This window comes from Calidris pugnax, unplaced genomic scaffold, assembly GCF_001431845.1.
Source record: "Calidris pugnax isolate Ruff unplaced genomic scaffold, ASM143184v1 scaffold41, whole genome shotgun sequence".
Taxonomy (NCBI): domain Eukaryota; kingdom Metazoa; phylum Chordata; class Aves; order Charadriiformes; family Scolopacidae; genus Calidris; species Calidris pugnax.
The window spans coordinates 27,551,050-27,619,117 of record NW_015094509.1 but is presented as its reverse complement, the minus strand read 5'-3'; the positions used below and the strand labels follow the sequence as shown (position 1 = coordinate 27,619,117).

The following is a 68,068-nucleotide window of genomic DNA, read 5'->3' as shown; positions in this document are numbered from 1 at the left end:
AGGGAGGGGGGGGATGTGCGGATTCTCTTTCGTTAGGGAAAGGAAGTCGTCGATTAATTGCACTTTTAATGATCCTTGAACCTCCTGGCTGGGAAGGCGGCAGCCGGGGTGAAGGCGCGGTGTCAGTCCAACAAGGTGAACCCAAGGCCTACCTCTGTCACTTTATGGCATAGTCTGGCTGTCGAAAAATCTCATCAGAAACAGGTTTTTTAGGCCTTAAAATTCAATCCAGAAGCGTGTGTTGCTGCTCCGGTCCCCGTGGAGGAGGAATCACAGGCTGGAGCTCCTCTGAGCTGCCGTCACCAAGGGCATCAGCGCGACCTCCATGTCCCCTTCCTTGCTTCAGGACATGGCTGCGGCGCAAAGACGTTTGGGTTTTGGGGTTTTTTTTCTGTGAAGAGCTTGAAAGAGTCACGTTAAATCCCATGGGAAGCACTGCTTGGCTTGCTCCAGGGGGAGCCGAAGCTCGGAGACCTGGTGGCCCTTTCCAGAAACTTCTGAAACCCAACTTGGTGTTCATCGTCCCACAGGAAGCGTTCGTGATGCTCCTCACGGCTCCTCCTCGCGTTCCCCCAGACTCCTCCTGCCACAGTCCTTCAAACCCGCACGTGGAAATCATGCTGCAATAACCAGTCCTTCCAAGGAAGAAGAGATATCTATATTTCCAAGCCGTTTTTAATAAATTACTTGAATCGTCGATGTATTTAAGAACCGTATGGGGTTGGGTGTGTTTGAAGGTCACGCACAGTCTTGGCCAACGCCGTTGCCCAATTCCTGGTGGCAGAAGGTGGGGTTTTAGCTGATGGTGTCGATGTCCCACGCTGTCAAGGGTGACAACGGTGGGGTTTTAGGCTGGTGGAATCGCCAAGAGACTTAGTTGGGTTTGGTTTTTTTTCCAAGTGTCTCGAGAAAGTTGTTTTTTGGTTGGTTTATTTTTTTTTCTTCCAAGTGATTTTTTTTTTTTTAGTTTCAAACACATACTGTGACCTGTGTTCAGACAGGGGAATGATACTACTGAAGAACATGAGACCTTCTGGAAGAGATCAGTTGGGAGAAATACTTTAACTGAACTTCTGCCGTGAATCTTATCATCTCAGTTACATTGAATATATTCCTCATATTCTGGTGATGTTCGTGTCGAGCAGGGACGAGTGGTGGATTCCACCCTATACCTGGCGTTCGTGTAAAACACACGCCGAGACAGGCATTTTTAAGTGGCTTTACTATTTTATTTTTAAATCTCCTCAAAGACTCCACATTTGGTTAATCGCAGGCTGTTGAGTAATCCTTACTTTAATGACTTTATTTCTGGAAAAGTTCTTCTACCATTTAAAAATCTGCATCTTCTGGCGGGTGCCTTTTCTCCCTGAGGTTTCCAATCGCTGTTGCTCCCCACGGCACCTTCAAAAGTTGAGATTTTTTGCCCAGCACCATCGAGGTGACCAAGGTCTGGCTGCAGAGAGAAGCTGAAGCTCCCTCTGGCTTCGCACCCGGCAGAGGGAAGGGGAAGCCATTTTTGGGGTGAGCTCACCCACCGTTCTTCAGTTTTCTCATCAGGGGAAGGGCGAGGAGGGAGGGAAGGATGTTTGGAACCCAGGGGGGTTTCAGTCACAGGCAGGGCAGGGCCGATTTTTGTCCCAGCCAGCACTTGGCAGAGCCTGGTTTCTAAGAACTGGATGTTAAAATCTGTATTTGGAGTTGTTTATGGAGCTGTTTAATTACCGTCCGTAAGGATCCGCACGCTCCTTGTCGCAGGAAGCTCTATTTCACTCCCCTGGAAAGCTGAAGGAAATAATTATCCATTGTCAACGCTCTGGAGTATTTGTAGTATTGCCAGAAGAATTAACTTGGGGGAGCCCCTGCCAAAGCATCTCCTCCTGCAGCTCGGCCAGGCTGAGGAACCGCCGCGCTGCCGGCCAGGGCTCCCGAGAGCTTCCCCTCAAACCTGGCACTTCTCAGGGTGGAGCAGGCACCAATTTATTCCTTTGCATCTCCTTTAGCTTGGCTTACGATACAGGAATTATTCTGGTTTCAGTCACAATTGTAAGATAAAACAGTAAGGTTTTACACGTTTGTTGGAGAAGTTGCGGTAAGAGAGAGTTGAAGGGGCTTTATTTTTTATTCCTGGTGGCAATAAGCATCATTTTCTGGTGGTTGGTGTTACCCAGTCGTGCAGTTCATCCCTCGCCCTCCGTCCCTTTGGACCTTCGCTGCCGTGGGCTTGAGGTTTCGTGGTTCCTGTTTGGTGTTGCTCTATTGGGAATCAATTCTACCGGTGCTGGGGAACACCTCAGACCCCATCCGTGCTCAGATCCTCGGGTGCTGTGGTCCCAAACCTGCACATCTGGAAATATTTCACACCAGGGCAGAGAAGCTCAAACGTGAACGGCTCGGGAAGGGCACAGCCTGGATTTCTGCATCCCTTGGCTTATTTCAGAGTCCGGTTGGATCTGCGCGGCTCGGGAATGGCAATCTCAGACTCCAGAAGCAATAATTTCTTAGGAATGTTTCTCTTCCTGCTGGTTAGCTGACTTTCGTAAAGATTTATTACCTAAATAGCCTTTTAAGACCACAGATCTGGTTGTTTGCTCGTGCTTGGCAGTAAGCAGTTATGGAAAGATGTGGGTTGTTCATCGTCAGGAGGGAGGAAGGCAGTAAATCCAGGAGAGGTTGGTGCTCCTTGAAACACACAAGGTCCTTTTCCCCTTTGGTTTGGAGCCTTTTTGGAGCCTTTTCCTCAGCTCTGAGACATTCCCAGCACGGCCGCCGCGAGCGGAGCCTCCTGCTTTTCTTGCCCGTGAGGAAACAGCCTCACGTGAGGTTTTCTTCTCCCCGGAGGGGTGGGAGAGCCTTTCTCATCCCTCTCCCCTCTGATTTCACTTGGAATGAGGGAGACAGTGATTATTGCCAGGTCCCTCATTAAAAAAAACCCCTCAGTTCCATCATTAGCAACGTGTCCACCCGCCCACCATCCGTTTGTGGGGAGCTTGGCCTTCCTCCGATGGCCACCAACATGGGAGGTCCTGTGGCTACCAGCGAGGTCGTGTGGCTGAGGTCACAGCTAGGAGTAAAGTCACAGTTTGTTCCTGGGATTTCCTGGGATTCCTGGAATCCTGGGATTCTGAGCAGGGGGGCAGAGTTTGGGGGGATCTTCCTTCCTTGGAGGCAGTTGGCAGGGGCAAAGTTCCTTCTCCGTGGTCGCTCACGTCCTCGGTGACTCTTTTGTGGGCACCGCGCCGGGTTGTGCGACACCACGTCGTGACAAACTCACTGAGAGTTGGGGTTTTGGTGTATTTTTTTTGGTGTGTGTCCATGTGTATATAACAGATGTTTATATACACCCCACTCGGGCCAGAATATCTCTGGTGGTTGTGTGTTCCTCCTCACTCCACCCAACAATATCTCAACTGAGTTCTTCCAGCTTTCCCTCACCCCCCCATCCGCTGCCAGACGAGCTCAGCTATAAATATGTATCTTATTTAAAGGAATAAGTCAACTCCTGCATGATATTCCAAGCACATGTAGCAGCTTCGGCGTCTGAAGTATCTGTTGTGGAAGAGAAGTGGGGTTTTTTTTATTTGCAGCTGGTTTTTGTCCTCGTTTCCTTTTCCGTAGGCCAAATAAATGTTAACGAACACCAAATGTTGCACAGAAAAACGTCACTGATGACTGTGTAGAAGAAATAACCAAATCTTATTTTTTTCTTTGCAGAAACTTTATGGTTATAGAGAGAGTCCTTCTAGCTGTTTAAGCCTTCCTTTAAACGACAAAGCTGAACGTTTGTAAAGCGCATCGGGGAAGAAATAAAAAAACAAAAAAAAGAAAAAAAAAAAAAAAGGTCATTTTTGAAAAAGTTGGAGCTACCCAAAGATTTTTCTGTTTCTCATGTTGCATCCAGAAGAAGCTGGAGCTCAAAAATCAAACTGGCCTTTTGTTTTTGAGGCTGAGGAGCCCCCCCAGTTAGGAAATTATCTTAGATAACAAGGAAAAAGGTTAATTTGCCTTTTCGTAACGTCACACTAACGTCTGCCTGGGCATTTTTTACGACCCTCCAGTTTTTCCTCTAATTTAAATTAAAATCACCTTCTGGAAAACTGGTTTTATGTGGTTCCTCCACTGACATGAGTGTGGCTCGTCTGCCCCTGGGGTGCCCAGCAGAGAGAAATCGGGGAAAAAAAAAAAAAAAAAAAAAAAAAAAAAAAAAAAAAAAGGTCATTTTTGAAAAAGTTGGAGCTACCCAAAGATTTTTCTGTTTCTCATGTTGCATCCAGAAGAAGCTGGAGCTCAAAAATCAAACTGGCCTTTTGTTTTTGAGGCTGAGGAGCCCCCCCAGTTAGGAAATTATCTTAGATAACAAGGAAAAAGGTTAATTTGCCTTTTCGTAACGTCACACTAACGTCTGCCTGGGCATTTTTTACGACCCTCCAGTTTTTCCTCTAATTTAAATTAAAATCACCTTCTGGAAAACTGGTTTTATGTGGTTCCTCCACTGACATGAGTGTGGCTCGTCTGCCCCTGGGGTGCCCAGCAGAGAGAAATACCTTTTTTCCCCCCAGAAAAGAGAGAGCACCTGGTAAAACTAAAAGGCTCTTGCTGCCCTTGGGACCTGCTAAATAAGAAAGCCCAGGACACGGTTCAATTTGACACGTTCTAACACCTTTTTTTTCTTAAATTTCAGCGCTGGGGGTGAAGCTCTAGGAGCAGTTTGGCCGAAGTAGGTGTCACCTCCTTGAGTCTGCACCCAAATCCTCAGCGAGAGCCAAATTGTGGTAAGGAGCCCCCCAAAAACAACCCAGAAAGACTTTTTTCTCCCCAAAGGGGCAGTTCCTAATCAATTATTATTATTTTTTTTCTTCTGATGTAACGTGAACACTAAGCCCTTTCGGTAGCCAAATGACCAGCTTATTTTAAATGCCTCATATTAATAGAAAGCTGCATATAGGCATCTCATAGCGGAAAAAGACAATTAAAAAAAAAAGAAAAAAAAAAAAATAGAGAATATTTAGTTCCTTTGTGAACTGGCCATACGACAACTACTTTTTTATCAACTTATTAAGTTGGGGCACTATAATAGCTCTTGCTGAGTTTAGCAATGTTTATAAGCATGTGTTAAACACATAATGTTAAGTTTTATGAGGAAAAAGGGATAAAGAGAAGTGATGTCACAGATGAATGTTTGAGTGCGTAGACGGCAAAATGTATGTATGGGTTTTTATTTCTACACTGTTGAGCTTATTTTCTGTTTTAAGGTTTAAAAACAAGAAAGATTTGTTGCATGAGAACTGTTTTATTGTGTTCTGCACTTTCTGTTCTTTTTTTTTTTTTTTTTGTATAATCTTGATTCGTTTTTCATTTATGCATAGAAGAGGAAAATCAATTTAGAAATACTCTACTCCACGAGACGTTGTGTTCCGATCCGTTGTTCTGAAGTTCGATCTTAATAAACATTTCAGTAAGAGCTGGTCCCTGGTGTTGCTGTGGGGTGGGGAGGGTGGGACTGGGGACATGTCCTTTCTGTGGGGCACTTGGGGGGCTGGTGGTGACGCAGGCCCAGCGTGGCTGCTGCTTCTCCATCCCAGACAACATTCATCTCCTTCCCAAAGATTAATATTTAAAAAAAACCCAAGGTGAGAAACTCACCTGGGACTTAACATCATAGAATGGTTTGGGTTGGAAGGGACTTTCAAGATTGAGTTCCAACCCCCTGCCATGGGCAGGGGCACCTCCCACCAGACCAGGTTGCTCCAAGCCCCATCCAGCCTGGCCTTGAACCCCTCCAGGGATGGGGCAGCCACAGCTTCTCTGGGCAACCTGTTCCAGTGTCTCACCACCCTCACAGGAAATAATTTCTTCCTGAGATCTCATCTCAATCTCCCCTCTTCCAGGTTGAAGCCATCACCCCTCGTCCTATCACTACAAGCCCTTCCAAAAAGTCCCTCCCCATCTTTCCTGTAGCCCCCTTTAGGTGCTGGACACAACCCTCCAGCTGTGGTGGCACCAGGGCAGGGCAGAGGAGCAGCGTTTTCCTCCTCCTCCTCCTCCTCCAGGCCTGGGGGGCTGAGCTGGTGCCACATGATGTTTCTGCAGCATCCCCTCCCTGTCCCAACACCTGGGGTGGCACAAAGGGACAGGGTGGCAGCCAGACAGCTGGGGGGGTGTGAATCCTGCTACCTTGGCCCCCAAACTGAGCTGACCCCATGGCAGCCAGGACCCACGTCGATGCCACCCATGGGATGGTGTCCCTGAGAGGGGACAGGGCTGGGAGTGGGGCATCTGAAATAGGTACAGAAAGAGGGAATTCATGGCCTTTTTGCTCTATTCGCTCTAAAAAGCTGACTGTAAATAGCAGGATTTATGGGGTACCAATGGAAAAAGGGGGTCCAGCCCCACAACCAGCCCCACAGCAGCCCATGAGTGAGGCTGGAAGGCAGAGGAAAGGGGCTGTCTCCTACCTGCCATGTCCCATGTCACAGCCACCAGGAGACAGGCTGCCTTTCCTGCGTCTCCTATCTCCACAGCTGGGTTATTTCTGAAAGCCAACACTGCCATCCCTTGGTTTGAGTGGGAGGATGTCCCAAGTTGGAAGGGACCCATAAGGATTATTGAGTCCAACTCCCTACTCCTCACAGAACTACCTAAAACTAAACCATAAGACCAAGGGCATTGTCCACTCTGGGTTGGGGCCGTGACCACCTCCCTGGGGAGTCTGTTCCAGTGACCAACCACCCTCTCACTGAAGAACCTCCTCCTAATGTTCCACCTGAACTTCCCCTGATGCACCTTCACTCCATTCCCTCGTGTCCTATTGCTGGTCATCAGAGAGAGGACATCAGCTCCCCACCTCCGCTGCGCCCCTCGAGGGGGGTGGAAGGTGGTGAAAGACCTTGAGGGCAAGACTTACTTACGAGGAGTGGCTGAGATCACAGTTTATTCAGCTTGGAGAAGGCTGAGGGGTGACCTTTTGGCAGTCCAACTTGTGCTCCCCAAGTCCCTGGAATTCCCGCTGGTGCTCCTGCTCTTGGGGATGGGTTAGTTTTCTTGCAGGATCTTTGTATCTCATGGTTTGGTCCGATGGGGTCAAACTCTTCTCCTGTTCAACAGCTGGTATTAAAGAAAGCAGTGTTTTTGAAAAGAAGACATCTCAATGAATTAGATTCCTATTCCATAAATGGGAGTCTTTTATGAACAAAAGAATTTACAATCATCACAAAAACCAGGCATTTGCTGGTTGTGTCACCTGAGGTTTCCACGAGCCGGGTACGAAGCGGTCGAGAAGGCAAAAGCAGGTTCAAGGAGTCCGGCAGGAATGAAATCCAGGCAGACACGGAGCAGGAATGAAATCCCCAAAACCATGGAGAGGCAGGCACAGGTTGGCACAGCCAGGTCCGTCTCCGTAGGAGCACAGTGGCATTAACAGCACTTGTGGGTCCCTGCACAGAGAAATCTTTTCATGCAGTAAATAATTCAGCAGAAGCAACAGCCAGGGGAGGAAATAAGGAACATGGAAATTAGAGATGAGGAGCTCAAAGGAGGACACGCCACCAGCAGAAGCTGGTTTGAGAAAGGAGAGTGTGTAGAGAAGAAAATCCAGGGAATTATTCTCCACAGCACACAGCCAGGACACAAGTCAGCGCTAAAAATCATCAGTCTCGTAGTGTCTATCAAGAAATACACAATATTCCTTTACACAGGAAAAAGAACAAGGCACAAAGAGAGGCCAGAGTATCAATATAGTGTTTAATATTCTGAAATTGAAAAAAAAACCCCACACTTAAAAAGGTAAAATTTCAGTTACCACATATGATAAAACCTTTCATCAGCACATTGTAATAGAAATATTACAGAGAGTATTATTTCCAGTAGTTTACACTTCTATTAGGCCTATTTTGTATTTATGAACAAAAGTAGCAGCCCATTTTTTTCCTTCTATTTACAATATATTAAATATCGTCGACACAAAACTCTTCTGCCTCCATTTATTGCTTGACTTGTAGGTACTTGTCATCAGTGGGGAAAACATGGGAGGTGAGGACGTGATCAGGAGACGCTGTCAAGAGAGTCCCCCAGATCACACCCCCGTGATGCTGGCTTCAGTAATTAAAGAGTAGTTTGAGGACTTTACAGGATTTGAAAATTAAGCAGGTTCTACACGAAGTAACAGCAGTTCCTGTGCCTGCAGCAACGGTGACCCACGGGAGGAGTGGCAGAGGTTGGTTTGCAAAGGAACTGGAAGGTTGTGTCCAAAAGCCAGCGTAATATATACAGAAATTAAATAAATTAAGTGCTTCAGAAGAGGGGAAAAAAAAAAAAACAAACCCCAAGGAGTGTCACATACTGTTCCAAATGCCAAGTGCTGGGCCTTGTTTCTAAAGGAAAAACAAGTTTAAAAAACAGTTGTCAATAACATCCCAAGTATCTTCTCTCCCCAGCAGGGAGCTTTCGGCGTGATCCGTGTCTACATCTTCAATACTAGAGCACCATAAATGTACAGAGGGGGAACAACCAGTCCTCCCAGATAAAACCAGTTCAGAAAGACACTCAGCATTTACAGTAAATCCAACAAAGGCACTTAGATATATTTTTTTTTCCTTTTCAGTGCCCATTTCCAGCTATTATAGGCTGTAAAGATTGAATCGCATGGTTTTAGACAAATGAGAAAGAGCTCCAGCAGAATTACTGGAATTACTGAACTGGTTTCTGCTCTCTCTCTCTTGGGGCAACCAGCACCACGTGGCCCGGCCAACAGCCCTGCTCCTCCCCACCAAAACGGGTCAAGTTCAAAGGCAGTGACCCCTCAGTTCACATTCCTGTTATTATCAAACATGCAGGAGCAGGACAAGGTGCCAGGAGAGATTCACTTCCATTTCCATTTTCTACAACAACGTAGCTACTAAATAACTCAATAAATACCACAAAAAAATAACACTGAGAGGTGGTTGAAATAGAAGCAAGATGCTGGAGTAAACGCGGCCTGAGGTTCTGAGCTTTTTTCCTCAGCACAGGGAGGAAAATATGTATTTTGCCATATTTTGAACAGTTGAACTATTCAGCTTTCCAAATGGCAATCTTCCCTTCTTCCTTCCCGGAGCCGCTGAGGACGTATCTGTCCTCTGCCGAGCACAGCGCCCTTACTGTGTCCGTGTGACCAACCAGCTCCTTCTCCACCGTCTTCTTCTCAGCATCGATCACGTAGATCTTCCCTCTGCTCTTGCCTTGTGACCTTCCACTGCTGCCAACCCACATCTGGAGTCAAAACAAAACCAAACCAAACTAGGGTCAGTTTTGATACTTGACGTTTCAGTCGAGGACACGGTGCCACATGGAGACGGTGAAGGTTCTCTCTTGCCAGGTTGGAAAAGGGAAACACTGAAAATACCCTATATATATAAGAAGAACTAGTTGAAGATGTCCCTGCTCACTGTAGGAGAAGGTGGACTAGATGACCTTTGAAGGCTCCTTCCAACCCAAACTATACTATGAGATATATGTATCTGCTGGAGTTGATGTCTATCTCCCTCTCAGACTCCCCGATACTCCTCAAGCTCCTCCCAGAGCTCTGTCACCACATGGAGGAGTTCCTCTCCCTGGGCACACCTCCCTCACTGGTGGAAGAGCAGGGACACCCCACAGCCTGGCACCTGAGTGGCAGCATGTCCCCATCGGAGCCCTGTCTGTGAAGCTGCCTCAGTTGTGGTGGGTGCAGAGCTTAGAGAGGACATGGCCTTCTTCTGGGTGGACACACCAGAGTTACACCACACTTCCTGCTCAAACTGCCATGCCATGCCATGTTTGCCCACTCTGATCAAGGTGCTCCTGGCCAGTAGCTCTCCCCAGGGGGTTCTACTATAACTGTTGGGTCACCATTGCTCCTGACCCTGCCCAGGTCTCCTCAGCTGCTGTGGGCTGTGGGCTCCTGGTGGGTTTTTTGGCTCCCCTGAGGTTCCCCTGGTTCAGGAAAAGATGGAAAAAGCCAGGACTCCCCATCTGATATCACAGCTACAGGCACTGGCACACCTACTGATACCACCCAGAAAAAGCAGGTACACAGCCTGAGTCTGACAGGGACACAGGATGCTGAGATAGGAAGCCATTGGCTCCTTTGGTCTCTTTTGGGTTAGGAATGTAGTAACTAAACAAGAAAAAGGTCACCTACAAAAATAGGCCGGCTAACTGGCATTTATTGTTTGTCTATTAACCTTTTTCCAAGGCTTAGTCTTAGGAGCCCTGAGATTAAATCTCAAGGGAGCTAAAATTTCAGTTTCTACCATTACCTGCAAATGTCAATGGCCAATAAAAGTCACCACACACTTAATTACGGATGAGGCTTTTGGTTTGACATGCATTGTGGGGTAGGTAACAGCCATTTGGGCAGTCTGATTTCAAAGAGGAATCAACATTTCAAACCAGTACCTACAAAAACACCCAGTAAGGAAGCAATGACAGCCCATGAGAGCTGCCAACAAACAAAACCTTAGTAAAAGTTTTTAAATTGGGAGAGGGGAGATTTAGATTAGATACCAGAAAGAAATTCTTTACAGTGAGGGTGGTGAGACACTGGAACAGGTTGCCCAGAGAAGCTGTGGATGCCCCATCCCTGGAGGTGTTCAAGACCAGGCTGGATGGGGCTTGGAGCAACCTGGTCTGGTGGGAGGTGTCCCTGCCCAGGGCAGGGGGTTGGAACTTGATGATCTTTAAGGTCCCTTCCAACTCTAACCATTCTATGATTCTATGATTCTAAAAGAATTCCACAATGGGTAAAAAACAGTCCGAATGTCTCTCACCTGATTTTTAACTCTTATCATACAAGTAATCTCAGAGCAATCTTGAAGATGAATCTTTTGAGGTGGACTTGCAACATCTCTGGTGTTCCAGATGTACAGGTCACTACTCCCCGAGTAAGACGCCCACACTTCATCTCTCTAAAGCACAGAAAGACATGTTTGACATGAGCACTGCTGACAGGAAATATATCAGGATAGATAACTATGGCTTGTAATGCCACAGAGTCATGCTTCTTTAAAACAGTTTAAATAGAATACCTCAGGGAAGAGCTGGAAGCAGAGAAAACAGGAAGCCACATCCCTCAGGTGATGCTCAATTTTCATCTGTAGCCGGAATTCATGAGTTGACAAAACAAGTATGCAACTTCCAGTACCTTCAGTATTAAAGATAAAGAGTTACTAACAGAAGTGTCTACTTCCTCCATCTCTATAAACCATGGAGAAAAAAAGCAAAATAAAAGGGATGCATCTAACAAATGTCTTGTTTCTCAATCAACAGTGAAATCTTTGAGGTATTTCTTCCTGTTTTCCCCAGGATCTATTTTTAGGTCCGTTCCTTCTCCAAACACCGGTTGCTATTCTGCAGCGCGTACAGCTGCTAGTTTAGAGTCCAAAAGTGATGAGAGGAGAAGGAACAACCTCCTTAAAATTAGGACATCTCATACTTAGGTTCTCAAGTGCACGTTTATTTTCATCTGCAGACCTGAGGCCAAGTGTCCGTGCTACAAAGTTCAGAGGGCTGAATCCATAACCCACTGCTGCAACGGCAGCATCGCTGCTCCCACAGCAGGACTGGGAACTGCCCCAGGCTTCAGCTGATGTTCTGTTAAGATGTGTTTGGACACAGGCTCTGGTGTGTGGCAGTAGTGAAAAATCAGTGCAAAATTCCTGCATCGGTCACCGTTTATGAAACAACTTCAAAGTGTTCTTTTACCACAGCACAAAGCTTGACTTCATGCATCTCAACTTCTACAGAGGGGATGGCACTTCTGGAAGTGGCCAAAATGCAGGTCTGGGGATCACCAAGGCAGACCAATACCATAAAGTATTAAAAACAGACTAAGTGGAGATTGGGGGAAGAACATTTCTTACACCTAAGTCTGAGTTTGAGATGAATGTCTTGTTCCGTCTAATAAAACAGTGCATTATGTGAAAACGTTTTTTTGGGGTTTTTTTAAATTATTTGAGGAATGAACTTACAGCACCACAGCTGGTCATTATGAAGCTTGATAGAAGTGAGATTTTGGCAGGGCAGCTGAAAGACGCGGTTAACTTTCAGAGTGCTGATGTTCCAGGCAATCACTGTTCCGTCTAAGCTGCTCGAGTACGCCTCGCTGGTGGGACAGATGAAAAAATTAACAACAGCAGTACAGTGTACATTCATGTTCAGAACAGACTTACATGCAAAATTACCCATTTTATAGTAAGCCAAATTAATGTTCTTATTTCTGACACCGGAAGAGTAAAGCACAGTAAGGATTTCCAACAGAAAATGGACTGAAGTCCAAAAGCCTCCAAGCCAGATATTATCATTATTTTAATAGAGAACAATTAGTCTGCTTCAATTCTTTTAAAGAAGGTGACCGGTCTTGAGTGGACAAGGAGCACATCCATCCTGTGCCCAGCAAGATACCTAGGGAAGGATCTAAACTTCTTTTCCCCCCTAGTGATATTCTCAGGAGCTGGTTCTAGGCAGCTAAAAGGGCATTTAAGCAGCCAACAGCTCTGGGCTGCAGCCAGGCATCCAACTTACAAGCTGCTTATGCCTCCTGTTGGAACCAAAGTATTTTACCACAGATATTTTCTTCTTCTTCTTAAAATTATACTTTACAAAGTCTGTATCATCGGAAACACTGCAGGCTAATTCAGAGCTCTAAGTGAACTGGAGCACGCGTTACATCATGCATGAGCAGTTAAATACGACAAAAATTTTCCCTATAACTCTCCTGCCTTGGATTTTCTCTCTTTTTCTCTCACATTAGGACAAAAATACGTCAAAGCTGTTTTCCTTTGCTACTCCTGTAGCAATGTACCCTCCTTCCCCCTCCCCGATTAAGCCACAACCACCAGTGGGAGTTGTGATGGTTGAATCCAGCTTACTCTGGATTTTGGGGGATGGATGGCAACTTGGTACCCAAGGGCTGTCTGAAACAGTGACCCAGATGTCTCGCTGGTATGCAAATATGATTATAAGTCAATCATTTTACTCTATAAATAGTGGAAAGCCCAGGGCCTGTTGAGTTCTCCTGCAGGGCAGCAGGCTACACATCAGGACTCCCCACGAGTAGGGATGCTTTTCAAGGTTGCTCCTCAAGGCTGAGAGATGCTTTGGCCCAACAGATGCTTGGTAAGTGACTAATAGCATGCCCAACCTTGAAATGTTAGCTAAGTGAGATAAAGGATTGATTGTGCACATATAATCCTTCAGACATAAACCGTTAGCCAAGTCTGGGACTAGGACTGGCCTTTCAATACCTGAAGGGTGCCTATAGAAGAGCTGGAGAAGGACTCTTTGCCAGGAGGTGTAATGATAGGACAAGGGGAAACGGTTTTAAATTGGAAGAAAAAAGATTCAGATTAGATCTCAGGAAGAAATTTTTTACTATGAGGGTGGTGAGACACTGGAACAGGTTGCCCAGGGAAGTTGTGGATGCCCCATCCCTGGAGGGGTTCAAGGCCAGGCTGGATGGGGCTTGGAGCAACCTGGTCTGGTGGGAGGTGTCCCTGCCCATGGCAGGGGGGGTGAGGGAACTCGATGATCTTTGAGGGCCCTTCCAACCCAAACCATTCTATGATTCTATGACTGGATCCAGCTGCACCCAGGCTCCTCTCTGAGAAGGAATTAAAAAAGCCAGGGGGTCTTTTCTGAACCTCGACTCAACAGGAGGGTCTCCCTGACAGTTCTGTCCTACCCTGTCCTCCACGCAGTAAATAATCAAATCTACTTTGCCATCGAATCTTGTTAAACCACTGTTGCATTTCCCATTCAACTTTGTTACCTCACTATTTTATATCAATAAAATATACTGCTGTTCCTCTCCTGTGAGTGAAGTGCACGATTCCATTTGCAACACCTGCACCTGGGAAAACAAATTATACTATCCCTTTTTTTTTTTTTTAGCCTCTATCATCTGCCATCTTCAGATGATAAAACCTTTTCCAGAAGGTTCCAACACCACCTAAGCAAATTAGGAAACCCAGTTATGCCTGCTGTGGCACTGGCAGGGCTGTGGCTGGTGTCCAGTCTGACCATAGGAAGCCAGAGTTAAGGCCTCCAGCCAATGCTCTTCCCACTGCTACCAAAAGTATTTTGCCTGAACAAAACCATAAATGTATTATTTTTATTTATTTATTTATTTTTTTGCAAATAGGCAGGAAAAATCCAGAACCATGCTGTAAACATCCAGTCCACGATGTGCTCAAAGCAAAAATGAAGTGGGCTTTAAATTCCCATCTGCATTGATTCATCATCAGATGCTGCCAATTCTTGGCTGCTCTCATCCTCATCCAAAAAAGCATTCCTTTAGCCTCTTTGTTCCAAAGTACATAATGCTCTTTTTTTAAAAAGGAAATTCTTAACTTACCAAATACAACATGGGAGCTACAAAAATGGGCTAAATGAAGGCTTATGTTAGCAGGCCAAGCCCCTCCTTTTATAACAATACTTTTTTTCCAAAATCTAGGAAAATCAGGCACTGGTTTTTTATATGAGCTCCTTCTCCTTGAGCACAAGTAAACTTTTTGCCTTTGTTTCAGTCTAATCAAACTGTATTATTTGGATTTTAACTAGTCCTCTGCTCACTGTGGGTCAAATTCTCTGGTCTGGTGAACACCAGCTACATAAAATGGCTTTCTGTTTAATCACAGGAAGATTCTCCACACGTCCCTGACTCTTCTGGTCCTTCAGTCGTCCTTCACATTTGCTTGTATATGTATTTTTAGGAGGAAAACGTGGTAATTAAATATACCTGGGTATTCCATTCTTCTTCTCCACAACGATGTCCATAACATCGGAACGATGATCGTTCAGTTGCTTATTACAAGACATACTGTGGGTGTTGATGATATAAATAATGGAGTCTTGAGAGCCGATCCACACTTGACTCTGTTCTACCATGATCATACAAGTCTGGGGAGAAAAAGCAAGATTAAATAAAATCTAGAAGAAAAATCACTCTTTAATGTAACACGGAAAAAGGCAATATTAAGATGCTACAGTTTTCTGGTGATGACAGTGGGAGATCAAGACTTGGAGCTCCAGTGCTCTATCCTTTGCTCTGCTCTATCAATCATGAGAAAGGACAGATGTCTTCTGTCAAGAGTTTATCCTTCAGTAAATAGGATTAATAATGTATCTTGGTAACTGACTCAAAGCTGTGTTTCCTGGCCCAAACAATGTAAAATTTACAAAAAGCATTGGGGAAACCACAGAAGTTACTGTAGTTCTTTTGGATCTCCCTTTCAATATCATCCACCTGGTTTCCTTACACCTTTCCCCAGTTTCCAGTTCTTCAAAGCACAATTGAGTTTTCATCCTGTCTTAGGGCTCGTCTCATCTTCTTTTTATATTGATTCTCCCCGTTATTCTTTCTCCACAACTGTTTCAAACCCACCCTCTAGCACCAAGAAGCCACGCCATTAGGCCAGCAAGCCCTTCTGATACCCAATCTGTCACTTCCCACCAGCTGATTTGTTTTGTTATGAATTCTTTTGTTATGAAACAGGTTGACTTGTTCTGTTATGAATCCTCCTCCTTTCTGTTTTTCTCCAAAAATCTCCATTTCTCCAAGTTAACTGAAGCCCAGGCAACTCAAATGTCTTTCTACAACCTCTAAAGAAGGACAGGGATTCAGGGTCACACAGGCTACAGCAAGAAAAACACCAAGCCAAGGCAGGAACTGTGATGTGTGTGTCAGTCTTACCAGCTTAGAGCGGCCCATTTTGAAACAGTGCTGCTGAATAGACCAGGTAGATGCGTCAAAGACCACCACTTTCCCCTCATTTAAAGCACACCATAGTTTGGGATGAGCATTGCCAGGTCTTTCTGAAGGGTCGAGATGCCCTAGAAATGAAGCAGGGAATGTCAAAGAGATAAAAGAAAAGAAACCAGTTTTGGAGACCTGTGGAAAAATCATTATTAGGCAGAGCAGCTTCCTAACAAAACGCACATGTGATCTGGAACTTGCATCATCAGTTAATGAGTGACACAGCTTTCACAAAGAATTTGTGCTTGTTCTCATCTATTTCTTGAATTCACCTTCTGGTTTAATCTTACACTTCAAAGTCATTCAGAGCAGAGAGAATCTTTTTCATTGATGACTAAGTACTTAGCTAACTGGGATTGCAGGACGGCTTTTAATCCCTACGAAATACAACTAATAAATCCACTCCATCTGCTCCATTTGAGCTCCACTTTGAAACCTCATACTACAAAGAGAGAAAAGCACCACCAAACCCACCACCATCCACATGCAGTTGCTCCTGCCCACTTCCTTAACTTTGGAATGACACTAACTTTCCCCTTTTGTCTCAAATTGCCCAAACACTAGGAATTACATATGATCTTACATCAGAAGACTAGTAAGGTTATGAAGTTAAGAGTTAGCAACTTCCAGAAGTAACATATCTGCTACTGAAATTCATGCCCAGTTCTTAACTTTTTCTATTTTTTTTTTCCAGTGCTTTTTGAATTAGTCAGATATAAATGTGCCAAGTCTCACACAAAAGCTCACAAGGAAATTGATAATTGATAATTCCATGTGATGGATAGTACATTAGATCACGTACTACCCAAGGAGAGTCACTGGCACATCGGTCTGGCTGGGATTACAAGAGGTGGAAACTCTATTCCTTGCACTGTGGTTCAACCAAACCCCCCAACTACTAGAAAATAAAAAAATAACAATGCATATTGGTCAATGGTGGAGCATCATTCATCCACCCTGTTCAATAAATGAAGAAGTCTTAATGGGAAGTCAGCACATTAACACATAATTGAAGTCTATTATAAGGCAGGAAGACAAATTAAGACTGTGAAACCTATGCCTTGGAGTATCTTAATATGCAACGTTATTGTTCTTTTTTAATGATTTTCTGGTTTAGTATTCAACACACAACCAAAGCACATCAGAATGTGAACAAAATCAGGCAGTCATAATACCAGGTGTTATGAGATAACATGCTTTATAGGCTAATTAAAGCTGAGTTAACATAAAGAAAGCAATACATTGCCTTACCTGGCGTATAAAGCAAGACATCTATTGCCTGTGGAAATGTCTCCCCAGCTGAGGGATTGATCTTGTGCTTCAACGTCTCTGAAGTTGTTTTGGGGACCATCATAGGCACTAAAATAGATTTTTAAACAGTCATGAAGTACACACTTACACCTAAGATGTAAGAAGTAGATCTATAATTCTTATGAAATAATAATTCTGCACCATTTATTCACATTTCTCACTTTTCCTTCCCTCTAGCCATAGCTGACTAAGACAGCCCAAACACCATTGGTATGAATTCTGGTAGCAGAAGCCCACATACAATACCCAGGCTTTCTAAACAACCACAATAAAAACACATCATCCAACCATGAGACAGACATACCATGGCAAAAAAAAACCCAAACCCTTAAGCTTTCTATTAATTCTATTTAATAAACTACATCTGTGAAAGTGAAATCAAACTAACATCTTGTCCTATTTTTACAGATAATCAGTTTGAAAACCAGAATAGAAACAGAAAGAGCTGAGGCAGATGATGCAACAACAGCAGGCTTTGTAGCATCGCTACGTGACTGACCTTCATTCTTCATCCTGTCAAAATAAGCCAGTTTGGAGGCCGCATATATGTTCTTGGAGGACTGCAGGGCACCAACCACAGCATCCATCAGGAGAACGTTTGTCAGTGCTTGCTGAATATACTGAAGATCCTAAAGACAAAAATCTCGCTGTAGTTTATCTATTGCTCATTATTCTTACAAGGCTCCACATTCAGCAATCACAACCCATGACACAAGCACGAGCCAGTTGCTGTGTTAACTCATGCCGCTCGCAGTCAAACCCTGCTCCCACATCACACATCCCACTCCAGGAGCCAGCATTAATTGATTACTCCAAAGGAATTATTTCAGATCTGGCACAATCTTGATACAGGAGGTGTAAAGAAAACCACGTGACTGGCACTGGTGGAAAACGTGCAGGGGTCACAGGATGAACATCCTTCTTTCTTCACGGGAGGGAAGTAAACATTATGCTTCACCTTGCTCAAAACAATTCAAAACCCTCCTGAAGAACCACCAAACTACCTTTTCACTATTAAATTTAGCAGTCACGAAGAATTACGTGGTTTAAATGGAAACCTGGCTCCTATGATCGTTTCTCTCAAGGTTTCTGTGGCAGAAGAAGACATCTTCTCTATTCATTGAAAGGATCTAGAGCCACCAGGGCTCCAGAACAGCCAAACTCTTTCTGTACATTGTATTTTGAAGCAAGGTGGGGAAAAATGTCCTGTTAGTTAGTATAACTATTCTCATACATTGTGAACTTAAGAAACTATTTCACAGAACTAGTGAATAAATTAGAAGTTCCACGCCAAGGGATGAGAAGAAAAAATATCCTATATTTTTAAATGTTTATTTTTAATTTTTTGTATTGCTCCAGAAGTATTGCATTTAGAAGTAACAAAAAAATAAAAGCTTATTAGTTAGCTATTGGTTGTTGAAACCTAGAAATTCTAAGACTGAGGCATTAATTATTTAGAACAGAGACAGAAAGCACACGCTTCATACTTATTTGGTTAGAAATTCCCATATTTATACCTTGTGATCATCTGCCATTTTCTTTCCAGCCCACATTTCTTTCACTATCAGGTACCAGAGATCACACTCAGTTTTAAGGTTTGCTTCAAAGACTTCTTTTTTAGATGATGTTTTAATCCTCAGAGTAGGTATTTTCAAAACAAGGAAAGTTACAGTCGTGCTCTTAACTTCCTGGGAATGTAAGGAAACAAAGAAAGTGAGGAAGATACAGCATGAAATCAGAGATAAGGTGCAGTACTCGTAGAATCAGAGAATTGCCTGGGTTGGAAGGGACCTCGAAGACCAACGAGTCCAACCATCAACCCAACACTGACAAAAACCATCACCAAACCACGTCCCTTCGACCCACATCTACATGTCTTTTAAACATCCCTCACATCACAGTCAAATTAGCACAATTAATGCTCATGCTATTAAACTTCTCGAGCTCTAAATCCCACGTGCTGTGCTCTGCACCCTTCTCTACATCTAGAGGTGATGACCCCTAGATTTTTACTCGATGTCATCCTAGCAGCTGGCAAACCATACTACATCAACCCTAAAATTCTTGGTCCAAAGACCCAGAATTTTATCTAGTCACTCTGAAGTTACTGAGTTACTCCTACACTCCTTCCTGAAACTTTTAAGCTGAGAGACAGATCTCTGCAGCATGGAACATGGCCTGTATCCATAGACACACAAGAGAAGGAGAAGTCACTTGGTGCTCACCTCGATATCCCTGAAAGCAGCGATCTGGATGTAGCCAGGACGGCCTCCTTCTGTCAACAGGAACAAGCGCTTTTGGGTCAGAGCTATTTTCCCTACACCGTAGTTAGTTTTAACTGAGCAGGATAACTTGTAGACACATTCATTTTTATCTAGATGCTCTATTACTGTCGGTGGCAGATTCACCTCTTGAGCTTCTGCTTCAGTTTCTTTCCAGTAGTTGTAGAAATCTCTGAACGTTTCAGGATCGATCTGTTTCTGCTGCCCTAAAAAATGGTTAAAACGTATTTAATGTCAGAAACAGTGATCCAGATTTGCAGAGAAAGACAGCTTTAAAAGACAGTAACTTTATAATTGTGCTTCTAACAGCATAATGGGTAAGCAAGATGCAAAAACCATAAAAAAATAGGCCTGGAAAAGAGTTAAGAGACATAATTCTTCTCTTGAGGTAGAGAGATTCGTCTGTAGTTAGCCCAGGGCACAGGTCCCGTGCATCTGGCATCCTCCCTTCCTGCTGTACAAAGGGAGGGAGCAAACACTGTGAGTCTTGCTTTTTGAAATTTACACCAAAAATCCAGTCAGAGGATGGATTTGTAACTTCCCTACCGCATTGAATACTTTCCATCATGATCTTCCAGTTCTTTATTCTATTGGATGCTATTATATCACAAACTTACCAACCTGGGATAAAAGCTACAGTTAAATACTTCAGCAATAGGCATTCTGAGTAATTAATTATTCTAAGAATTCAAGCGTTTGGACAACAGAATCTCAAACATAAATTCTTGCAAGAGGCGTGCTGCCTCTGGCTTCAGGAAGTATTGCTACAGTCTTGCTATTCTGGCCAATGTTTAATTCTTTGTGGCCACAAAAATATAACAGTTACCGGAGTCACTCCACACCGAAAGAGAAGTGAAAAGTATTTTATAAAAACACTCGCAAACTCTGTTTTTAGAAATCAATCATGAGATTCAGTTCTCATTCAGGAGAGAAGAAAGTCCTCACAAACATAAACATAACCTCTCCTCTTGCTATGATGACCATCCAAGAGGAATTTAACTGCAACTACCTGAATTCTGGATTTTGGCAGTTTATTTTTAACAGACTGCCACTTTGTCACATTATCGAGTGGTTTTACAACACAGAGGGATTTTCCATTAGCAATTAGGACAGTCCTGAATTCACTTTACTGCCAAAGCAGAACTGCACACCACCAGATCACAAAACCACCTCACCTGTACAACCAGAGAAACTGTAAATTGTGTGCCCAAATACAAGTAGCATCCACAATAAAAACAAGGAATCAAGTATAGACACTCTTGTATACATTAAATGTATTCTCCATAATTATCCAAATTAAATAAAACGGTCCATAAAGCTTACATATTGTGAGTTTTTAGAAGCCCAGAAATTGTTGAATAGTAATTAAAAAGAAAAACAACTGGAAAGAAAAAAATTCTTTTGGTTCATAAAAAAAGAAAAGGTTTGAAATTGTCACTGGATCAATGTAAATGGCCACTAAAAACGTATCTTATACCCACCTACTGTTAGGGCATCAAATAACCGATGTATAGTGTCCACATCTTTGACAATTCCAGATTCCTGGATTCGCTTCACAAAATCATCCAGTTGCATGTGTGTTTTTGGCAATTCAAAATTTTTCACGTGATCATCTATTTTCACAACTTCTCTCTGTTTTTCCATCACTCGACTTATCAGCTTCTTCAGCTCAGGCTTGCGGTCTGCTTGGAAACGCTCAGCAGGAGGCATGGTTTCCACTATTTTTCTTACAAGGTCAGTAGGGAAAATTCTCAAGTCTGTTTTATCCAGGTTCTCAAAGTCAGAAAGCGCGTTTAGTAGTTTCCCTTGCATCAAGCTAACAAGTCCCCGGAGGTAGAAGTACCTTGCCAGCAACACCGAGTTATCGGGTGGTAAGGTATTTATAGCTTTGCTGAGATGGTTGAAGAAGTCGGTGTAGTAGGAGTGAACACACTGGAACATCAGAGGAAAGTGAATTTCTGGGATTTTGAATGTACTGACTGATTTGGAGGGCATTTTCACAGCTAAAACCAACAAACAAGTACACTGATTAGCACAAGTAGTGAGTAAACGTAGGAGTAGCATCACAACCAGCCATACTACACACAACACAAAAGAATCCCCATCACTGCAACAGGCAATTGCATCACACCAAGGTCAAGTGTGATTACAGTTGTGATAGGGACATAAATACATTTCTGTGTCCACTGTCTTTATTATCAGAATATTCCCTAATCTGATAATTTCAGTTCTGGGAAGGAAAAAAACAAAGCACTGTTTCTATAGGACTTGCTTTGTGAAATGGTGATATGTTTAAAGGTGGAAGAGAACTGGACATAAGGTGGGTAAGGACCAAACATGGTTACTGACTCAAGAAGCAATTCTACAATATCAATTCTACTGTGAGCATTCAGCCTTTTATGACACAGCAAAACTTCCAGCAGGTTACAGGCTGATTTAACATGCAAGAAGCAGCACAGACAAGCCCTGGCTCAAAACACCCCAGCTCACTATTTCTTTCCAGCATCTGACTCTTCTTCTGTGAAAATTATTCAGTGATCTCACCCATAAAGACAACAGAAAAGACACCGTATTTGTCCAACAAATCCTTCCCTTACCAACGCCTGCGTCTATCCTTCGAAGTGAGGAATTTCTAGTAGGGCCCTCTGACAGCTTGATATCTTGCAGATTAGGCATACTAATTACCATACGCCTGTTGATCACGTACTGCTGATGAAACCGCTTAGAAGCTATTTTCTCCATTGTCAGTCTTCTCGGCGTATGAAACATCAAGTTAAATCTGAGAAAAATAATTTCAAAATTATATAACTAGCTTTAAAGTTTAGTATACATACACACAAAATTACAGATATTTTTTTTTTTGGTATTATAGTATAAGGTTACAATTAAAGTATCGATTTACAATTTCAACAGCCATGGCTGGACGTGTTCATATCACCTTTTTACAGTAAGCTCAATAAAATGTCCTATCAATTAGTTATATCTTATGCATAGATGACCTAATCTCTTAAAGATACAGTCAAAAGGAGTTTTATTACTGATATCAATAGAAGATTCAAAACCAGACCAAGGAAAGAGAAAACTTTACCTGTCCTCTTCAGACTGGGTACTCAACTCAAGTCGAGCGAAAGCATCCATCCTTCTGTTCAGACGAGCTTTAAGGAAAGAGTGAAACATGTAGGTCTCCAAAACCTGCAAGACACAAGCTGGTTAATCGTGGAGCATTTACAAAATACATTTTTATTAGCATGTTTTGCTTATTTTTATTCCCTTTACATATGCAAAGCTGAGAATTTCCGATTTAGCGATCACAAAACCAAAAACCATAGAATCATAGAAACATTTAGGTTGGAAAAGACCTTTAAACTCACCAAGTCCAACCATAAACCTAGCACTGACAAAACCACCACTAACCAATGTCCCTCAACACCATGTCTACACGTCTTTTAAGTACCTCCAGGGATGGTGGCACTTCCTGGGCAGCCTGTTCCAGTACTTGACAACCCTCTCAGTGAAGAAGTTTTTCCAGCTGCTCCTCATTACACGTCTTTTAAGTACCTCCAGGGATGGTGGCACTTCCTGGGCAGCCTGTTCCAGTACTTGACAACCCTCTCAGTGAAGAAGTTTTTCCAGCTGCTCCTCATAGACTTGTGCTCTAGACCCTTCACCAGCTCATTTAAAAGCTTCAACAACAGAAGAACTAACTCAAGTTTCCATTCATTTTCTGTACTTTCATATAAACTTACTTGCAAACAGTAATCTCTGACTGTATTTTCGAATAAAAATGAGGAATACTGAGCAAAACAGACAGTTTTAGCTACTGAAGTTTAACGGTGTATTTTCTGCCTATAACTAAGTGATGCTAATATTGTCTATGGTTTGCAATAGTCAGCTTTTCTCCTGGTAAACCCCCAAAATTGTTCCCTATTAAGGCAATTATCATGGTGTCATCCAGAAATAATATCCACAAGGTCAAACTGCTAGTTTTAGGAGCGAGGACACTGTAAAAAATGCCAATGGTGAATTAAAGAAAAGTGGAAAGCTACCATTTCCCACCATTTCAAATTTAAACAAGAAAAAAGCCAGGGTTTGAGGCAACGCAACGTGAATATTTGATAAACGTTAGTCCTAGGAGAGAGCTCTCAGAAAACTATTCCATTCAGAAAATCAGATGCAAACTTCATCAGCAGACAATATTTTTATAACCAGGAATTGTGTCTTTATGTTTATACAACCTCCAGCCTTTACAAACTTACTAAAAGGAAGACACCTACAAAAACATTAAGATTTCTGCTTTTCAGTATTTCTCCAGTAGATGGCACATTTTGTTGACAATTTTATGTACGGGAAATGACCAGCTGCAGGAACCAAAAGGGTCCTTTCTAATGGTTTTTGGAGTTCTCTTAACAGAATTCTAGATACCACCAGTAACTATTCCTTATTGTTATCTTCTAAGACATATTTGAAAGCAAACCTGGTATTTCAGTGGTCACTTGGTATTTACATGAGTCAACTGCTCAAAGCTCTTCTTAAATCTGCACATTTTGTTTGTTTGGTGTTAAGTACATTTGCTAGTGTTGCAAGCTTTATCCAACAAACATTTTTGCATCTTTAAGATTCATCCCACAGGTTGGTTAAACAAACTATAGCATCACCAAAGAAAGTGAAGACAATAATACTTTACTTTTGAGAAGCTTAAATAACAGTGTGTTACAGTTGGTTAGAAAACGGAACTACTTAATAAATTATCTGTTAAAAACTACTATTTCACTGAATTTTTAGAGTTGGAAGGGACCATAGAGATCATCTAGTCCAACTCCCCTGCTGAAGCAGGATTGCCTAGAGCTTGTCAGAGCATGTCAGAGTATGTAATGTTTGCATCAATGGGTGCAAGAAGCTGAGAAAGATGTCTTCAGAAATTAGGTATTGACCACAGACACTCCCAGTTCAGGGTAACATTCTTCCAAACATTTTTTTTTTTCATTTAACTAAGGTAAACTTTTTATTTGGTTAATAATCACGACGGTTAAAAAAAAAATAAATAAATCACAAGAGTTTGTAACTTTGGATTTTGGCTGCTGTGTCAAGACCAAGTTCTCCTAGAACACTATCGGGGGCTAGACACAAAGCCTTAGCAAATTCTGTTTCTCACATACACAGCAGTTTAGTTTAATTCTTTGAAGGCAAATATTAATTTAATCAGGTACAAAGAGTTTAATGTAAAATAACAGCAAGGATGAAACTCTCAACCTTCCCACTTTTGGGTGAAGTACCCTAACACTGCGAGATACTCTTGCAGGAACCTGCATACTCCTAATCTCTCCTTCTCTCTGCTCCTTTCCCTCTGTTTCCCCTATCTTTTTCCTTCCTTTCAAAAGATCTCCATCCTCCAACGGTCAGTGACAGTCTGACACCAAGAGCATGGAGAACTGCTCCAAATCCTACAGCCCAGTGACCAAGACACTCTCCATTTAACAAGAAAATTAAACCTACCCAATTACAGAACAGGCAGACTGATGTGCCACCACTGTCTACGCTCCAGAGGAGATCAGACCTGCATCCTTCATATAAACCTGGTTCCCTGGATACACTGGGTGAAAACTGAGTCATTTTTGAGCTTCAGCAGATCAAGATGACACTAACGGAGGGATCAAGCTGATCAGGGCAGGTGCAAAAGGTGAATTCTGTTTGTATGGGCTTGTATGGAAAAACTCCCCACCCCTACAGTGTTTCAAACTCCAAATCTAATAAACTGAGTTGGCAGAAGGGCTAAGAAAAACTAAGTGGGGGTTTCAGGTTCACAGGCTCACCAAAAACTCACCTCTACGGATGGGCTTCAGTCCAAACAGTCTGGACAGGAGCCTGTGCTTAAAATACAGTTTAGATGTGGCTTTACTGACTATCTGCCACAGGTTAATCTCACCCCCAAGGAACTACATTTAATTTGCTCTGGAATTACATAGTACCCTGCTCTCCAAAACGCTGTCTACAATTTTATCTCTGTATAGTAAATAAAAGATATTTGGTGAAGCATTCTTTGAAAGTCGGTGGTTAAACAGCACCACAAAGACCGAACTGTGACCACTCTATTACTTTTTTGGCATTAATCCTAAAATACAGATTAACAACAGAGAATCACAACATATTTAACACTGAATTTACCTTTTTGTAAAATGGCTGGTCGCCGATCGCCCTTGTTTTCAGAAATTCTTCACTGTTAAACACTCTGTATTCATAATTTAGATGGTCTTTCACCTCCCTGGAGACAAAAATAAATAAATAGGTAAATATGCTTGGAGATTTGTAAGCAAGCTGCACTTTTGCCATAGCAGCACCCACTGGTACTACTAGAAATTCGCTGCAGCATCAGAAGGCAAAATAGAAATATGCTGCAGTATCAGAAGGCTTAGTTTTAATTAACAAGTCTGAGTTACTGAATCACAGAAAAAGAACGGAAACTCTTTTAAGAAGTAAGACTGTCTGCTGCCACTATAATTTCAAATCAGCAAATTCACTTAGAGTCTGTGGGATCAATTTTAGTAACCCACAGAGGAGTTTCTATATGTTTAAGTCATGACTTAGGCTACAATTCTGGAATTATATTTACACACACAGTTCCTGAATCACACACGACCCATCTGGAGCACTAAAAAGACAAGTTTGCCCATCTACATCAGCAATTTGAAAGATGTGATCTGATCTCACACTGTACAGGAAGTATTATAGATTACATAATTTTTGCTGCATTCTCAAACTCTGCTCATAAAGCCAGCAATAACTGGAAATTGCGTTAAACTAAAGAGACAGAAATATTGAAATAAAAGAGAAAGCCAGTTAGAGCACTGATGCATATTTCAGTATATGCACGGTCCCGGGAGGCAGCAGAGGCCCTACACTATCCCTGGAAAACCAGATGTCAATAGTAACTTCTGTGCCCTAAAGGTGAGCCAGAAAAAGTTGTTTCAGGAGCAGAAAGTGGGAGTTTTTCATAAAAAAGCTGTTCTCTGAAGTGAAGTCTGGGTGTAAGAAATTATAAGTTATTTAAGCTAGTTATGTGCAAGTGGCTGAAGTCAGGGCTCCTTTTATTATTACATCCTCATTCATCTACTCGTGCTGAGTATTGAGGAATGAGAAAAAAAATATGAATGAAGAAAATAAGATTCAAATCTTAGCTCACCAGCTAAGTACAAAAGGGGAATCTGGTACCCATGCAGAGATCTGACAGGTCTACACATATTGTTTGCCTTTCATAGTTCAGTGATAAAAGCCCATTAACAGTTCAGAAAAATAGATGGCTAGTAAAAGTATATAGTTCTATATAATTTAGCATTGTTTGCTTTAAACATGAAACCTACACACACAAAAAAATACTACAGGGCTTCACTGAAGACAGTAGGAACTGGCAGCACAATTGCATCAGAGATTTTACTTTCCTTCACTCCTGGACGCTGGTAGATACAGCATTAGAAGACAGAAGAAACAAGGCTGAAAAAGAGAACAAAGAAAGAAAGTTTGAAGGAAAGGAGAAAGAAAGAAAGAGAAGAATCAACCCCTTTGCAAAACATATTATCTCTTTGAGAGCAAAGCATCTGCTCATTTTTTGTAGCATTTAGTGCGTTAAAGAGTTCAAGCTGTCAGCAGGAAAATGCATTTCTCCTCATCTTTATCAGGAACATATTGTTGCCAAACACTGAAATCCACCAAATCCCACAGCGGTAGCACATCAGGTTGGAAATGCATTTCATTTTCCATCTCCAGCCATACAGCCTGCTCTATCCTCCATGCCCAGCAGCAGTTTCCCCCCCCAGAGGGCCCGGCCACTTGTACCAAGACTCCCTAAGCTGCCCAACATCAGTGAGCAGGTTAACAGACACCTGGTATTTGGAGTACAGAAATTAACCTAGAGAAATTAAGCCAGCAACTTCAGACTGAAAGTGAAAGGGAACATTCATGTAAGCAATTTGGTAGCTGATGCAAAGCGAGCATCATCTCCAGCAAGAGGCAGGAAGGAACAGCTGGGGGTGGTTATTTGCACAGCTCTTTGCAGACCTTCATCCATACAATCAGATCCTTTAGAAATATCACGTAGGCCGTTTCGTTTCCATGGTCAAATATGTAAATGTAAAAAGAAATGAAGAAATGAAAAGAAATATGTGAACCAGCCATCCATTTGTGCATTTTTTTTGTTCAAATCACGTACCACACTTCCATTCCTTCCCCAAGTAATAGCAGGATTTACAACCAGTACCCAGACTGGTAAGAGAAAGCAACTGTGGGTATCAACGCATCACATTAGATTAGGAACAAGGAAAATTAGCATAGCTAGACCTTTTTCTAGAGAAAAAAAACACACAAACCTATTCCATTATTAAAATGTCAGTGCCAAACACACTCAACACCCAGAATTTCTTGTGCTGACACTCTGTCCTTGAACTTAAACATCTCCTCTCTCTCCTTCATGCTCATGTGGTTGCAATCTCCAGGTATCTCTCACCCATTCTCAGCATTTGCTCCATCAGCCAAAACACACCCAGGTGTTCTGAACTCCCAGTCCTGCCCTCAGCTCGTCCCAGCTTGAATTCATTCTCCTCTAACAAAAATGACCAAGACTGTGTCTGTTCCCTCACAAAACTTTATAGATATTTTGTAAATCTCTTAAGACAAAATAAAGAGTATTTTCAGTGACAGTGGAAGTGTCTTCACCAGCACCATATGGTCTTCTAATAAAAAACCACTATATCCACTGACCTAAAGATATTAACAATGAACTGCAAAGTCGTTTGCTGAATTTCTGAATTCAGTTTCTGTTGCCAAGCTCTTCTGCGCGTTTGGAGTTCACCAAGATCCGTGCTGGCCCGGAGATGGCAGAGCTCTAGATCATAATGCAGCTGGAGACTCTCCACCCTACGCAGAGAAGAAAATCATCAAGTTACATCCTACCACCACTGAGTTCTTTCATACCTTTGAAAAAAAAAGTCGTTTAGGCCTCAACACGTCTTCCAGCTTGAGAAAGCTCAAGATTGATTTGCAAGTGTTGACAAGCCAACAAGATTCCTGGGAATACCTCGAGTGCATATAAATCACAGCACACTCAGTCTTCTGTGTAAAGAACTGTCAAGCTCAGAGAATAACCAGCATCAGGAATAAAAAAGAAACAAGCATTCTAGGAGTTGCAAAAAAAATATGGTTATGATTTTGACTGCTTAAAGTTACCTGTATAGTAACTAATTGGCATTTTCAATTTTTCCTTACCAAGTACAGTGGGTTTTATATAAATGAAATAATATAACAAATAATACAAAATGAAAAGCTTAGAAAGGGGGTCAAGCACGATTTCTGTGCTATGATAAACACAACTTCAACATCTTTTTACCTTGTTATGAAAGTTTCTGCCGCATGTGCTGGAACATCTGGAATTTCAGTTTCCTCTGCTGTCATTTTTGAATGTGTAATGTCTCCATTATCAATATTAATTAGAATTAAGTCTTCTGCTTCCTTTTAACAAAAGAAAATAGAATGACTGCAAATATACTGTAAAACCATTTTTGACTTCGTTATATAGTTCTCAGGCAATTAATTATTTCACCAAGAAGATAAAGCAAAAAATTATTGACTTTTTTCCCTCCCAACTAGAAGATCATACAGATAACTAAACAATTAATTTCAAGAAAAACAGATGTCATTAAATTGATAGATATTCATCTCTGTACACAAACATTTGGTAACCTAATATGCTCTTCATACAGTATTAAATTAATACTGGATCTCTAAGCTTATCCTCAAAAAGGTACACACATGAAGATACATACAAAACCATATATATGTACTCAAAGAAGCTCCCTAAAAGCTCATTTGCAGCACCTAATCCTGTACTTACCCTGTGGGGTGCCTGGGAGAGGGAGTGTTTATATATTGAGAGTCTCAAACACGTGCTAACGGACAAAAAAAAAAATCACCCGGAGGTAAAGCCCTTGCTGATCCCTGAGTTTGCAATTTTAATAACCTTTAAGATTAGATTGTAACACAGTATACATAAACAAAGATAAAATCTTTCAAATTATATCAAAGTGTGTTTTCTAATCTGTAGTTGTTTCTGATAGTGACATCATCTTACTGCTAACAAAAAAAATTTAAAATTATCTATTTCATCTTAACTTAATTCTTTGCTCATTTTGGACTTGACCAGAACCGCTTCACTTTGTCTTATAATCAGATGGATTAATCTGATATAAATTTACACAATTTCTCTGCGTTTGGTTTCAAAGACTCAAAGAAAAACTATGCGACACCCTCAAAAAAGTATATTCACATTAGCCCTGCCCTAGAAGCTGAGTTTTTCTTGAATCTTTTTAGGCAACCAAAAAAAGAGGCTTCGCTAAGTAAGATACTGAAAAAAAGACCCAAAAAATCTTAGCAAAATTGTGAGATCATGTTCTTTACATTTTCTTTCTTATTTTATTAAATATGTAACTCCACCATGGGGAACAGCAGCATCATTACAGGTTTTTTTTTTCAAGCACATGCTCAATCTTAACCCAGCTGCCTGGAAAAGGCACCTATTTTATCTCACAAAACTCTGAGCAAAATAGAATCTCACCAGTCTGAAGGGAAACTATTTGTACTATACAAATGACACGTAAGTAGAGTTTTTCCCCAAATGAAACATGAACTCACAAAAATCAGAATATTATCCTGCAAAGAAGAGAAAGGTAAGGGATACAACAAGATTTTTCCAATAAGCCAGGGGTCACATCAATATGGTTCCATCACTTTTCATTTCTTCACTTCTCACACACCTAAATAACAAAAGCAACTTTCTAGATGCATGGAATCAGGGAGTGGTTAGAGTTGGAAGGGACCTTAAAGATCATCCAGTTCCAACCCCCTGCCCTGGGCAGGGACACCTCCCACCAGACCAGGTTGCTCAAAGCCCCATCCAGCCTGGCCTTGAACCCCTCCAGGGATGGGGCATCTGAAAGAATTAAGGGGACAAGCGCACTAAAAGTGAACAGAAAAAGGTAAAATAGTCTAAAACATACCATGCTAACTACTTCAAAATGATCAACATGACATCCCATAAGAAAAGATGTCGGGGCCATGACAAAATCCAGCATATGCCGAGAGAGAATGGGCACAAAAGTGTGTTGCCACTGAAGAGGATGAAGGTACAACATAAAGCATTCAGCAACGAGCGTCAGCCGAGCCCAATCAGAAGAGAAGAAAACTATTCTCTGCTCAGTCAAGATACAGGTCATAATCTGGAAAAAAAAAAAAAAAACCCAAATGTTGAATGTTTATGAAGAGTTATATCCAGAACATACTAGATACGCACAAATATTTTATCTGCTTGCAAAACTCAGCCTCCCAAGTTCTTTTTTCTAAAAGCCACTTTATGTATTTACAAACTGATATAATGGTCCACATAAGGACTCTTACAAAACTAAGAAGAGAAGAAAACACAGAAGCAGGGACAATTAAAGTGACAGCAGAAATCAATGAGAGTTTTGCCACCAGCGTCAACGAGGCTAGGATTTAGGTAAATTACTGAGACCCGTCACCTTTCTTTAAAGGTATTAGACTGTACAATGCCTGTTAAAAATACCCACATATAAGCAAAACTGTCTTTGATGATGAACACAAAGACTCTCTAGGTTTTAGACATCTCAGCTGAACTTCTAGACTCTAGCTAGTCACATTCCTCTCAGTGCCACTGGAGAGCAGTGACTTCCCAGAGCAATCCAGGAAGCTAACTGGAGATGTCCACCCTTTCCCACTGATGGCAGAGAGGGACCCAATAGCAGCTAAGCACCAACCTCAGCACCTCGACCTTAGGTGGGATGAATTCAAGCCTAATGCCATAAGTGGGACATCTTAGCACATAAAGCTCCATTCTCCAGATGTCCCAGTTGCAGAGGACCATTTAGAATTTGAGATCGCTTTATTCATAACACGTACATGTGGGCAGAAGCCCACATGGGTGGAAGAATGGCTACATCCAAAAAAAATAAGCCAGTATTGTCTGCTTTCAGGACTGAGGAGGTTTACAAGCAGCCCTGGAAAGAGCCTCTAATCTGCTCTTTTTAGAGAACGTGGAACCAATAATACCAATGACCTTGAACAACGTAATTTAACTGCACAAGTGGCCTCGGAGCAGGGAGCTGGATCAGAAAACCTAGAAAGGATGCTCCAAACCAAAATTATTTCTATGAGACATTGAAAAAAAATTCTTTGCAAATAGCTTTTTGTATTTTCTTGTCTTTCTACACCATTTACACTTCATTTATATTAGAGCGCCATCTGCTACCCATCCAGCCTGCAGGTCCCTTTCTTACCTTGTAGAAATGCATGTAGTAATTAACAAGGATTCAATACAAAATCTGTCAATCAGCTTGGGCATTTATATTTTAAATTATATGCTTAAGAAATTTAGCATCTATTGCTAAATCACAGGTGAAATAAATCCAATATGCCTTAATCTAATCTGACCTATGAATAACAGAACATCTTACTAGAAAGTGTCTTTTATTGCGCCATATCTCTAATGCGCAAACTAACGCTATTCTGAATTCCTGGGCTTATATAATGGTTTTGTGGTGACTAAACATCTTGATTTTTCTAAATCACAAATTACCAGTACTGACAATCTCCAATACATTTTTAAAGTATCAATTAGTTTTACCTGCAGCACCTGCTTTGGCTTGAAACACAACAACGGAAGATGAAGATCCAAGTCAATAATTGGACTGTCCGGATCCTCTCGTGAAGGAATTATTATTTGAAGTGGTTTCATATTAAATACCTGTAATAACAGATGTTTTCCATTTACTTCCTAATGAAAATGTTTCCACAACACATTTAATTCAGGATTGTAGTTCCAACTACAACATATTAACATTAATTGAGAGTAAGAAGACAGATATTTGCAAACTGCAGAAAACTGAAATAGAAAGAGAGGGAAATATTAAAAGACGTAACTAGTTTGAAAAACTAACATGGACTTTGTCTCCTTTCATTCTCATACGTTGTTTAGACAATAAAACTTTAAAATATATATAAATATTCTTTTAACAGAATTAAACTTGCTTTGCTATAAGCGTAATAAAATAATGGAATTTATATTTGTAGATACAACTGAGAAATCCAAAGTATCGATAAAATTAATACAGGAAATAGAAAAAACAATGAACAAAATAACTGAGCACAGGTGCTCATGTTAAAAAGACAGATCAAGCCAAAATGAACGAGCTCTTTCAGTGTTTCAAATACTCCAGTTCAAATACTCCGGGGGCCAGATCCTGCACGTGCTCCATATTTCAGCACTTTGCAGCTGGCTCAGCCAACCATTCAGCCAATTTCCCAGCGATGCTATTTTTGACTCTTCTCCTAACCCCTCGTCCCAGGGTCAAGGAAAGCAGCTAAGGAGAAGTCCACAGCTGAAGCACTGCTTCCCTAGAAGCCATTTCTGTGCTGAAATCACTGACTTAGCTGACATCTATCTTGACTTGGGAAAGGTTCTAAAGAAGAAAACACAGCCCCTACATCTCAGCTTCTACACCGAGTACAAATGCAGGCAGCAGCTAATCCAGAACATTTCATCTGCTACACACTGTTCTGCTCTTCCAGAGTCATTCAGACACAAATAATAAAAATAAAACAAGTCCAGAGCTCTCAGTGTTGTTCCAGCAACTGATTTCTTTGGCCAGTGCACTACTTCTCAGTCACACCCCTGTGTGACCACCCAGAGAATCACACGAGTGTAAATCACATGACAGGAACTTTAAAGGTTGGGGGGTTTTTTTGTGTTGCTGGGGCTTTCTGAAGCTATAGAGGATTATAAGGAAACGGGAATAAGCTGACAGTCACACTACAAACTGCACCTGCCCATGGACTTAGTCCAAGCAATTACATCATGCCATAAAACATTATGACTGTCAGGATCATATATTAACTTAAATATCAGGTTTTCTTCCCTGTGAAACCGGTAGCAGAGCTGGCTATTTCTTTCTTTCCACGCTCTTTATTTACAAAGAACTTGGAAGTTTATTTTCCTTAACTTTGAGTAGAATCAAATAATGAAAAATCATAGAATGGTTTGGGTTGGAAAGGACCTTAAGGATCACCTGGTTCCAACCCCACTGCCCTGGGCAGGGACACCTCCCACCAGACCAGGTTGCTCAAAGCCCCATCCAGCCTGGCCCTGAATTCCTCCAGGGATGTGGCAGCCACAGCTTCTCTGGGCAACCTGGGCCAGTGTCTCACCACCCTCAGAGTGAAAAATTTCTTTCTGATATCTAATCTAAATCTCCCCTCTTTCAGTTTAAAATCATTACCCCTCATTCTATCTCTATACTCCCTGAGAAAGAGTCCCCCTCCATCTTTCCTGTAGGGCCCCTTCAGATACAAGAAGGGGATATAAGGTTTCCCTGGAGCCTTCTCTTCTCCAGGCTGAACAACCCCAACTCTCTCAGCCTGTCCTCATAGCAGAGGTGCTCCACCACTCTGATCATCTTCCTGGCCTCCTCTGGACCTGCTCCATCACTCAACCAAGATGACAGCCATGAGCACCCACATCAGGCAGCCTGTCTCTGTATCAGACACAAGATAGGGAGCTCCCACACTTTGGCTGAGGGATAGTTAACATGATTTACTGGAGTTTATACATGTATATTCAAGGAGATGGCAATGGCATACTGTTCAGGTGAAAGTTAAGCTTCCATTCTTATAGAGCAGTTACAGACTGGAGCTTCCAGCCACTTCTAGGAGAGATTATGTGGGCTGCCCCCTGAGAAACCAAAACCCACATCATGCTGTCCCCAGACCTACTCAGGCATCATCTCAAACTGTAAATAGTTGGCATGAGCCAAGTAGTTCCTGGAAGAGTATTAAAAATTGGTATGCCAGTGCTCAAGCCTGCACCCTGGTCACACCATTATTTCATATCCTAATAACACATAACCTTATTTTCAAAGCACAGGTATTGACATCAGTTTTAGATCAGCAAGTAAAGTCTCTGATGTGACAGTGAAGAATTTCCCCCAGTTTATAGAAATCAACATCTTAGTGCTTTATAAAACATAATGTTAAAGTAATTATGAAATTCAGCATCAGTAATTACCAAGTGGAGTGGTCCTGGTGGCGGGCTGGGTATTAAAAATAATTTTGCTGCAAATTCTTTTACGTGCTCCTCAACATCTAAATCCTTGAAAGGTCGCAGCTGTACTAGTAAGCTGAAATTAAATTACAGAAAATTACTTATAAATAGTAACATGCAAACAGAAAAAAAAAGCCATTTTGCTGATAGCTTAGAACTATTAAAAAAATATTAAGAGCAATGAAGCTATTATTCCAGATAATTAATTTCTAATTTATTAGATACTTTAGGTGTTCTTTAATTTTAAAGATGCTGCTGTGTCAGAAGCAGGTTTTTTCACATAACATACTACTGCATGGTATATATCAGAGGATGCAGAGGGCACACTGGGTGTCACAATGGCAAAGAAAACCTATAGGTGAGACACAGCTAAAGGAAGTGTCTTATAGAGATTGCTTGAGGAACGAAACACCCACAGCTGCAACGTGGTGCCACGGTGTTTCTCCCACCCCAGGCATCAGACATCAGCCCTGGGATGGAAATCAGAGGAAAAGAGAGTTGGTTGGGCTTAACTGCAGAGGAATGTGAAGCAAAAGCCACATCTGGGGTAAGGCCCAGGCCTGCATGAACTCTTTGCTATTGTTTCTACCCAAACAAAGAACAAATACAGTTGTGCAAATCTATCAAATGTTTCTATTTTAGATCTATATCCCCTTATCCGCGTCAAAGCCACAAAGGTCATGCAGTTTATATAATACGCCAGATCACTTAATGAACATTTAAACATACATGCTATTAAGATTGCAAAGCGTTAAATCCAACAGCATTTCTAAAGTTGAACAATTAAGAAGTTAGGTATTTCTAGCCAAAAGGGTATTTTGTTCAGTACAAGATTCATATGCATGTTTATAAAAAAAAAAAAAAAGGCAAAAAAAAAAACCAAAACAAGCCTAAACCTTTACAAAATCAGAAATTTAAGCCTGCAAATCTATATATACAGAAACTAGGAACTTTATGTGGTTCTATTCTCTTTTGAGGGTTTTACTGGTTTCCTGCAGAAGAACACTCACTCTTCAGAAAGTGGTCTAGAAAGCCCTGAGTAGTTCAAGAGATATATTAAGAGTCCAGGACATCATATTTGTGTATAGCATTTGGATTCCAGAATAAAAATATTCTGACATGTATTACTGAGCTTTATTTGCATTAATGAGACATTTAAGTTCACTAAATTTCCATTTGGAAATTGCTGTGGACTGAGTACTAGACATGTATCCCCATAAAGACCATCAGCTGTTCAGGGGTGCAGAGAGGGCAGAGGGAGGGGAATTTAAGAATTATCAAAGAAAACCAGACAGTACAGTCAGCATTTTAAACAAATATGCTGTTCGCACTTAGTAACACCTTAGATGTGGCCTAACAGCATAGGTAGACCTGCTATTTAATATATTTTTTTGAGACAAAAAGCAAGTATCAACAACATCCAGTAAATGTTACAAGAGAAACAACCAGAGCCTGATGCTGAAAAAGCAGCAGATGCACAGAAAGGACAGTAAGAGCTCCCTAATCAGCAGACTGTGCCCATTAATGCCATGTAATAGCAGCTGACAGCTCGGCACTCCAAACGTCTCCTGAAATAAATGAAGTCATCTCTGAAACGTTAAAGCAGAGAGCTAAGGAGTTTATGAACCTTCCATTACCTCTATTAACTGTCCACAGACAGATGTTTCAGAAAGCAAGAATATCTAAGAATAGGCCCTTTGTATTGCCTCGCTGCTGGGAGCTATTTGCAGGCTTCCACCTTTTCTCAAAGCAGCTGAAAGGACTCATACACAGGTTGGAAGATTTACGGTTTGAAAGGAACCCATTCACCCATCCAAGACAGGAGTTCATCCAGAAGGAGATTACTGCCAGGAATATTTCACTTTTCATGTAGTGTAACAGATTGAGGTAAAACTACCTGTTGCAAAGTGCCAAAACCTCTCAATTTAAAACTTGAGCATTTTCAAATAATGATGTAGAATAATCCAACAGCCACAGCATTGTAGAAAGGTCTAGATGCACATCTGCTTTCTCTGGGGAGAGGCAGACACACTCCATTCAAATTGTTCCAGATTTGGAAGCATTGTTTGCTAGTAATATGTGAATTAGTTATAAAATTAATTAAAATGAAGCCCTTCATTACTGTGATGAAAGTTTTCAAGTTACCCTTGCAGTTCAAAGCACCTACATGGATTTATAGCTTGATGTTACCTTTATATCTCAGTTTTCAGTTCTGATTTTTACTATACTCTGCCACTTGGAAAAGCTTCGGAACACAGGGTTTATCTGGGAATGCTTATGACAATGAAATAGCTTTGAGGAGTGTTCTGAATGAAAACAAGTACCATCCCACCTATAAGCAATCCTGTGCACTGCAGGTCCTGGAGAAACTAAGCTATGCACAGCAGAATTCTGGAGGAAATTGAAATCTGCTGCTGCAAGAAGGTCCTGAATGGAAGCAGAACCCCTTTAGATGCTACTTCAACATCCAGCTTTCATTAGCAATAATAAATAGCATTTTTCCATTGGTTCTCACAAGGAAAGGGCTACACACTAGAAGTAGGTGGTTTGAGGTCCACCAGCAAGTGTTTTCAAATCCCTGGGCTTGCAGAATGATTAATCAGTTGAAGCATCCTGCAAAACACCACTGAAGCATACCAAGGAGACAAGTGTGCTGTTGAACGTGTTATTATTTGTTAAGTATAAGAGGCACTGCTACTCCAGTAGACTCAGTCAACGAAAACATTTAATTAGATTTTTAACCCATTGCCAGCTGATTACAGGTAAGGTATCCAAAATGACAGTAACTCCCTTTCTGGTTTATAGGAAAACAATGACAATGTTTTGTAAGGTTACAAAAAACTGAAACATCTCCAGCTGTACAGGATGCTACGCTCAAAATATATCATTGAGGTTCTTTACTGTAATTGCTTATATTCCATTCAGAACAGCTGTATCGTGCCGTACGGAAAAAGTTCAGTAACACAACCAAAATAAGGAAAAATAGTACCTCTCCACCCCTTCCTTTCCTCCCACTCAAGTATACTCTGGCACAGTAAAATGCCTTTCCTAAAAAAAAAAAACAAAACCAAAAAAGGAAGGGCAGACATTCTGAAATTATCTATCAAATAGCATCAAGGAAAATACTTGGTGATTAACAGATTTCTAAAGAAAAAAAATTCAGAAGAAAATATAATGGAAACTTAATCAGTTGAGTTTCCATTACAGTGGGAAAGGCCAGCCCCAAATGCAGCTTTGTCACTTGTTTTCCCCCTCTCCTGCCAGTTGCACACACTTGCATCTTACTCCAGAAGCAGAAACAAAATGGAGAGAGAAAAGCTGTGCAACTGGATGACAAATTCCCCTGTTAAATGACCAGGACAACACACAGTACCAGCGTGGAAGGCTGTTGTCCTATTGAACTCTGGACTTTTCCATGGTTTTCCTGAACATTTTCCCACTTCTCCCTAGTGGACTGTTCAAAAATCCCCTCACAATTTGACTGCTTCTCCCAGCTCAGAGATGTCTCACTTTAGAGAAGAAATTACTCATTTATGACTATACTATATAAACCACTGATGAACCCTATAAATGAAAAGCTGAATCTATACTCTTTCCTATCTAGTGGAAAGCTAGCGTGTATAAAAGTATAAAAGTATCATGAATCCTGTTATAAAGGCTGAATATAAATAGTGGAGCACCACAGCTCAGGTAGAGAGCTGTAAGAGTTATATATGCAGATTAGTGCTTACTTGAGATTTGAAACTAGGAAAAGGCAGCAATGAATCAGCTCCTGCAATACCAACGGCTGATGTAATTGACTTAAATATAAGGAATGGAAAAAGTGATCTGGGCAGGGAAGGAGAGAGGGAAACAAAACATTCCCTTTTTATTTTACTATGGTCTCCATTTCCCACTAACCTGTGAGTACTTGGTTTCCATCATGTTGAAGTCCCTTGTCCACATTAAACGCCTTAATGAATGTTTTAAAAATGACAGAGAGAGTCTTCACTCGTTCTTAAGGGCTCCCAGAGTGAATCATTTCTGGTATCACAGCTTTTTTTTTTGGAGGCAACATCTGAACTGCCCAGGAGGAAGGCACTGCTTTGTCCCTCCAGGGCTCTCTTCATCTAAACCAGGGAAACCAGTCAGTGCTCCAACCGGATCCAAGCCCACAGCAGTGGGAAGAAGAGGTGCACGGGGTAGGGAAATGAGTGCTCAGGTCTCACCCTGGTATGGAGTTAGGTCAGGGGCTAGTGACACACCCCAGCTAGTAGCCAAGAAGCTCACCCGTGCTTGTTTGTTCATCTGCTCAGCTCACCAATCACCAGCAGGACAAACTGGAAGCTCCAACCTAAAACCCTAACATCTTGCAACTTAAGTATAAGAAGCAAATGCCTGCAAAAGGAAAACAACTGACTGCAAATCTGACTCTAGAATTAGATTAGTCAGTAATGTCCAATGTACAGAGACAGGCTTCCTGATGCAAGGAGTTTTTAATCCACATCAGAACAGAAGCACATAGATTTTAACAATTTAACAGTAAAGCAACACGCAACCTCAAAATAAGTGAAATAGCCCATGTTCACTTATCTTTTAACTCATCTACACTGCAAAGTATTTGAGTATTTCTAACCAGTGAAGTACTCTGTATCCAAAAATATTCTCTCCTAGTTCTACGACAGCCAAGTACTCCCTCAACTCGCTTAGATTATTTAGTTAAATAATAAAGTGTCATTAACTACTTATTAATACATATATTCATGTTCTTACGATATTTATTTGGTGCATTATAAAGAGGTTTTTGTGCTTTCAAAGTGACTTTTCGCCGGCATAGCAAAACTCTAGTTAACCCTCTCCCAAAAAAACCCCAACTCTTTGGGAAATCTGTTCCCTGCAAATTAGTATTTTCTAGACTTATGAAACACCTCAAAGAAAATGAAGACAACATTGTAACTAATTTCCTTGATATTCAGAACTTGCACTTATTGTCTGGGTAACATTCACATTGTATTTCTTCTTCCCCTCTCCCACGCATCTCACACTAAATAACTTAAAATTAATGCCTGTTTTAGCATTATGCAGCTATCCTGATCACATCATGCAAATTCATGTATTAAAACCTGCACAGTTATTTCCAGAAGAAACAAAGAGGATAGCAAGTCTTACCAAGAGAGACAATCCTTGAGGGCATTAAAATATGGATATCTGGATATAACACAAATAGCTAATGGTACAAAACAGGCAGGCATCTTCCCACTCTGCGCAGATTCCCAGTGGGCCTGCCCATTCGAGGAAATAGAGCCATCCTGCAAGAAAACTATAGATTAATGTGTTTATGTTAATCAGGAATTTATGGCTGATATTTTCTTGAGAACCCTAGAGATACGATACCCAGTTCCCTCTAAATTTCAACGGGATTTGGTTATTGATCTCCTTTAAGCTCTTCAGAAAAATGTCAGCCAACAAGACTCAGACATACGTATCAAAAATAATTTCAGCACAAATATATTTAGAAAGAACACAGGACACAATCTTCACCCCAAAAAGATGTCCAAGGGACAAAGACTGCTCCTAAATATTCCAGACTCCTAATTGAAATCCATAACAGTTTATCTTAACGCAATGCTGTTCCAACGTAATTAATTTAAAACAGCAATATAAAGTATGATTTGTTCTGGATTCCTACTAACATTAAAACATATCCATTCAGTAATTTTAAAAATTAAACCTGACATGATTCTCAAACTGTTTCAGTTCATTTCATATCTTTTGATATGTCTTAACATAACCAATGAATGAAATAACATACTTGCATAGGCTGGTAGTATTGTGCAACAACCCCGTATGTTCTGTTACCACAGACATCTGTGAAGACCAGGAAATGAATGTGGTCGTCTTTGGATTCAGAGGTTACATAAAGTCCTCCTGAAATGAAGGCAGAAACCTTTTTTTTTTAACCACAGCTGCTTGAAAATAGATTAATGACAAATACTGCACACTTCCACTTAATTTCAAGACAAATGTCTCATTTTAAGGGATTAAAATGCACATACACAGTCCATTTGATATAAGGATTATTATAAAGGCTCTAAGTTGCGCACTACTGCAGAAAAAATATTATATAATTATACTGCATTTTAAGTGTCAAAATACCATAAATGGGTTTTGTTCATTTTTTTGCCTTCAAGATATTTACAAGGCCTGCAACAGTGACATGCATATTAAAATTGCTGCAATTAAACCTGGAGGAAACAGTGACTACTTCAGATATATCTTAATACCAACTGAAAACTGAAAGAGTACTCAGTCATTTGAAGGTAATTTTAAAACTATGCACAGGTGTGTACTTCACTCAAACCAAGATTTACCAATAAGAGCTAAAGTGACTTGCAGCTTCCCTCTCTTGCAGGTGTTGCAGCTACTGGAGCTAATAGATCTGTTTCACACAACAGAGCCGAACAGAGCACCCCATCAGGTGCTTTCATCACAGACCTGCTCACAACCAGACACATTTTTTTATACTGGGAAATGCAAACAGATAGGGAAGATGATAACAATAAAAAAACTGGCTGCACTATGAGTCAACAAATACATCTGAAAACAATTCTCATTAAGAATTGTGAACCCTATCATACCTGGGAAGCAGAGCTGTGGCAAACCGATAAGATCAATGTCCTTTGGAACTGTAATATCTTCAGTGTCCGGTGCTTTCTGCTCCCCGTTGAGACTCTTGACATTTTCAATCTTTGGTCTCTCTTTTTTCTTTCGGAAAGACCGGCGTTTACTTTTATTCAAGTTATTACCAGCATTAATCACCTGAGTATCATCTCTGCTGATAAACGGAGGCACAAATACAGAAAGAACTTCTGGATCAAGGGGAGGAAGGTATTTGGGTTTTCTTTGAGTACCCTATAAAAAGAAAACAAAACAAAAAAATATGAACAACCACTAAGTTGACACTCATCCTGATAGTTTTTTTAAACCATCCCTGTTTTCTCTTTATCCCTAAAACTGTGGGTCTAAACATTTTTTCTTCTTCCTAAAGAACTAATTTTTCCTTCTAATTTCTTGCTTTACATATGTGAATGCACGGGGAATGCTCTGGGCATTTTCAGAAGGCAAAGAATCATTCTTCATCATTCAAAATACATCATAGCAATATTATGCCTTTGGCATAAGAAAACTAACAATATCAAATACAACATTTCCTCCTTTGAAGTGTTAGGATATACTTAAGCTTTAAGTAAATAAACACCTTTAGTAAGAGAAACCAGGCAACAAATAAATGAAAACAAAAACAGCTGAGCTCCCTTGATAAGCCTTTGTTCAGCTTTAGGAAAAGCTACATTTTAGCTCAGAATAATCTCTACAGGGAAAAAAACAAAAACAAAGAAAAAAAAATCACACAAGCTTTTACAAGACAACTTTTAACTTTATAAGGCAGTTAAGAAAGTACAATTAAAACCAACAATCACTGTTACAATAAACACAATTTTAAGACACTGTACAACATGAAGCCATGAAAATTTCTCCATATGCTGATGACTAAATGGAACAGGCATCCCAAGAGTGCATAAAATTACAACACTTTTCTAGAAGGCAGCTTTGTGAAGTACCACTACACTGAAAGCCCTTGCTGCCTTGTTATGAAAAACCTGTGGAGGAAGTGATAAGATGAGGAGATTTCCTTGTACTTGGAAGCACTTTTCGTATTTTTGACCATAGAGGAGAGACAAGTACCTGCATTTTCAATTACTTCACTGCTGTTTTAATATCTTCCTGCAAGGTCAAACCAGCAAGTAAAAGCTTTGTTTAGTCAAAGGATATTTGGAAACAGGAAAGGCGAGTCTCATTGTGGCTAAAAAGCTGCTTTCTTTTCAACTTTTTGCTAACTGATTCAAAGACAGATAAAGCAACGATGGCCTCTCTCATCATTTCCCTACAACATAAAAAGCTCCATTGCTTCACAGAAGCAATTTTCCACTGTCCGTGTTTTGGAAGAGAAAGTCTCAGCTTATCTGTCCTAGTAGATGAGTCCACCAGTAGTTTTCTTCAGATTTGAGCATCACAGGAAAAAATGAGAAGGAATATTTACCTTCATGATGTATTAGTTACTGTATCTTAAGCTCCACCGTATTCTGTAATAGGATACTTGAAAGAAAGTATTTCAATGAAAATAAGTAGAAAAACACTCTTTTAATGAACACACAGAGTCTGAACTTGAAAGAAATCAGAGTGGAAAAGATAAAAAGATAAGTATCCACTGGGACATTGAAAAGATAGCAATGACTTTAAAAAGCACGTTACAAATTGGGGTACTGAGTGCCATATCCTGCCACGCTAAAAACTTCACGTGTCATTTTCTTTAGCTGGCACCTGACATGAATTTCAAGTGAAGAAACTGGAAATGCAGATAAATCCAACATAATCACTCTCAATATAACATGCAGCTAAACATTTCAGAAGGAAATTAAGAATTAAGGCTCAGCCCTGAGGCTGTTATGCAAGAAAAACACAGAGCTACTCAAAACAGTAGCAATCTTAAACTTGGCAGGTTTGCCCTGCAGAGGTCTTGGTACAAAGTCGCTTTGACAGGGCAATCCCTGACTTACATTGAAGGCATCTCTGTGCTACAAAGTGCTGGATGACAGCCAGGGATTTAATAGCCTCCCAGTGTAACAGCCTCTGAAATGGCAGGTCCTCGATGTCTTGAACTACAAGACAGGCATTAAACGCCTTTTTTTTTTTTTTTTCCCCTCCTCCACTGAACAGCACTGTCAGCACCGTCGCTGACCCAGTGACTCAGTTGTCAGCATTCGAGTCAGCTCATATTAATGTCTACAGCCAAAGTCGTATTTTCTTACCCTTTCAGCTCAGGGACAGTGAATAGGCAGCCACAGAACAACATTCATTTGTTTCTACTATTCTTTGAACATTTTCTATTCTCTGCTTCTACTGTTACTTCTTCATTTTGAAACGCTTCTCTTCTGTCACTTCTTACTATCAAATGTCCTTGCATCATACGTAGCTTCTTGGAAACTTCAATGCCTTTTCTTTCCTGTAATTCTGCAAGATTCCAGAAGTCAGGGATTTTATTCCATCCCCATTTACTGATTATGTTCCTGTAACAACGGTGCCGTACAGGACACCGGTAAGAGAGACTTTTTACAGTGACTACGCTGTTTTAGACACAAACAAGAAGTAGTGTGTTGAAACCACAGACTGGAGTGTGATCTCAGCTATTTGGTGTTTCCTTGATCTCACTCTCCTCTTCCCATCACTGAAGAAGTTGATTTCATTTTGAATGTCACGGAAGAACTGGCTTCTTCAAGGAATAATTGGGCAGGGAAAAGTATGAACCCTTAATAAAACTAGGCTGGAAGAGACTTCTGGAGGTTCTAGTGCAACCCTTTGCTCAAGGCAATGATAACTTTGAAGGTAGATCAGGTTGCTCTGAGTCTCATCCAGTCAAGGTTCAGAAATCACTTGGGAAGGGGCTTCTTTCCCCCTTGTGATACAGCCCTTGTAAAGCTTGTCTTCTTCTGGGCTCGCTCCTGTTTGTCAGCAGTTCTCCAGTATCCAAATGTGGGACAGTATTCCAGATGTGACCCCAGGAGTGTTAAATAAAAACAGTAATAGTAATAATCCCTTCCTTTCACCTGTCAGCTACAGTCCTGATGATGCAGGCCACAGTTAATTTTCATTGCCCCAAGCACACGCTCCTGACTTGATTACACCCCATTTCTTTCACAAAACTGGACGCTCAGGGGTGCGTTACAGAAGGAGGAAAAAATTGGTTTGGTGGTTATGTCTGCATTAGTAAGGCCAGAAAGGATGATGCAGACGCTGTAAGAGATAAGACCTGTACCACTGATGGTGATAAGTAGACACAGAACCCAACAGGAAGATCTGAGACATCTCAGAAACCACACTTGCCATATCAAACCCCAGCTTTAAAGATAACTTCGGGGAAAGAAGTCTTATCAAAGATGGTTGTAGGATCTTCACTATCGCACACGTCATTCTTACAAAATACAAACTTCCAACACTAAAAAAGTAATCTCCAGCTGAAAATAGCAGCCTCTGATCTCTTCAAATTGAAATCTTAGTGACAAAGACAATTGCCAAAAGGACAATTGATGGATGAAAGCCCAGAAACTTCAGTTACATGAGCTTCAGTGCAAAACTGTAACTTTTTTCCTGGAACCCACATTGACAACATATCAGTCATATAAGGCTTTTCTTACTTTGGCAGCAGGTTCCTTCTGACTTCCCAGAATCATAGAATGGTTAGAGTTGGAAGAGACCTTAAAGATCATCCAGTTCCAGCCCCTCTGCCCTGGGCAGGGACACCTCCCACCAGACCAGGTTGCTCAAAGCCCCGTCCACCCTGGTCTTGAACATCTCCAGGGATGGGGCAGCCACAGCTTCTCTGGACAACCTGGGGCAGTGTCTCACCACCCTCAGAGTGAAAAATGTCTTCCTGATATCTAATCTAAATCTCCCCTCTTTTAGTTTAAAACCATTACCCCTTGTTCTGTCACTATGCTTCCTGACAAAGAGTCCCTCTCCAGCTCTCCTGTAGGCTCCCTTCAGATACTGGAAGGCTGCTCTAAGGTCTCCCTGGAGCCTTCTCTTTTTCAGGCTGAACAACCCCAGCTCTCTCAGCCTGTCTTTCCTCATGAGACTTCATTGACTTTATTACTCCGTATTGCAATAAAGTTAAGAATGCACAAACACTCTTTCAAGACCAAGATTTGATGTGCTATGAAGATTTTTACCCTGCTGTTTCGTCTGTAAATATCATCAGAGGTCCACTATTTTCCATTTAAGTGTTCTTATTTTCTGTCAATAAGGACTCTTCTTTCTACACTACCTGAAATTAGACACAAAACATATTCCACCATTTCCTAACGTAGATAGTGCTGCAGGAGGAAAAGGAAACGGAGTAAATCTATAAACTTGCCCTATGACAGTGACTGAAATCCCTGTGGTGTTAACAGCTTGCAGGGACATTACTATCATTAATATTGACAAGCACAGAAACTACTTTCCAACACTCCATTTTATACCCTGAGCAAAGAAACAATTCAAAAACTGTAGCGCGAGCAGAATATTGAAATGGTTTCTATCTTCTGTAGTCAATTTCCTATCTGCTGTTCTACAGGTCTTTTGGAAGCAATGAGATCAAAGTGAGTGGATCAAAACGAAAAAGAAATTCCACATCTTTGGGGCTCACTTCTCACGCAGACGCTGAAACAACACATACGCACCGATCGCTAAAGTCCGGCGGTGACATTTATGGCACTATTATTTCCTTAGTTTGAATGTATACACGAACAAGATCCTGGAATTTGAACCCCTCCTTAGCCAGTCTCACTTCAAGAAGCTGACATCAGCAAAAGCCGTCTCCTGAGCGAGTGAGCGGCAACAAGTTTAACAAAGACTTCTTTATCTAATGCTATTAGAGGGCACAATCAAATTCAAGTTCAAGCAAGACAACGGAGATCCCTGGGAGCAGCTTGGCTTTTCGGCACGTGCTGGCACCGCAGCTGCTCCCACACAGGTATCTTTAACAAAAGCACGTTTTAATGAAGAGAAATCAGGAAGAGGATTTTAACTGTTAACTCACGTGTGAAGTGGCTGCAGTCATAAACAAATTATAAACCACACATTCACAGCCGAAACCAACCCACCGACTTCTGCCGCATCTGAACCACTCTGGCTGTGCCAAATACAAGGCACTAAACTTAATCTCAATGCAGGGATTTCGAGCCAAGGATACGAGTTAACAAGTTTTATTCCCCTACTTTTTGCTCTTCTCTCCAACGGAAGACAGGAAATGGGATATCACCAAGTAAAGGATCTGCATTGTTCAACCATTTTGCTATTCCTGCTTATATACAGCTACACCGCATTCTTCACCTAAGCTCAGAGCTTTGAAAAAATGGCATTACTTACGGCTGCTACCAAATTATCCCTGCTTGGTTGATGACCTCCTGTCAAAACAAGTTTTCTCTTCAGTATTTCAGCTCTATCCGATGATAACAGCCACAAGTCAACCCCAGAGTTTCACTCCAGCCCGTGTAGGGGGAGAGAGGCCCGGCCGGGGCCGCTGACAGAAGCTGCCCCCACAGACCAGCCGGGGCACCGGGCCGCCGGGCACCGCTCTCCCTTCCCCTCACCTCAGCCCTTCTCACCTGGAGGAGCGCTCTCACCCGCTCCTGGGGCACGCCGACCAGCAGGCAGATCTCCAGCAGACCCGGGGGCAGCACGTCCTCCATAGCACAGCGGGACCGGGACGCCGGGTGACGGTGGGTAGCGGCGGCGGCGGCGGCAACTCCTTCCCTCAGGGCCGCTCGGCCCCTCCCGGCCGGCCGCACCCCCCTTCCCGCCCTCAGGGCAACTCACGCTCTGATTGGCTCTCTCTCCCGTCGCTCTGAGATGCTGCGGCAAATCAGAACGGCCTGGCGAGCCAGGGGGCGGAGCTTGAGAGCTGAGGGCTGAGGTACCGGCCCCTCCGCTCGCTTATGGCGGCCGTCGGTCGCCGTTAGTTTCAATTTCCTCTCATCGTTTCCCTGCCCCGCCGGGAAAATCCCCCGGAAAGACGTTTCCCGACCCAAAGCAGAGCTCGTTTTTCGCCCTGACAGCCGTGGGTCGGTTTCCCGATGGGGCCGTTGCCCCAGAGGGGCTGAGCTACCTCAGGGCTGCCCAAGGCCCGCGCTTGAGAGAGGTGGGTGAAGTCACGGCCCGGTGTGTGCCATTCCCTGCTGTTTGCTCCAGGTGACTCAGCAGGGGTATGTGACTGCCACTAAATAACACTCTTATATTTATCATGGGTCATAGTTCCAGTGAAGTGTAAGCACAGAGCTGCTTGCAGACTGCGTGGTGTTTTCGCTCTCGGAGGGCAGTGGAGCTGCTTGGCCGGTAGAGAAACAACCTAGAGGATTCTGGGATTTCTTTACAAACGTTTAATCTACAGAGAGTGAGTCACTCTGTGTGTATTGGCTCAGTGTAGACCTTCACTGAGAGACTTGTGTTTCCTCTGGGACCGCTGCGTAAAGTTCTCGAAACCAGCGAGCGGTTTCTCTGAAACTGAAGGTGTGACGTGTAGTTTCGTCACAGCCACAAGTGTTTTTTGTGGACAAGTATTCGCGTATTTAAGTGCAAAAAAAACCCCAATATAAATGTCTCCAGGCTATCATGAGTTTGTCAAAAGTCCAGGGTTCAGAAGAGACTTCTTCAAAAAAAAAGTACAAAGAATGTCAGAAATGTGAGGTCTGGTCTTCATGGGGATTTTGTTATCTGAGTTTTTGTGGTGTTAAAACTCAGGATTATATGGCCTCCGATGTTCTCTAATAACTCACTTAGAGGAAGTCACAAATGCGGAATATAGGAAACGATGTTTATATAGCACTGACTAAAAGAAGGAAATTCTTGAAAACCTGGAAGTTCAGGGATCACTTCTTCAAAGCCCCAGAAGATCATAGGTTCAAATATAGATGTTAATTTTAGGTCATAAGAGCTAGTTAAAATCATCTTGTTTAGCTCATGTAGCCCAGGGCACAGAATTGCAATGCTACTGAATTTGTAACTTCTGGCTCATGCCATGAGTTCGTGCAATAGGGATTACTAACAGTCACTGTTGAAAGTCAGGCATCTCATTTTTAGTTTCACTGTTTAGCTTATACTTTTGCCATGAGATCACAATGTTACAGTTTCCCTGCTGTTTGAACAGACTCTTTACTACAAAAAGTTTTCTCCTTTCAGAGTTCAAGATTATTAATCTTGATTTACTTTTAAGAGATTATACAGCTCATGCTTTCTAAATTCCTTTCCTAATCACTTGTATGCATCTTTTTTCAACCTTTTCAAATTTTTCCAATGTTCTTTTTTAATTGTGAACACTGAATATAAGCTTTACTATTGCTGAATGTACAGCGGTAAATTACACTGCAATTTCTAACTGATACTCCACCTAATTAAAACAGAGGAAGATTGATATATGAATCATTCAAAAAGGGTGTAATGTTTAATTGGTTATCCACTGTAACCATGTATGGTTTCCTTAGGGTTATTACTTCCAACATGACAGTCCTACATCTTACACTCATTGACCTATGACTATGACCTAGCATTTGACCGTATTAAAAGAAAATTACAAAGGAACCGAAGCTATTAAACAATCCAGGTCACCCTGTAGTTAATTAATCTTTATCATGATTAGTTTCTGATTTCTCTGCTATCTGCAATCATAAATACTGGATGATTCTTGTACATAATTAATGTAGCCCTCAAAGCAAGGATATGATGAAGTTCTTATCAAAACAGAACCACAAGATGAGAGGTACTAACATGAATCTGATAAAATCTCAAGAACTCTGGAAGTAGAAAACCTGCCATATGGGTATGGTAAGAGACAAAATAATTTGCATAGAGAAGAATGCCCCTGTGCTACAAAAAGATACATGTAGTTAAATCGTTCATTTCCTAAGAAAACTTGTCAGCTGAGGAAGAAATGCCAGCTTTTATTATGTGTTCTCTTTTTGTAATGCCACAAATACAGCAAATGTTGGTTTGTTTGTTAACTGTCTAATATTGTTCTTGGCTGCTTAGAGCTATATGCAGAAAAAACTGCTGATCTTGATATATCCTCAATATCCTTTATCAGACCTGAGGGCCATGTCTGAGTAATTAAAGATTCCCTTGACACAGAAATCTAATTCAGCTTTCAAATATGGTGTTTATGTTTTAGATAGACTGCCTCTGTTAAGAGGAGAAAAGAATTTTACAAGTCTTTTACCCAATCAGGTAAGAAGCCTTGAGCTGACTCTGGCTTTAGTAAGGCCACCCTCAAAATCCTGTACTCATGGGTAATATAATGCAGCCTTCCTTGTTCAGCCTTACATTTGAAATACCTTCCAAAATCATTTCCAAGCAATGAGACAACTCTTTGCAGTCTAGAAGTCCATGAAAAAACATTGCACCTCAGGATTTTAAACCCTTTGTCTCTAAAATCAGTTCTTATTAACAAGATTATTCATGGGAGGAAGGATTTGTTTTGAATAAAACTCGGGGAGGTCAGCTTGATGTAATCTCTTCAACTTCAGCATTTCTCATTTTATATTCCTTCTTCCAGAATAATGAAGCAGGAGAATTCCATGAGTCTGCAGAGAAAGATCTTTATATACATTTCTTTCATTGCAAGACAATACACTTTCTAAATTTAAACTGTTATTAGCAACCAAGCAACCACTGACTATGCAAATGAATCATTATTTTAAAACTAGAGCCCTGCACAGTCTTAAAATTCCTCTCTCAGTGTCTCAGACATTTATTCCCATTCTTAATAATGCTACAAAACTACAAGAATTCTTTATTGTCCCAGGTATCATCCAGCTGGGTATTATTTTGCAAAAGGCCACCAGGTTCAGTGTAAATGTAGCAGAGGAAAAGGAGGACAGTGCAGGCATCTCAATTTCTGTTAACAGTTCCATTTGCATCCTCTTTCTTTTTGACTTGTCTTGTCTGATTTGTGCTGACACCGTTTATGGTACAACAGAATACAAATTTTCTGCAACATTAACTGTCATTTAGCATGCATCTCTTTAATAATATATAGATGTGTTTCACTGATATTACAGAAACATGTCAGTACAAGACTGGTTTTTACAGCGTTATCACCAGGTGGGATCTGTATTCTCCACTGCTTCCACCTGCCTGTGTGCTAGAGAAGTCATCTACTGTCTGCTATTTCATAGAGTCATAGAATGGTTTAGGTGAGAAGGGACCTTAAAGCTCAGTTCTCAAGCTATGGGAAGTTACCCCCAATTCAAACTTATTTAGGGAAACATAGCCCTTAAAGTTCAGATCCTTGTGATTTATCCATATGATGAAGGACTTTGTTGTGTAGCAGGTAGCAGTGAAGTCTTCTATTTCATCCCGGGGATGCTTTTAAATTACCTGAGCTGGTACCTCTACCCTGCACTACAGAACTTAGAACTGTCAACAGCAGACTTTTCAACCTGCAAAATCATCAGATTAATTTAATGTGCTGTATGCAGAATACTTTTTGGTGTATGTTATGGCTGTAATTCATTACCTTGATGTCTGCCATCTCCTTTTAGACATAAAGGTAGATCAAGCCACGCTCTGAATGAGGGTAGGATATGGGAGGGAAAGAAGGGTGCCATAACCACACATGTGCATCTCTGTCGAGGGACCTGGTGTTTGTGCCCCGCCAGGGAGGGTGAGAGTGTTAATGAGGGGAATAAACTCCCCTTAGCCCCACTGTCATCCCATAACCTGATAAAAGCCTCTACAGATAGGTTGTTCTGTAGGATAACCACATGCAAGAATGGGGTACATACATGGGTAAACCAGAACAAATGAAGCAGAGAGCTGCCAGGATGGTCAGGGCTGAAGTTCTTGTCCTGTGAGGAGAGTCTGAGGCAGCAGCGCTGGAGAAGAGATGGCTTCAGGGGAACTAATAGCAACTCTGATACCTACAGGGAGATCATCAAGAAGGCAGAGCCAGGCCCTTCACCAAGGCGCACAGCCAGAGGTGGAGAAACATCTGAAACGGGAAGTACTGATTGCATCCAAGGAAAAGAGTTTTCATTCTCAGAGTAGTCGAGCGCTGGAGCAGGGGCCTAGAGATTGTGTCATCTCCATCTTCTGAGATTTTCAAGAAGAGACTGAATAAAGCTGTGAGCGAACTGGTCTGAGCTGACCACTGACCCTGCTCTGAGCAGGAGGTTGGACTAGAGATCTCCTGAGGTCCCTTCTCACCTGGATGATTCTGTCATTCTCAGGGACTCGGTGTTCAAATACAGCAAGAGGGTTAAAAATTTTTATATAAAGGAAAGAAAATGTTAGAATTCCAGTCAACCAAGCGGAGAAAATCCTCAGCCAGTTGTACAGTCAATGACCTTTCAATTTAACACAAGTAACATTTTTGTGATGGGATAACTGAGGCCCAAGGAAATAGCTTTGGGTGTCAATGCAACGCTTATTCCTCATCATCTCTATATTTCGGATAAGGAGGCTGGCTGTAGTTTTATTTTTCTGAGAAAAATCTGTTGAAAGTCCTAGGGATGGGAGGGGGGAAAGCTGAGCTTTATCACAGCCCCAGCATCCAGAGAAATGTAGTGTCACTAAGCTGTCAGGTCTTGGCAAAGAACCGGACTACTGTGAGTGCTTTGAATATTAGAAACACTTTGCATTGTAGATATTCTGAGATATTCCTGAGGCTACAGAAGAGCTTATTCTTGAGCCTAATCACTGGAGGGTCAGTTTTAGCAGTGTTTTATTTATGTGGGATGCATAGCACGTCCCTCAAATCTCACTTGCTTAACATGACATTTATTATACTTCCAGTTCTTTACCATCTGGCACAATCTCAGGCAGCCAAAGAGATTTTGATAGTTTTGCAGCTGCTTTTATAGTAGCATTAAGACTTCGTAACATTTGTCCTTTTACTGCAGTGCTATAAAAGTGCAGGTTCAGAATTCCTGAAGTGGTGGGACAAGAGATAGGAGAGGTCAATTAGTGCACAAAGATAGAGTCAGATACAGAAAATAAAATTTCAGATGGAATAGTTTTTGTGTAATAGTGACTTGTGTGCGTCAATGTAAGAAACCTTAAAATACATAAACACAGATATCATAATTCATAGCTGCTTTTTTTAGAAAATAAAGTAAACTTGGTTTTGTCCCTGGAATCTGAAGAATCTCTTGGGATGCTTCACTGTGTTCAGAAAAGATCTGTTAGCAGTTCATAGCTTGACAAAAGCATAATATAATAAATTTCATCGGTAATTAATGTTAGCTTAATGAAACACATATTAAAAGCCAAACGCTTTCCCTCTTGATCTTTTTGTAGCTGCCCCTACATCACTCTCTTTATGAAAAAAGCCAGCATATATAAACAAAATTAACTTTGTTATATATGAACGGATCTTCTCTAAGCTTGGAAACTGTTTAAATATGATAAGGTTGTTCATTTTTAAATATTCACTTTTCAAGGTTGTTGAAGAAGATTCATTCAGGTTTGGATCCAACCAGAATACCAAACAGTTGCGTTTTCCATATAAAATAACTAGCTTCCAAGTGACTTCAGTTTAGCCCCAGATAAAAAATGCATCAAGAAGACCCTCAATAAGGCAGGATACAGCGAGTGTCCTTTATAGCAGTCTAATATAAACACAAAAAGAAGAGAATCCATGGGCAGTAGACACCATGTTTATGTATAACATGAGACCATTCTAACTTGACGGCATTTCATGCTGGTGCTCCTCATTCTCTGGCGAGCAGTGCAACATTGTGGAGCTAGATCTCATCAGAACCATTTCTAAGCACAGAAGGGACAGAAGGTACCTGGAAGTGGTGAGCATGGGTTTATCAAGGGCAATCATGCCTTGCCAACCTGTGTGCCTTTCCTTGGTGACCGACCCTGTGGAGGCAAGGGGATGCCATTTACCTTCTCACAAGGTTTTGGCACAGTCTCCCATAGCTTCCTTGTAACCAAGCTGGGAAGAAATGGACAAGAAAAGTGGACCACAAGGTAGCTGAAAATTGGCTGGGCCATCAGTTTCAAAGGGTTGGGGTGAACAGTTTGAAATCTAACAGCTGGTTCTGAGTGCCATTCCTCAAAGTTTGATACTTTGGCTATTAATACTTAGTGTTTTCATCACGAATGTGGACCATGGGGTGAAGGGCATCCTCAGCAAACTTGTGAATGTCACTGGGGGGGAAGGCTGAAGGGCAGAGCTGCCGTAGGAGAAGGTTAAGTAGAGATCCAGTTGCCATCTCTCTGAAGAGGGGTTATAATGAGCCACAGAAACCCTTCTCAGAGGTGCACAGTGGGAGGACAAGTGGCACCAGTTCAAAGTTGCAGCAAGGGATACTCTGATTGAATATAAAGAAAAGGGTTTTCACCATGAAAGTGATTAAGCGCTTGAGCAGGTTCCCCAGGGAGACAGAGTAGTCTCCTCCTTTAGAGACTTTCGAAACTTGGCTGGATGAGGAGCAGGGCAGCTGGATCTAACTTTGAAGTTACTGCTACTCTGAGTGAAGAGCTGGACTAGAGACCTCCAAAGGTCCCTTCTAAACAACAGTTGTCTTTGATTCTATAATTAATTAAGCCCATATTGTTTTATTTGCATCCAAGGGTCTTTAGAGATTTTAAAGCGCAGCAGACAGAGAACAAAGTTCAGTCATTTGCATAGCTAAACATATCGTATACTTTTAGGTGTCGTTCTATAGCAAAAGGGGTATATTTAAATATTGCCTGACACGTCAAATATAGCAATTAGGCACATGTTGCTGTGTCACATATGACTGAAATTGGGCAGAACGTAACTTCTCGTAAATAATTAACTCCCGTTTACTGCTGCAAAATCCCCAATTTGCATGGGGGCATAGTGGGGCAACTTCTACTGTGAGAGCAGGCATGCTGTGTTGCCGTGAGGCCAGGGAGGATGCTGCATGGCTGACTACATAAAGAAAAATTGCATTAGTACAAATACCACCCAATAGTTTGTGCTTGTTTCCCCTGTTGCACATCTCCTAATATTAAAAATAAAAAGCATTGCCAAATTTGGGGTTGGAAAACTTAATTGGCAGTGTCTCCCCACTGCTGTTTTCTATGGTTCTTGTTTATTCCTCTATAATAGCTATTTCAGTTTTCTGTAGGGTATCTGGTTAGTTGAAGAGCAGAGAGAATATCTCATCTACAGTGGTGAATTATTCATCAAAGTTATTTTAAGAAATCCTTTTTAGAGCGATTTAGGCTTTCTTTTGTGGCACAGCTGAATCTACTGCTGTCTTTCCTTATTTCAATCTCGTTTTCTTTGGTGTTTGGAGAATTTTTCAGAGTTGATTTACCTCAAATCTTCAAAGTAGTAGGAGAAAACTACCAAAATATTACCTTTCCACTTGGTGAAGTAACATAACCTGACATAAATGGAAATGACTGAAAATTACAGAAGTAGGGTCATACTTCACAAAGATTAACCTTATGTCCAATTACCAAGTGTCAGAAAGAGCAAGCTGTTTATGCTGTCTCTGGCCTCCTTCCATGAGCATAAGATGATCCTTCTGAAGGGTGTCTGTTAATTTTCTGTGTTTGTAGAGCACACACAACATCGGGACCCCAGTTTGGTCAGGTACCAAGTACTATTATAATATGTTATAGGAGTGCTCATGGTGGTTGTCAAAAAAGATATAGTTTTTTATTTTATCAAGAGTTGTTGTGAATGCAAAGGCAATTATTAAATACTAGAGTAGAAAAAGAGTTTGACATGATTTGGGAAAGCTTCTCTTGAGAGAAGCAGTGACTCAGAAAACACTGGTCGTAGCTTCTGTGATATTGTCACCAAAGCTGTTCACCTGCCAAGGGTAAATTATGTAATATAAAAATATATAGAATTTTATATTTTTATGAAAAACTAGCCCAGGCTAAGGACAACAAATTTATTACTTCCACAGAGGGACAGTATGTATTTTTAAGTCCTGGCTAAAAGAGACAGACTTCTTTTGAGTTCTCAGGTTATACAGACCAAAGGCTTAAACAACTATGTTTTCTTATTAGTTTTGTTCTCATCCACGTGTTATGTATTGGCAAGTTCACTTGCTGCATCTTTTCTAAAATTAAGCCTTCAGCCCTCGGTTTTGTTCTTCAGGATCAAGCCCACACAACTCGTTATTGCATTGCAACCTTAGACTGTAAATGCCTGAGGGCAGGAGGCATTTCTCCCAGTGTAGGGCACTGATCCAAGGCATGCGGATAACAGCACGACAACAATAACCCATTGCTTTCTGGGATTTCTTTGTTAAAGTTCTACCATTGTTTTAAAAGAAAGCTGGTTTACATCTTCCAAGAGATTGCACTTTGGCCCCTTCGCCAAACATGGCTGAAAGTGGCATTACTGGAAAATGTGAAATATAGCATTCTGCACTGTCCTGTATTGCACCAAAAGAGAGTTAATTTTTTAAAGCACGCAAGGAATGTGTAATTTGGCACAACCACGCGAGGCATTCCCTTTCAGGCCTTTCTTCAAGCAGTGCAAGTTGCTCATAGGTCAAAAAGTTGATGGTACGCTGATAGAAGCCATGTGTCTTTAATGACCAGAGTACGTGCTTCTAGTAAAAGCTGCTTCAATAACATTTGTTGTGCCTTTTCTGTCTTGCCTATAGTTACAAGAAAGCAGCATTGTTTAACTAAGAAAGCACATTAATGTAATTCATAAATGAATCGATGAGCAGATTTTCCTGCCAAGTCTATTCTTTAATTCATATTTTCCCCGGGTTTTCTCCTGGATTTAACAAGATTTTTCACAGAAGCTTTCTTACAGCGATTTGCTGCCAGTGTATTGCAGCACCAGTAGAGAGCTGACTGACTTGAACAAGATACAAGTCACCTCTTCATAATGACATGCATGATTACCCCTGCAAATCATGTAATTATGATAAAGATTTCAAAGGAAAGAAGGTAATTTATTTACATACTGTCCAGAAACATTCAGTCTCTTGATGTGGAGCAAAGCCTGAATCTCAATATGAAAGGCTTTAGAGTTCCTGCAACAAGACCAATCTGAGTTAACGAGGAAGGAATCAAAGAGGCTATTAATAAAGCAGCGCCGAGAAAAGTGCTACAGGGCACTGTGCTGCAGTAAATATTTACAATATGTTGTAAAGGCTACATTTGTTTCAAAATTAACATCTTTAAACAGCGGCAAATTTTGTTTGGGAGAAAGCAACCCTCAAATTGAGTTTCCGAGTGATCTGGACCCATCTAAAGCTTGTGAAATAATGACAGCCAAGCCTTCTGTTTTTCAGCTCAGCCAAAAAGCAAACCTTAAGCATAAACAGCACAAAAGCTTTGGCGTTAAGCAGAATCTGTAATTCAGCACCAAGCCAGCTATTGAATGCCCTGTACAGTATTTTTAACTCTGATTTGTCTCTCCTAACACCTAGATACCTCGTGGGGGCTTGAAACACCATTGATGCTTGGTGCCCTATGGACTGATGGCACAGTTTTGTCTCCAAAGAGCTTATAGAACAAACAGCCAAGCAACGCGGACTTGTTTTGTCTTTATTCTCTGAGGACAGATGGTGTTCAGTTCTGCTAAGTTAAAATAAATAACCGAACTTAAATATAACAGCTACATCCTCCAGAGAAGTGATTGCATAAATATGCAGAATTTGCAGCCTTGCTTTCGTCTTAATTCTAACTGCAGCTCACTTCTATCATCAGGCAATGCTTTCCCCTTACTGTCTTTTGCTGTTAGTTTCATTTCAGGCAGCAAAGCCAGCTCCAGACACGTGCCAGCTCTGCCATAACAAAACATCCATGGCTACTTCTGTAGTCTGTGGCAGAGCTCTGAAGAGCTGTGCTTACCCCTCCAGCAAGGAAAAGAGAGGAGTGTGAGATGAAGATTCAGAGGTGCATAAGGTGCATAAGGAACAGCTGCTGATTTCTACTTTGCCATTCTGTTTAAGGCAGAAAGAGCAGCTTTTTATGGTTTTCCCATGTGTTTTCTAGCCCAAGTCTTCTCCTTCACCTATTCCTCCAGTTTCCCATGCCAGGAGGTGCTTTGTCTCAGCCAGGAATCTCACCTCACTCCTTAGGAGGACACTATTCAGATTACCTGCAGTGACAGTAACCCTGAATGAGCTCTACCCAAAAAACAGGGGGGTTATAGGTATCCTCAGGATTCAGCGCTTAACATTTGTTAGTGTTGCTTTCACCCTGTTGCTATAATGCCATTCAAAAGCATCATGGAAATACCCAATGAATCATTCTTTTTCCTTTTGCTATGTTACATTTTCTGATCTGCAGCAGGGTAGCATGCGAGGTTTCTGTGAAAGAAAAGGATCCAGAAGGAGGCTGAGGTCATCAGTTTTTTCAGCTACATGTCGTTTTCTCTACAGACTGTGTGATGCTTACCTTTGGCAACAGAGCTCAAAATGGTTCCTACAGAAGTCATCAGTACCCGTACTCCAGTGGTACCTAAAGCCATCAGGATCCAGACTTTGCTAAATGCAGTTATAAACTCACAGTCTTTGCCCTAGGGAAGATTTCACTCTCCATCTTTCCTCACCCTCATTGGGTATTCTGCCCCAAGGCAGAACGAAAGCAGTTAATGGCAGCTGTAACGATGACTGCTGTTACGTGAACAATTTCCACTGCAGACTGTGTGGATGCCAATACTGATTTCTCTTCAAACACAGAGCTTATTTCATGGCATTCAGCTGCCCTCAGTAATGGCTAAGTCTGAATTGCAAACTAGGCTCTCTCTATGCAATCATCTGCCCATTTGGTTTTTCTTCCTGTTAATTGAGAAAGAGAGGTGGTGAAATTCATAGAATCATAGAATGGTTTGAGTTGGAAGGGACCTTAAAGATCATCTAGTTCCAGCCCCCACCCTGCTATGGACAGGGACACCTTCCACTAGACCAGGTTGCTCAAAGCTCCATCCAGCCTGGTCTTGAAATTCCTGGGCAACCTGATCTAATTTCCATGCTAGCCCTGCTTTGAGCAGGGGATTGGGCTAAAGACCTCAAGAGATCCTGTCCAACTTGAATTTTAATCTGATTCCACATTTTATGAAAGCAGGTGTATTGGGTGTCCATGTCCAAGTGTTGGCAGCGGGGGGGCTGCAGGGGTGGTCTCTGTGAGAAGAGGCCAGGGACTGCCCCTGCATCAGACAGAGCCTGCTCCAAAACGGACCCACCATAGGACACAGCTGAGCCCACCAGGAATGTTGGTGACATCTCTGGGAAAACATAGTTAAGGAAGGATAAAAAAGTGTGCAGCAGCTGAGAGGAGTGAGAAAAACATGAGAGAAATAATGCTGCAGACACCAAGGTCAGTGAAGAAAGAGGAGAAGGAGGAGGTGATTCAGGTCCCAGAGCAGAGATTCCTTTGCAGCCCGTGGAGAAGACCATGGTGACACGGGTTGTCCCCCTTCAGACCGTGGAGGACCCACAGACGTGCCCTGAAGGAAGCTGCAGCCCAGGAGAGTCCATACAGGAGTAGGTTTTCTGGCAGAACCTGGAGACCCTGGGAACCCACGTTGGAGCAGTCTGTTCCTGAAGAACTGTATGCCATGAAAAGGACCCACGCTGGGAGCAGTTCATGCAGAACTGCAGTCTGTGGGAAGGACCCACTCTGGAGAGGTTTGGGAAGGACTGTATCCTGTGGGAAGGACCCCACGCTGGAGCAGGGGAAGAGCATGAGGAAGAAGGAGCAGCAGAGAGGACATGTCATGGACTGACCACAACCCCTGTTGTAGGGAGAAGAGTTGGGAAGGAAGGAGTGAAGTTGAGCCTGGGGAAAAGGGAGAGTGAGCAAAAGATGTTGATAGTTTTATCTTTGCTTCTCACTTTGCTGCTCTTATTTTTTGATTGCATTAATAAATTGCATTATTTTTCCCCAAGTCAAGTCTGTTTTGCCTGTGACAGTAACTGGAAAGCGATCTCCCTGGCCTTATCTTGACCTGTGAGCTTTTTCATCTTAATTCCCTGCGCACCCCGATCCTGTTGAGGAGGGGGAGTGAGAAATCGGCTGGGTGAGGGTCTGGGGTCCAGCAGCCAATCCAGGTCAAACCCACCGCAGCAGGTATTGAATTTTACAAGCAATTGCAGCCACTGATCACTTCAAGCACGTGAACAGCACTGTAGAATTCAAGGTATCAGGAGATGCCCTTTGATGATTGCACTAGATCTCCACCCCCACCAAATCCCTTGAGCGACTCACACTATGAGGTGCTAACATATAAAAATACATATGTCTCCTATGGTACAACTGTGAACCTATACGTCTTTATGAAACTGTTGAAACGATATGAACAGATGTCAATGCCAGTATTTTTCGCATATAATGTTGAGGAGAATATGAGTGAAAGAAAATTCTTGCAGCAAAGCGTTTCTATTTAGAGTTAGACTACTTAAATCATTTAATATCACTCAGACCATTTAATAATTTCCTAATTTAATTAGGAAACAGTAAAACTTTCAATTTAAGTTCTTTGCTTTTGTTGCTGATCTTTTACATCAATAAATACAAGTATGGTACAGAAGTGTAACACAGACTATTTCTCAACAGGGTTAACAAAACCAAGACAACCCAGTAGTAAGGCAATACTAAATGATGGCAAACCAGACTGACTTACTTCGAAGTGAAGGACAGACTAGTTTCACACACAGAGGTAAGTAGGAGTCATTGTTACCTCCCTTCCTCCACTGCACCTATTTTCTTTGTGAGTTTTAATCCTCTGCTCTCACTAGTGTCCACGTTTTTTCCAGAAGGAGGGAAAAAAAATACTTCTGGTAGCACCGAGGATGGACAGAATAAGGAAAGGACATGATTGGAAAAAGGCTGCACACATTTACTAGTGAGTACCGTGCAGTGTTTATCAATATGTGTTAATAAAACCTGCTCTGAATGTTTCAAAACTGGGCACTTGTGGATCAAACAAAAGCAAAGCTCCAAAAATGCAGCAGCTGCAGAACAGAGTTACAGGCCCAGATGACAGCTAAGGAATTAGCAATGCCAAATGAAGTATGTCACATTAGAGTCACACCACCAAATCTAGCCACTGCTGCTTGCAACGTACACCAGCACTAGCTGCGCGTAAAGAATAGGAAAAAACAAGAGGTGAGTTGGTAAAAAAAGCTTGGATGGATGCATGACTTTTCCCAGGGAAAAGAGGGGAAATATAATATTATTATTTATGTCTTTAATATGACAGATATGACAGCTGTTTGTCACACACCATAGATATGTAAGGTTCAACTGGAAGCAACCTGTCTGTAAGTGTGTTCAGCCATCCTGGATGCAGACCATGAAACTGTAAACCAAGGTGGAAAGGCTGCTTTTGAATAGAAATGGTGTGGATGAACATGGTATGAGAAAATATTTGTAGCTCCATAAACAGAAATTCCCTGTCTCCCAAAACCAGAGTTTTACCAACTCTGCAACACAAACATTTTAATTTCTGAACGTTACTGCCACTAATTGTATGTATTAGTAGGCTGGAGCGTGTCTTTTCCCTCCAGCCTGTTGTGCTTCAGGCTTAAACACACTGGTGTATAAAAATGATGAGTTGTTTTTGAAAATGTACCTGTTGCTCGTAACAACTGCTCAGAGCAAGTTCTACGAGGATTCAAACTCACAGTGGCAAGAAGACACCACTGAGAAGAGTGTGACCAGTAGGTGGAGGGAGGTCGTTCTCCCCCTCTACTCTGCCCTGGTGAGGCCACAACTGGAATGCTGCGTCCAGTTCTGGGCTCCCCAGTTCAAGAGAAACAGGGAATTACTGCAAAGAGTCCAGCGAAGGGCAACAGAGATGATGGAGGGATTGGAGCATCTCCCTTATGAGGAAAGGCTGAGAGCGCTGGGACTCTTTAGCCTGGAGAAGAGAAGGCTGAGGGGAGACCTTATTAATGCTGACAAGTATCTAAAGGGTGGGTTGAAGGAGGATGGAGCCGGACTCTTTTCAGTGGTTCCCGGTGGTAGGACGAGGGGCAACAGGCACAAACTGGAACATGGGAAGTTCCTTTCAAATACAAGAAAAAACTTCTTTATGGTGAGGGTGCCAGAGCCCTGGAAGAGGCTGCCCAGGGAGGGTGTGGAGTCACCTTTTCTGGAGATCTTCAAGACCCATCTAGATGGAGTCCTGAGTGATGTGCTCTGGGCAACTCTGGTTTTGCAGGGGAGTGAACTGAATGATCTCTAGAGGTTCGTTCCAACTCTGACAATTCTGTGATTCCGTGACTCTCACTGGAATGGTAAGAAGATGCAAGATTATACAGGGGGGTTTTCACCTGTCTTTGAGTGCTAACAACAAGTTCAGACTAGGAAATGGCTCCGCCTGAAAGATTAGTTCAAAATTTATATTTCAGATGAACAAAAAATAACAAGCTGGATTTCCCTGCCAGCCCATTTCTGTTGAATAGTACCGGCAGTGTTTTCCATCGAATGCATAGTAATGCTCTTACTTGGTTCCTCTAGTTTATAAATAAAATACATATATCTGCACCTCTCTTCACCGTGACTCACCTGTGTAAGATCACATGGGGAAAATCAGTGCACTGCTTTCTTCGCTGTCAGGCAAACAGTGTTGGCTCCCTTCATGCCTTGACATTGACGACCTGAGCTCTCTGCTGCTTTGTTTCACCTTATGTGCAGAAAAAGCAGGTATAGTAGCTCTGCAAGATTCATTTTTCACTGGCTTATTTACCTTGCTCCATCTGTTCAAAGTAAACAAACATGAACAGGACAGGTAAGAGGCTGGGCCAGATGTACAGAGGTGCTTAGGTCTGTTCCATTTTATGCAACTCCCGATCTTTAAATTTAGTAAACAAGGACTTCTTTCAAACTCGGTGCAAGCATTAACTCATAAACATACCCAGGAAGGAACAGGTAAGAAGCAACCATTTCAAAATAAGGCAACTCAAACTATATCAGTTCTGAGGGGGAAAAAAGTGTATTCTTAACTTGGGCAGGACAGTTTGAGCTGAAACTGCTATGAGGAGGGCAGTTTTTAAGCTGCGTTAGTAGTAAATGAATATTTAAAAGGGAAACTTGAGGATAAAAGCAATCTCCTTCCCTCTATTAAAACCCCAGCTGACTTATCTTTATCTTAGCACAAATGAAGAGCATACTTTCTTCTTTCATTCTTTCCTTGGAATGTAAGCACGTCCTAAATGGAGGCAAGGAATTTCAGAAGTAGCTACTGATGTTGGCTATGTTTTTGTATGTTGAGTTTGAAGTAGCTTAAGAGAACTTTTCAGAAATGCTGTCTTGCTGACCGTGGTTGTATTCAATATAAACTGGAGGTGTAAGGCCATCATGGCTTCTTGGCAGCCAAAGACATCTCTGAGGAAGCTTGGGGGAAAATTAGTTACCCTTTCTCTGCAAAGCAGAAGTCAGATAAAGCGCTGGTGAACTGTGGACTTCCCTTCCCTGGTACTCCTGATAACAGAGGAGAAAAAGCTATAATTATTTGTTCCTTGCCAGGATGTGTACACACTGAAATCAAAGTCCTGTCTTCTCCGAAGGGCATACTTGGAGCAAACTGTTTCCTACAACTGAGATCAGGGTTTTCCCCACCACAAAGTACTCCTTTTATCTTCCTCTTTATGTGCAGTGTCTTCCAGCTGAGAAAACCCCAGCTCCTTTTTGTCCACCACCACTTAACTCTTGGTAAACCTAGTTCCAGATTTTCTGGAAAAACTGTCTATTTGATTTTCACTGAGACTTTAAGAATTTGAACTTGATAAAATACCCTACCACATGTGTCCACAGCCACAAAGTGAGCTCACGTCTGAGCTAGCCTGAAAATGGAGTTTAGGACTTGTTAAATTAGTTCCCTACGACGTCTCCACAGATCATCTAACCCACTACCCCTCTTCAAGAACAAGGAAATATTTCCCATGTCGTTAACTTCCTTTTTGGTATAGAGCAATCAGACTTAGCATTGTCTGAAAGAGGAAGAATGATGTTCTGCTACGGGGCTCCAGCTCTGAAGGTCATGAGGAGAAGGCAGGAGTTACTTCAATTGGTAATGACAGCAAATATTCATTCAAATACATTCAGCATGTCAAGTGGCATTTTAAAAATCCTTTGAGGGCAAGATGGACACAGCTGCAGGCAACTGCTTTTGTCTAGGCAGGAACAGGGCACAGAGGGGTCACATTTGCTCAGGCCTGAATCATCTTGCGCAAATGACACTGGAAAGATCTTTCTAAAGGCTTCTTGAAAAAGATCCGATTTGACAACCTCAAATTCTATGCTTAAAAGTAGGACAGATAAAATCTCGTAAGTTTAAAAAATAACAGACAAATCTTTGCAGTAATTCAAAAGGATACAAAACCAGAGGATATGTGTTTCAGGAAATACATTGTGGTTGCTGTTGCATGTCACGAATAACTAACTTCATACAAAGCCTTTTTCACAGTGGTCCTCCCAGTTGTCTCCCCTGCAGACAGCAGACCAAGAGTATTCAGGGTCAGTGGGCTGGCTGAGGAAATGACTCGGAGGAGCTTTGTGAGATTAGAAGTTGCAGTCCTTTAAAAGTTATTTTCCATTCCAAATAACAGTTTAAAAATCAAATTGTATGTGGCACTGAGATATGCTTAAGAGAAATGCTGGTTTTAGATAGGATGCTTCTTTCATTCTAGTTACCTCACTTTTGCTGAAATAGGCTCTAACTGCTTTGACAGTAACTGCTGGCTCGAAGTCTTGCTGTGTATTTTAGTTCTTTTATACCATCACACGGGTTAAGTCTTTCTCTTGCCCCCAGTGAAATGTCTTTTACTTCCTGAAATCAACACACACATCGGTACTGAAGTCAGAGCGGCCACAACCAGTATTTTAGCCACTGCAAAGGAAAATACAACCCAATCTGATATGGCAGAGGCTGCAATTGCTAAAAAATCCCTTTGGCAATTTTCATGTTAATGACCTCCTCTGCTCATATCAGAACGTTATGGCCTTGCAGCTTCCAATTTCTTCACTCATCACCTGTCTAAAATCATGCTGCCTTTCTTTAAAATGATTCTAAGGCTTTTCCCTGGAATGATTAATTTAACAATACTCTACTCTTCAATGGTATTTAAACACACTTAGACATGCTCAAGAATTAACCTTCATCACCTCCATTACGAATTCATGGATATCATACTTACTACACAAATTAGCTACTGTTAGATGTTCAAACAATCGATTTCATGCTTTCTGTTATGCTTTGGGCTTACAAAAATATTTACAGAGCTCTCTCATTAGCTTTTCTCAAATCCATCATTAATTTTTTTTTTTTTTTTGCCACAACACAGGAGCCTTGGCAACAGCCCTGTGCTGGCTGCCTGTCTCGCTGATCAGTATTGCTTCACTGTGGCCTTAAATTCCCCTCCCTGACTGTATCCATCTGCTGTTCCTTGTCATACACCTCAAAAGCAATTTGGGGCAGGATTACCTTTTCATTTCAGATTTTTATTGCTTCAGTCACAACGGGATTGTTTTCTGTGACTGAAATTCCAACGTGTAACGTCCCCAGTAGTGAACAAACGGGGAGACAGATAGGAAAAGACTAAAGGACTTGCCTAAAATATGCTGTGATGGCCAAGAGTCAGGGCACTTTCCATCCTTCTGTGTTTGCAGCCTTTTTCTCACCTTCTCGTTGCAGAGGAAGTCCAGGCATTCTAGCAAGGATGAAAAACCAAATTTAAAAAAGGAAGGAAGATTACAGTGGGTAACTCTAGGGAAAGGGAAGAGTTACTCATCCAATTTTTCAAGGGTTTCAAAACCTAGCAAAGCTCATATCAAACTTGTCATGGGTGCTTTTAACCACTAGGAGCCGTATTCAGACCATCTCCCGCCTATAACGGACCTGGCAAATTTTAGCATTTAGGTGAAGGGAATAGTTAAGATCTTCTGTCATCCATGGCTGCCAGATGCTGCAATCACCTGCACCTCGTCCATCCTTGTGTTTGGGATCGCCAGGCTTCCAAGATTCCTAGGAATGCTCAAGATGTCCCAACCTGAGCTGAGACATAAGCTCTGGTATAACACTCATGTAACTCATAAAGAGGTACCTAACTCCAGGCTAGATTTCATAGAATCATAGAATGGTTTGGGTTGGAAGGGACCATAAAGACCATCCAGTTCCAACCCCCCTGCCCTGGGCAGGGACACCTCCCACCCGACCAGTTGCCCAAAGCCCCATCCAGCCTGGCCTTGAACCCCTCCAGGGATGGGGCAGCCACAGCTTCTCTGGGCACCCTGGGCAAGTGTCTCACCCCCCTCACAGGAAAGAATTTCTTCCTGATATCTAATCTAAATCTCCCCTTTTTCAGTTTAAAACCATTCCCCCTCATCCTATCGCTTCACTCCCTCATAAAGAGTCCGTCCCCATCTTTCCTGTGGGCCCCCTTTAGGGACAGGGAGGGGCTATAAAGTTTCCCCGGAGCCTTCTCCAGGCTGAACAAACCAAACCCACTCAGCCTGTCCTCATAGCAGAGGTGTTCCAGCCCTCGGATCATTTTTGTGGCCCTCCACTCGACCCATTCCAAGTCATCCTTCCTGTGCTGAGGACTCCAGAGCCTGACGCAGTACCCCAGGTACTGTCCCAGTGCAATCCCATCACACCCAGCATAGACAGCCAGTACGGACAGAGCTGGAGGGAAAGGAACTGGTTCCATGAATCTTACACAAAAACTTTCAGCAAAACTTAAAAAGAAAGGGTTGCAATTCCTTGCTTAATCCGGAGGGTTTGTAGCTATAACTCCTACTTCTGGGGAAGTCACTTCAGCTCAAGGGCCCATTCTCATTAACAACCCGTCCTGTTTTCACAAAGCTCTGGGCTCCACAAAGGTCTGGAAAAGGGGCAAACAGGGCTTAACTAGGATTGTTCATTGCTGTAGAATACACTTTTTGCCTTCAGTTTGCCTGAAAACCTGATGACATTGGGTGTTTGATTGTTTCAAATATTCATTCTTGCAAAGCTTGAAATGTCTCTTTTAGAGTATTTTGCAGTCCTGTGATAGTCACCATTTCAAAGCTCAGATATCACAAATTCCTTTAGAAAAGTATGCTAGGTCAGCTGCAGAAAGACGGGAATCTCGCGATCCACTACCTGCTTTACCAAATAGGCTTCAAAATATGAGGAGCTTAATGCAAAAAATCCACATCTTTGCCACTTTTCTCAATCAAATTCTGGCCAGTCTAACCAGTTTGCGCACACACAAGTTTGCAGGACAAATTCACAAGCTTGTACGGAATTCAAAAACTCAGGAAATTATTTAGAAAGCAAACCCTTTGTTCATTTTTTTTCATTATAATTTTTTAGATATTAGGGCCGTGATTTATTATAGCAGCTTCCGCAGCCCCACTACATTGGCCACCTCCCTGGAAGCTGAAACACATCATCTCATATTTCCCAGCCTACTACAGATGTGAGCGAGGAAGATTAATTAGCTGACATTTTGAGAGGTATTTCATTTCTGTGTGATGCAACAGGATTGCGGTGCTGTGCACTTCTCATATAAAGAACAAGCACTTAATAAACACCTACACAACCTACAGATGAAATTTGGTCCTATAAGGTTTAGAGTTCAGCAGGTATAAGCCAAACGCCGCTTGCTACAACTGCAGGTATGAGGAGGAGCAGCACTGGAGGCATCTTTAATGAAGCATGTGGCATCGGAGTGACCACTGTGGTACAGTCTGGACATAGGTTTGAATCTTTCTTGGCAAAAAAAGTTGAAAGTCAGCTGTCTCTGCTCAACTGTGTCAATTTTTGCCTGGTCATTTGACCCATAGAGGTGGGACCACGCCATGGTGTGTGGCAGTGATGGGATGGATGAACATTGGCCAAACAACTCTGTGTCTGCTGCAAACTCCTCATGCGTCTTCAGGGCTGGACCCCCTTCCCTTCCCAGCCTGTCGTGTAACCCTGAGCAAACAATTCTACCCACTTGCCACAAATATGTCCTCTGTAAAATGAGAATGAGAAGGCTTCCCTCATCCATGGGGATCACTTCCGAACATATGCAAAGGGCTTTGAGAACCTCTGATTAAAGGGCTAAATTTGGATATTAATTTATTAAGTAGTACATGAATTATTTCAAAGATCAGGCTGCATTTGTAGCTTGTGATGTTGACACGCCGTCAGCCTTTTCTGAAAGGAAGCAGTGTCATGGCTGTGGAGTAGGTTTTTTTAAACCAGCTACACAGAGAGATCTTTCTAGCAACCAGCAAAAACTTGCACAAGTAATTTTTGAGCACCAGTGAGTCCTGGTTTCCTGGAGACTTGTGCCCTGATCGACTGACTTCCATATCTAAAGAAGCAAAATCACCAAGTGAAGCTTTTCCCACAACAGCAGCATCTTCATAATGTCCCTCCCATCTGGATTCTCCAACGACGCATGAGTTTCCAGCTTCTACTTCATGAAGCATGCTTACAGGTGCTTTAGTTTCTACCCATCTGTCTATTTTCACAAAGGTGGCATGAATTTCTGTTCAACGTTTTGCCTTTCTATCATATTTGACTGAAACCAGATTTAAACTTTATTAGCCAGAGAAGAAAGGATGGGGAGAAATCCATCAGGTGCCGTGGTTCTGCAAGTCTCCCCAGGAAACCAACCAGAAAATAAGCAATTAAACTCCAGCCAGTGTCAGAGGAAGACGGGAAGGCAGCTCTCATCAGACAGACTGAAAATGCTCTGACGGTAAAAAATACCAACTGTTTCGCTCTCTGAAAGCCTCTTTCCAGGCAGCACAGAACATCCAAACGCAACCTCTTCCCCTGGAGCCCAGCACTGACTTCATTTTTCGCTGGATTTGATGCTGAACTCAGGAAGCACCTAGGTCTTTGTCTGATCTCTGTGACAAAAAAAGCAAGATCAGATAGGTAGATTTGCAAAATCTGCTTTTTATTTCCCTGCTTAGAGAAAATAAATTCTGCAGAGGGGGCACAGAGGGACGGGCTGACAACTTTCTGCAGACAAGCACGAAAACCTCCTTTGGCTGCCTTCCCAGTAGACAAACATTCATTGTTGTGATGCTAAT

General features: G+C 41.8%; 1 protein-coding gene across 3 annotated transcripts; it reads right to left on the bottom strand.

The window, feature by feature from the left end:
• Window positions 1–7,718: 7,718 nt before the first annotated feature.
• Window positions 7,719–46,847, bottom strand: DENND3 (DENN/MADD domain containing 3). Of its 3 annotated transcripts, XM_014965157.1 has the most exons (23): window positions 46,693–46,841; window positions 41,128–41,401; window positions 40,302–40,417; window positions 39,659–39,798; window positions 34,475–34,586; window positions 32,039–32,158; window positions 30,399–30,617; window positions 28,733–28,854; window positions 28,108–28,263; window positions 25,522–25,618; window positions 22,448–22,551; window positions 21,957–22,138; window positions 20,841–21,362; window positions 19,303–19,565; window positions 18,595–18,765; window positions 17,577–17,706; window positions 17,018–17,125; window positions 15,704–15,843; window positions 14,750–14,910; window positions 11,982–12,115; window positions 11,040–11,155; window positions 10,782–10,919; window positions 7,719–9,243 (listed from the first exon to the last, which is right to left on the bottom strand). In XM_014965157.1, exons 1-23 carry the CDS (start codon window positions 46,774–46,776, stop codon window positions 9,043–9,045), a joined length of 3,810 nt encoding a protein of 1,269 aa, XP_014820643.1. In that variant the 5' UTR covers window positions 46,777–46,841; the 3' UTR covers window positions 7,719–9,042. The 3 variants fall into 3 exon arrangements, with proteins under 3 accessions (XP_014820643.1, XP_014820644.1, XP_014820645.1); XM_014965158.1 differs by lacking the exon at window positions 40,302–40,417 and having other exon boundaries at window positions 39,659–39,809; window positions 46,693–46,847; XM_014965159.1 differs by lacking the exons at window positions 41,128–41,401; window positions 46,693–46,841 and having other exon boundaries at window positions 39,659–39,809.
• Window positions 46,848–68,068: the final 21,221 nt, after the last annotated feature.

Coding starts and splice junctions, on each gene's coding strand:
- DENND3 (XM_014965157.1), bottom strand. CDS start 46,776: ATGGAGGACGTGCTGCCCCCGGGTCTGCTGGAGATCTGCCTGCTGGTC. Junction 28,855..30,398: donor ATTTTGAAGTAGTTAGCATG/GTATGTTTTAGA, acceptor TTTTGTTAAAAG/GAAGCAGAAGACTTAATTCT. Junction 19,566..20,840: donor ATTTGATGCCCTAACAGTAG/GTGGGTATAAGA, acceptor ACCATTTTTTAG/GGCAGCAGAAACAGATCGAT.